This window comes from Coregonus clupeaformis, chromosome 36, assembly GCF_020615455.1.
Source record: "Coregonus clupeaformis isolate EN_2021a chromosome 36, ASM2061545v1, whole genome shotgun sequence".
NCBI classification, from domain to species: Eukaryota; Metazoa; Chordata; class Actinopteri; order Salmoniformes; family Salmonidae; genus Coregonus; species Coregonus clupeaformis.
In genome coordinates, this window is record NC_059227.1 from 33,654,851 (window position 1) to 33,726,939 (window position 72,089).

Here is a 72,089-nt window from a genome sequence, read left to right on the forward strand (position 1 = left end):
ATTTGGTGCCTAAGAGGAGGAGTTCCGTTTTATCACTGTTGAGCTTTATGAAGTTTTGTTGCATCCATGTTTTTATTGCAGAGAGGCAGGATTCAATGTGGGTCAGAGGTGGGTTGAGGAGGGATTTGGTGCCGAGGTAGATCTGGGTGTCATCGCCATAGCATTGGAAATCAAGGTTGACGTAACGGAGGATCTGACCATGGAGGAGGATGTAGATGATGAAGAGTAAGGGACCCAGCACAGAGCCATGGGGGATACCCTGTATAACTGCAGCTGAGTCTGAAGTGTGGCCATTGAGGGAGATGTAGTGGGTCCGGTTTGTGAGGTATGATTGTAGCCAGGAGAGTGTGGTGCCGTCAACACCCAGACCCCTCAAGGCTGGTGAGGAGGATCTGATTGCTCACTGTGTCAAAAGCAGCACTCAGGTCGAGGGGAATCAGGATGTTTAGGGCATCAGAATCAGCAGAGGTGAGGAGGTCATTGACAACTTTGAGTAGTGCAGTTTCACTACTGTGGAGCGGGCGGAAACCATGCAGTAAATGAGCTTCAACTTTCAACCCCCCCCCCCCCAATTGTTGTTGTATGTTGACTCCTGAAACACATAGATACAGAGGTGGAGTTAGTGAATAGTTGTGAATAGTCACATTGTCTGTCTGTAATGGATCAATATATAGCTTAATGTCAATGAACTTGGCAATGACATACATTGACATATTCAAGCATTCTCCATGCCCAAGGGAAAACATTTTTTTATTTAAATATACTTCAATCATACTTCATTAATATATTGTAATATATTTCAGTATGTCTGTGATAAATATACTTAAGTATATTTCAAATGATCTAAATTGGAACAATTTTAAAGACATTTAATGCATTTAATGTCAAATTTATTTAAGTATATTAAATACATAAAAAATTATCTAAATTGGGACACTTTTTTGGTACTTTAGTATATTCTTAGTATACTATACTGAACAAAAATATAAACGTGACATGCAACAATTTCAAAGATTTTACTAAGTTACAGTTCATATAAGGAAATCAGTCAATTGAAATACAGTACATTTATTAGGCCTTACTCTATGGATTTCACATGGTGGTCATAGATACCTTAAAAGGTAGGGGCGTGGATCAGAAAACCAGTCAGTATCTGGTGTGACCACCATTTGCCTCATGCAGCGCAACACATCTCCTTCGCATAGAGTTGATCAGGCTGTTAATTGTGGCCTGTGGAATGTTGTCCCACTCCTCTTCAATGGCTGTGCAAAGTTGCTGGATATTTGCGGGAACTGGAACACACTGTCGTACACGTTGATCCAGAGCATCCCAAACATGCTCAGTGGGTGACATGTCTGGTGAGTATGCAGGCCATGGAAGAACTGGGACATTTTCAGCTTCCAAGGAATTGTGTACAGATCCTTGCGACATGGGGCCATGCATTACCATGTTGAAACATGAGGTGATGGCGGTGGATGAATGGCATGAATTGCACGTTAATGGGCCTCAGATCTCGTTACAGTATCTCTGTGCATTCAAATTGCCATCGATAAAATGCAATTGTGTTCGTTTTCTGTAGCTTACGCCTGCACATACCATAACCACACCGCCACCATGAGGCACTCTGTTCACAACGTTGACATCAGCAAACCGCTCGCCCACACAACGCCATACACATGGTCTGTGGTTGTGAGGTCGTTGGACATACTGCCAAATTCTATAAAACGACGTTGGAGGTGGCTTAAAATTAAATTATCTGGCAACAGCTCTGGTGGACATTCCTGCAGTCAGCAGACCAATTGCGCGCTCCCTCAAAACTTGAGACATCTGTGGCATTGTGTTGTGTGACAAAACTGCACATTTTAAAGTGGCTTTTTATTTTCCCCAGCACAAGGTGCACCTGTGTAATGATCATGCTGTTTAATCATCTTCTTGATATGCCACACCTGCCAAGTGGATGGATTATCTTGGCAAAGGAGAAATGCTTGCTAACAGGGATGTAAACAAATTTGTGCACAACATTTTTGAGAAATAAGCTTTTTGTGCGTATATAACATTTCAGGGATTTTTTTTCAGCTCATGAAACATGGGACCAACACTTTACATGTTGCGTTTATATTTTTGTTGAATGTAGATATAGAGCGCAACAAATATACTTTGAATACACCTTAAGTACATTTTATGTATATTTCTCATGAATTAGAAGTATACTAAAATGATACAGTGAGGGAAAAAAGTATTTGATCCCCTGCTGATTATGTATGTTTGCCCACTGACAAAGAAATGATCAGTCTATCATTTTAATGGTAGGTTTATTTGAACAGTGAGAGACAGAATAACAACAAAAAAATCCAGAAAAACGCATGTCAAAAATGTTATAAATTGATTTGCATTTTAATGAGGGAAATAAGTATTTGACCCCCTCTCAATCAGAAAGATATCTGGCTCCCAGGTGTCTTTTATACAGGTAACGAGCTGAGATTAGGAGCACACTCTTGAAGGGAGTGCTCCTAATCTCAGCTTGTTACCTGTATAAAAGACACCTGTCCACAGAAGTAATCAATCAATCAGATTCCAAACTCTCCACCATGGCCAAGACCAAAGAGCTCTCCAAGGATGTCAGGGACAAGATTGTAGACCTACACAAGGCTGGAATGGGCTATAAGACCACCGGCAAGCAGCTTGGTGAGAAGGTGACAACAGTTGGTGCGATTATTCGCAAATGGAAGAAACACAAAAGTACTGTCAATCTCCCTCGGCCTGGGGCTCCATGCAAGATCTCACCTCATGGAGTTGCAATGATCATGAGAACGGTGAGGAATCAGCCCAGAACTACACGGGAGGATCTTGTCAATGATCTCAAGGCAGCTGGGACCACAGTCACCAAGAAAACAATTGGTAACACACTACGCCGTGAAGGACTGAAATCCTGCAGCGCCCGCAAGGTCCCCCTGCTCAAGAAAGCACATATAAAGGCCCGTCTGAAGTTTGCCAATGAACATCTGAATGATTCAGAGGAGAACTGGGTGAAAGTGTTGTGGTCAGATGAGAGCAAAATGGAGCTCTTTGGCATCAACTCAACTCGCCGTGTTTGGAGGAGGAGGAATGCTGCCTATGACCCCAAGAACACCATCCCCACCATCAAACATGGAGGTGGAAACATTATACTTTGGGGGTGTTTTTCTGCTAAGGGGACAGGACAACTTCACCGCATCAAAGGGACGATGGACGGGGCCATGTACCGTCAAATCTTCCTTTCGTCCTTCCCTCAGCCAGGGCATTGAAAATGGGTCGTGGATGGGTATTCCAGCATGACAATGACCCAAAACACACGGCCAAGTCAACAAAGGAGTGGCTCAAGAAGAAGCACATTAAGGTCCTGGAGTGGCCTAGCCAGTCTCCAGACCTTAATCCCATAGAAAATCTGTGGAGGGAGCTGAAGGTTCGAGTTGCCAAACGTCAGCCTCAAAACCTTAATGACTTGGAGAAGATCTGCAAAGAGGAGTGGGACAAAATCCCTCCTGAGATGTGTGCAAACCTGGTGGCCAACTACAAGAAACGTCTGACCTCTGTGATTGCCAACAAGGGTTTTGCCACCAAGTACTAAGTCATGTTTTGCAGAGGGGTCAAATACTTATTTCCCTCATTAAAATGCAAATCAATTTATCACATTTTTGACATGCGTTTTTCTGGATTTTTTTGTTGTTATTCTGTCTCTCACTGTTCAAATAAACCTACCATTAAAATTATAGACTGATCATGTCTTTGTCAGTGGGCAAACGTACAAAATCAGCAGGGGATCAAATACTTTTTTCCCTCACTGTATTTGAATTAGAATTCCTGTTTTTTCCTTACAAATAAAGAGTATTTATAATGTGTTTCAAGTATACTTCTACAAATAGACTACTACTCATTAACCATATTAGCTATTTGAATTAGCCATGTAAATGTTACCTTGATTGACCAAGGCATCTTCTCAGACAATGTTACAACACGCTATTTACAAAGCAGTTGTGGCTGCAGCAGCAATTTACAAGAGTTTTGATAACTGTGCACCAGTGGCATTTCACACTTTAGTTCTTCACATTACAGTGAAAAATTAACATTTAAAATAAATGTAATGTGTAATATGTTTGAAAATTAACATCAAAACATTTGAATAATCTAAATATAATGAACAACATCATATTTTAAATCAAAACTTCTGCTGCAGAAAAGTACATTATGTTGCACATGCTTTTTTGAAAGTATACTTAAATGTATTTTGTGGACATTTAAGTTAAATACACTTTTTTGAAAGTATACTTAAGTATATTATTTTGCGATATGAAATAGTATACTCTCAGGAAGCATGTTCCTCAGCTGTGTATGTTCCCTTATGTGGAATACAAAATAATTATAATTGTCAATTATAATTCCTCTGCACTTTTCTGAACAGGAATTCAGAAAGTACTTCAAAACTCATTACTGGCACTGAAACGTATCGCGCACAAGCAAAGTTTTATTAAAAAGTATTAATGCTTCAACTTAAAAACAACTCCAAGTCTATTTTGAATGAATGTACTAAATCACAGTTCAAGCGTATGAAATTGAAGTACACTTTTAATAAGTGTGTTTAAGTGTAATGACAGTGGAGTAACTACAATGTTGATTCATCCTCAGTTTTCTCATATCACAGCCATTAAACTCTAACTGTTTTAATGTCACCATTGGCCTCATGGGGAAATCCCTGAGCGGTTTCCTTCCTCTCCAGCAACTGAGTTAGGAAGGACGCATGTATCTTTGTAGTGACTGGGTGTATTGATACACCATACAAAGTGTAATTAATAACTTCACCATGCTCAAAGGGATATTCAATGTCTGCTTTTTTTTTTGCCCATCTTTGCGAGGCATTGGAAAACCTCTGAGGTCTTTGTGGTTGAATTTGTGTTTGAAATTCACTGCTTAACTGAGGGACTTTACAGATTATTGTGGGGTACAGAGATGAGGTAGTCATTAACAAATAATGTTAAACACTATTATTGCACACAGAGTGAGTCCATGCAACTTATTATGCGACTTGTTAAGCAAATGTGTACTCCTGAACTTATTTAGGCTTGCCATTACAAAGGGGTTGAATATGTATTGACTGAAAAGATTTCAGCTTTTCATTTTTCATTAATTTGTAAAAATAAAAATAAAAAACATAATTCCACTTTTACATTATGTGTACCAATTTAATCAATTTTAAATTCAGGCTGTAACAACAAAATGTTGAAAACGTCAAAGGGTGTGAATTCTTTCTGAAGGCACTGTATACTTAAAGACTGAAAAACAAAACAAAAAATGTAGTATATGAATAGTATATTAAAAGACTGGACAAACAATTAATTTAAAGTACAATTTTAATAAGTGTATTGAAGTGTAATGATCATATATTTACACTATACTTAAGATATACTAGAAAAGTACATCTTGTATTTGAAGTATATTATTAGAATCTGTAGTATATTTAAGTATACTTTAGTAATATATTAAAATATACTTTTTTGGCTTGGGTGGAATGGAAGGCATCTGTCTGACCATGGTTTTACTTCGGTGGCTAGTCGTAGAAGAGGGGGCTGGGATGGGTAGCCTAAGAGAAAATGGCAATATTAGTTCTCACATTTGGTGCCTGTTGGATAGGACAGAATGTTACTCTGCTAAACACAGAAGTGCAAAATTGAGGGATTAACTAATTTCACTAGCTACATACACCCACTCTCTCAACTTTGAAAACAAGCTAGCTAGCTAATTAAAACATAATTATGTTTTGTCCTTACAACTTTACATAAACTGTAGTATGCACTTTTTGCTATTACTTAGCAGCATTTTGTATCACATTGGCCAGCAAGCACTTTCCTTTTGCTGTAGAGACACCTTGCAGTTTTGGAGACAGCTTCGCGTTTGGTAACATTTACATTTAAGTCATTTAGCAGTACAAAAGGCATTGTGGTAGCGTTAGTACTGGTATGGATTTTCCTCACCGCACAGTTAGCTATGCAATAGCTAGCTAGCCAGCCAAACTTGTATAGTTAGCGAGCAACTGCTACTTGCTAACTAGCTACACTCTTGATGTAGCGCCGCCGGGCCCAGCTGTGTTGGCATTTCACCTATCCACTTCATCCACTCATCAGAATAATGCAAATGAATTCTTGGAGGCGTGAACCAGGAGAACAACACCCCACACCCATGTAGTAGTACATCCTAGCCATGTCAGGCTCTCTGTACATTGATCTTAGACTAGTGTAACCAACACACAGGGTGCGAACCCAAGTCTCCTGCACACCAGAAAAGCATAGGCCTGCTAAGCTGAAGCCTAGGCATTGACTCGGGGAGCCAATGCAACTCTTCAGGTCTCAAGCAAGGTTAGGCTTACTCATCATGCATGTGTGGTAACTGAACCACCTCATGTAAAATCCACCATCCTTTGACCTCCTCCATACAGAGACCCATCTGAGCCACGGCACAAATATGACTGACAGGGTTCAAACAAGAGTCTTCTGCACATCAGAAGATTACATTAGTCCGCTAAACCAAAGCCTGTAGCCAATTAAACTCTTCAGGTATCAGGCATGGTTACTCATCATGCGAATAACTAACCAGGAAGAAGTGGTTCGGTGACCAAGCACATGTGTTGAGTAACTTTGCCTGAGACCAGAAAAAATCCATTGGCTCCCTCCCCAAGCTAAATTGCTTAAGTTTTGGCATAGCAGGCTAAAATGTTCTTCTGCTGTACAGGACACCAGGTTCAATGCACAGAGAGTGTGACATTGCCTGGATGTACAGTACTACTACATGGGAGTGTGGTGTTGCTCTCCTGGTTCACACCTCCAGGAAGCAATTTGCATACACTTTGAAAATGAACAGAGAAAATAGAAAAATGCTAAATTGAGCAGTTGGAAAATGAAAACAGCCCTTTCCATTTCACTTTGCATTTAACGATTTTCTGTTAAACACCCACACCAGTGAAAAGTAACTATTTTCTTCAGCTGAAAGACGATACCCAGAGATTACCCATGATGTTGCACAATGATTTAAGTCAATAGGTCATCATTTTAGTCAAATATTATATATTTGGGCTTGAAGTGGGAACTTTGTGGAAATCTGTGCCAATGACTTGCAAGTTCTTTCTGACTTACGTGACAGTTATAGGGCTGGCTTTGGTTAATTTGGAACCACCTACAAACATGTTAGAATGTGTGGGCTCCTTACTTCCTGTTTACAACCTGCTGTTACTGTGGCTTTACTGGCTCACTGCTGTCTGCAATACACTTCGACTGTTCGAAGATGTTGGATGGGCTGACGCCGGTGAAACGGTGAGTAAGAAAAGAGCTACAGTATATTATTATGATGAGTGGATGAGGTGGATAGGTGAAATGTCAACACAGATGGTACACCTCATAGTTTCTGGAGACCTGTGCACTGCGGCACTACAACAACAGTGTAGCTAGCTAGCAAGTACAGTGGGGAAGAAAAGTATTTAGTCAGCCACCAATTGTGCAAGTTCTCCCACTTAAAAAGATGAGAGAGGCCTGTAATTTTCATCATAGGTACACGTCAACTATGACAGACAAATTGAGAATTTTTTTCTCCAGAAAATCACATTGTAGGATTTTTAATGAATTTATTTGCAAATTATGGTGGAAAATAAGTATTTGGTCACCTACAAACAAGCAAGATTTCTGTCTCTCACAGACCTGTAACTTCTTCTTTAAGAGGCTCCTCTGTCCTCCACTCGTTACCTGTATTAATGACACCTGTTTGAACTTGTTATCAGTATAAAAGACACCTGTCCACAACCTCAAACAGTCACACTCCAAACTCCACTATGGCCAAGACCAAAGAGCTGTCAAAGGACACCAGAAACAAAATTGTAGACCTGCACCAGGCTGGGAAGACTGAATCTGCAATAGGTAAGCAGCTTGGTTTGAAGAAATCAACTGTGGGAGCAATTATTAGGAAATGGAAGACAAAACAAGACCACTGATAATCTCCCTCGATCTGGGGCTCCACACAAGATCTCACCCCGTGGGGTCAAAATGATCACAAGAACGGTGAGCAAAAATCCCAGAACCACACGGGGGGACCTAGTGAATGACCTGCAGAGAGCTGGGACCAAAGTAACAAAGCCTACCATCAGTAACACACTACGCCGCCAGGGACTCAAATCCTGCAGTGCCAGACGTGTCCCCCTGCTTAAGCCAGTACATGTCCAGGCCCATCTGAAGTTTGCTAGAGTGCATTTGGATGATCCAGAAGAGGATTGGGAGAATGTCATATGGTCAGATGAAACCAAAATAGAACTTTTTGGTAAAAACTCAACTCGTCGTGTTTGGAGGACAAAGAATGCTGAGTTGCATCCAAAGAACACCATACCTACTGTGAAGCATGGGGGTGGAAACATCATGCTTTGGGGCTGTTTTTCTGCAAAGGGACCAGGACGACTGATCCGTGTAAAGGAAAGAATGAATGGGGCCATGTATCGTGAGATTTTGAGTGAAAACCTCCTTCCATCAGCAAGGTCATTGAAGATGAAACGTGGCTGGGTCTTTCAGCATGACAATGATCCCAAACACACCGCCCAGGCAACGAAGGAGTGGCTTCGTAAGAAGCATTTCAAGGTCCTGGAGTGGCCTAGCCAGTCTCCAGATCTCAACCCCATAGAAAATCTTTGGAGGGGAGTTGAAAGTCCGTGTTGCCCAGCGACAGCCCCAAAACATCACTGCTCTAGAGGAGATCTGCATGGAGGAATGGGCCAAAATACCAGCAACAGTGTGTGAAAACCTTGTGAAGACTTACAGAAAACGTTTGACCTGTGTCATTGCCAACAAAGGGTATATAACAAAGTATTGAGAAACTTTTGTTATTGACCAAATACTTATTTTCCACCATAATTTGCATATAAATTCATTAAAAATCCTACAATGTGATTTTCTGGATTTTTTTTCCTAATTTCGTCTGTCATAGTTGACGTGTACCTATGATGAAAATTACAGGCCTCTCTCATCTTTTTAAGTGGGAGAACTTGCACAATTGGTGGCTGACTAAATACTTTTTTCCCCCACTGTAGCAGTTTCTCACTAATTATACAAGTTTGGCTGGCTAGCTAGCTATAGCTAGCATAGTATTTTTATTTATTTTATTTTTTATTTTTAGTCATTTAGCAGACGCTCTTATCCAGAGCGACTTACAGGAGCAATTAGGGTTAAGTGCCTTGCTCAAGGGCACATCGACAGATTTTTCACCTAGTCGGCTCGGGGATTAGAACCAGCGACCTTTCGGTTACTGGCACAACGCTCTTACCCACTAAGCTACCTGCCGCCCTGCCGCATAGCTAACTGAGTGGTAAAGTAAATCCATATGAAGTAAGCTAATATACAGTATAGCTCAGTGAGTAAATAACTGCTTTATTAGTACTAGCGCTACCGCATTGCCTTAGTTTTGTTACCAAACGTTAAGCTGTCTCCAAAACTGCAAGGTGTATCTACAGCAGCGTTTCCCAAACTCGGTCCTCGGGACCCCAAGTGGTGCACATTTTGTTTTTTGCCCTAACACTATACAGCTGATTCAAATGATCGAAGCTTGATGATTCGTTGATTATTTGAATCAGCTGTGTCATGCTGTTTCATGTGTCTTACAGGACTGAAAACTCCCAGGCTGTGTGATGCAGACCAAGGACAGGCTGAGCAAGCAGCAATATTGTAATATTAACATAGAGTGAAGATGTGGATGAAATAGTAATTACATTTTTTTTTTAAATACTATATGGGTCCATGTTTTGTTTGGTTTATCATTCAATGCCTGTTCTGATAATGTTTACATAACCAACTACAATTACAAGCTGAGAAAACAATGGAATGGAAAATAAATGATTAAAATGTACAGTAGGTTAGCTAGCCTCTAGTAAAACTCCAGAATTACCACTAAACTCTGTATTCATCCTTAAGCATTTCGTTGGACGGTGTATACCATGTGAATCCCGTACATATGACTAATAAAACTTGAAACTTGATCATTCAATTCCGTTGCAGAAGAGGGAGGAGAGTGGACGGTCCCCCGCCTCGTCGTAGCTACCGTTAGCTGTGCTGTGCTCTGTAGCTATTAGCGAATCTACCCTTTGGGTTTGTTTACAAATCGCGGAGTGTGGGCTGTGCCAGAGACCATATGGGCTGTGCACACGAAGGAAGGTGGAGATGATTTTCAATATTTATAAGGAGCCATATGTCAGTGTTCGGAAAGTGGAACTAAACGAGCATTTCCGCAATAGGACAGAATTACATTGAAATAGTGATAACAACTTCCTCTGGAGGGGTCCTTTAACCTGGTCTGACAAACAGCGCTGTAGCTCTACCACTTTCCAGGCCGACATAGGCGGATATCTCTAGCTTAAACTGACGGATTTTGATGGGGATTTTTTTATCATGTTAATTAGATTGACGCATAGACTCTTAAGGATTTTTAAGGGAATATTTGCACAGCACATGATGAACAATGCTTTTTATCTTCATTTTGACAGGATTATGCCTCAACATAACATGACATTGCAATTGCAAATGAGTTTGAAAAAGATCATTAGCCATTCATCTCATGGCTCTGTCACTGGCCAGTTGTCATTATTGTGTGTTTTGCCAAAGTCTTGTTTTTGCCCCCTCTTTTAAAAAGAGTAAACACCCAACAGGGAGGAAACCAATCCCCATGAGCAAAGTGCAGAAGTGGGAGTAACCACCCGGGCCTGCCTGTTCTGCCCTGCCATTGGTCCCCACGAAACCTGCACCAATTTAAAACCAGACAACAGTTGCTCTCCCCCATCACACTACCACCACAAGCCCCAAAAGATATATAGGGAGAGACAGAGTGAGAGTGTGCCAGAGATAGGGACAGACAGAGAGAGAGAGAGAGAGAGAGAGAGAGAGAGAGAGAGAGAGAGAGAGAGAGAGAGAGGAGGAGAGAGAGAGAGAGACACACATGCACAGAGAGTTATATAATCCTAGCATGCCTGCTTACGCCACCAACATGAGGCTGAAGTTTCCCATCCTGGCTCTGACTCTGGAGATTATCACCATCATCCTGTTTGCTGTGTTTGTGGTCTACGATGATGGGAAACACGGGGGGCACGGAGCCCACAACAACGCCACACACCATGAGGAGAAGACGGCACAGAATCCTCTGACCCTCTACCCCAGTAAGTGACACCTGAAGGCTTCTCAGCGTTAGCCTGTTCCCAGATCAGTTTGTGCTGTCTTGGCATGACAATGACCATAGCAGTTGGCAAGGCAGAAACAGATCTGGGAGCAGGCCACCTCAGTGTGGTGCCACACATTGGATGTGTGGGCTGTCAGTGTGTCAGTCTGGTTGTGGGAGCTCGGTTGAAGAATCATGGATCTGTTTGTATTTGGCTTATTGATGGCAACCATAGTTGCTATGGATGACAGGCTATGAAGTTAATAATGCAGTTGAGTCTCAATGATTTGACCCCTCTTCTCTTTATAATTGTGCAGTAGCTCCTGTGATCAATCAGAGGGAGATGTTGTGGGTTAGCATAGTGTGAGCCTGTTGTGCACAGGGTTGGGGAGTAACTGATTACATGTAATCTGATTACAAAAAAACGGTAATCAGTTACGTTAACAGCAAAAATATTGTAATGAGATTACAGATACCTTCGAAAAACTAGATGATTACTTTTTGGATCACTTAAATTCAGAAAGGATGTTTGGGGAAAAAAATACATTATGACACCTTTCTGTTTTCTCAATGACATTCAATTCAGAATTGAAAAAAGGCACAAATGTAAGTTTGTTCCACCTGAGCGAGTCTGACCACAAGTCAGAGACCACTATGATGACACACCAAATGTGTTTGATGGATCCTTTTGGTCTTCTTCTAATGCCTCTTAAGGGGAAAGTAATCCGAAAATTATCAGATTACGTTACTGAGTTTGGGTATTCCAAAAGTTACATTACTGATTACAATTTTGGACAGGTAACTAGTAACTGTAATGGACTACATTTAGAAAGTAACCTACCCAACCCTGGTTGTGCACGTGTCCATTGCAGCACACTCACACCTAAAATGACTCTGTATGGAACAGGCCAGATGCTCCAGCTGTCATAGGGGCACCCCTCGGTCAAGAGCGTTGGGCCAGTAACCGAAAGGTCACTGGTTCAATTCCCCGAGCTGACTAGATGAAGAAATTGAGCAAGGCACATAATCCTAATTACTCCTGTAAGTCGATCTGGATAAGAGTGTCTGCTAAATGACTAAGATTAATGCCTGGACTGAATGGCATCCACATATTTACAATGAAACTTGCATGTGCACTGAAGGGAAATTCTTAGTTATGGGTAAAAGTGTTTGCACATGTGTACATTAATTTGTGTTTGGAGACTATTGTAATTCTTGTGACTTATCAGTTGAAAAGTGACAATGCCCCACTCCTACTACTTTACCTATATGACACTGGCATTAAAAATAATTTAGAAGTGAGTCTGGTGTTCGTTGCTTGGTTCTTGGAATCCTAAAACTTTTATTTTTTGTCTAACTTTATACAGCATAAATACTTGAAGACTTACAGTATGGAGGTTGCCCATAAATGTGCAGGGCAGGTGTCACCCAAAGAGATTAGTGCAGTGCTTAGCATTTGGGTTGACCATTTTACAAAATTCTAAGAAATGTTGAAGGGGAAGTTCACCAATTTTTACATGTAGACTTAGTTTCACTCTTTTTGTGATTGTAGTTGATCCCCCAAACTATTTGCATTATGAAAATGTGTCTAAAGCATGTTCGAAAACACTCCAAACCAACTCATATTACACCAGAATCCCATTCTGAATGATCTCTGCATTCAATTTTAGAAAACGAATTCCACTGTCCCATGAATCCATATTTGCATATTTTTGTTGTAAACACAATCATTCAAACATGGATTTATGGCACAGTGGACATTTTTTTCAAAACTGTTGTACAGAGACATTCAGAATGGGTTGGTGTGGAGTACTTTAGAGTGTTTTCTAACATATTTGCATATTGCATTATTGTCAATGATGACTCAGCAAAATGTGACAACCAATTTTCTCTGTAACAAAACAAAACATAAAAAAACGGTTTGGGGGATCAACTACAAGCACAGAAAGAGTGAAAATTATGCCACGTGTAAAAATGGGTGAACTTCCCATCTTTGTTTAGGTTAAGTCATATCCAAAGACATCCAAATAGTTTTTATAACTATTGGTTGTTTTAACTGATCAGAGAAACAATATAGGGTGAATTCGAAATAAGTGGTACACTTTTTTCCGTCTTCTGTAACCTCTTTTGTCATCTATCCAACAAATAAGCCAACACATGATTCATTTCTGAAAACTTCAAGATGTTTCCTAATTATATTCACAGGAGGCATGACACACCCATTTGTGTACACTGAGTCAAAACCATATTTTCAGTTCGCATTTGGTTAACTGGGACAGCATGTTAAATAAACTGGGACACAATTATTATAGTCCTAATTGTACCCATATGACAATTCTATTCAATTTTGTGTGATAGGAAACATCTGAGGAGTTCAGAAATGTATCATGTGTTTACGCTGCTGCTACTCATTGTGTATTATCTATGCATAGTCACTTTACCCCTACCTACATGCACATATTACCTCAATTACCTCGACTAACCTGTACCCCTGCACATTGACTCGGTACCCCTGTATATAGCCTCGTTATTGTTTGACATTTATTTATTTGTATTGTATTTTTATTTTTATTTTTTTAGCAAATATTCTGTTACTTACTTAAAAGGTACAGTAAGTAAGCATTTCATGGTAAGGTCTACACCTGTTGTATTCGGCGCATGTGACAAATAACATTTGATTTGATTTGTTGGGCTAATATGTTGGATAGATGTTTGAAGAGGTTACAGAAGACGGAAATGTAAAAAGTGCCCCACTTTTTCTGAATTCACTCAAATAACAGTACTAATAACAGTACTAATAACAGTACTAATAACAGTACTAATAACAGTACTAATAACAGTACTAATAACAGTACTAATAACAGTACTAATAACAGTACTAATAACAGTACTAATAACAGTACTAATAACAGTACTAATAACAGTACTGATAACAGTACTAATAACAGTACTAATAACAGTACTAATAACAGTACTGATAACAGTACTAATAACAGTACTAATAACAGTACTAATAACAGTACTAATAACAGTACTAATAACAGTACTAATAACAGTACTAATAACAGTACTAATAACAGTACTAATAACAGTACTGATAACAGTACTAATAACAGTACTAATTACAGCACTACAAGAAAAAATGAACAGGATATAGTACTACAAGAAGCAGAGCCCTGCCTAACTTCAATACAGGGGGTCCCTAATGTAAACTGGATCTCTTTCCTCCATTGGAAAAGCCTATAAGACTGTCCCACTTTAGTTACTCCATGCTGTCCTACTTTAGTTACTCCATGCTGTCCTACTTTAGTTACTCCATGCTGTCCTACTTTAGTTACTCCATGCTGTCCTACTTTAGTTACTCCATGCTGTCCTACTTTAGTTACTCCATGCTGTCCTACTTTAGCTACTCCATGCTGTCCTACTTTAGCTACTCCATGCTGTCCTACTTTAGTTACTCCATGCTGTCCTACTTTAGTTACTCCATGCTGTCCTACTTTAGTTACTCCATGCTGTCCTACTTTAGCTACTCCATGCTGTCCTACTTTAGTTACTCCATGCTGTCCTACTTTAGTTACTCCATGCTGTCCTACTTTAGTTACTCCATGCTGTCCTACTTTAGTTACTCCATGCTGTCCTACTTTAGCTAGCTATGGTTGGTGAAGCGGGACAACAACAAAAAATGACTGAATTACAAAATAGAAACATAATATTCTAAACGTTTTTTGATGTATTTTGATGCACCAGTACATAGTATGCACATTTACATCACAATTTGGCACAGTGCAAGTTTTATAAACAAAACAGAAAATAAGCTATGTCACTGATCTTACCGCGGGGTGAGCTTCCTGTTTGAAGCTTGCTCTGCCCCCCTCTATGATGTCACACCAATGAAGTGAAGTGATTTTGATCATGGGGTTTCTCAGCAAGGGTTTAGTAACATCTTGTCAGATGAAGAAATAAACGCATCAGGATTAAAGCTGTCCCAGTTTATATGATGTCCCACTGTATCCGAATTCACCCTACATAAACCAAAATACGTAAAAAAATGTATTCAATATATTAAATAGTAATTGTTTAATGGAATATACAGTTAGAAATGCGTATAAAAGATGGCAATAACTTTCTTTCTCTTCTCTATGAGAAAATGTCAGGGGTCTGATGTTGCGTGCAATGTGGGGTCGTTCCTATTGTGCATACCAAAGCTCCACAATTACAGGTTCAAAGCAGAGGAAATAAGCAGAGAAATGCAATTTAGAAAAAATAAGGAACCTATGTTGTTGCTGGGCTTTATCATCAAGGGACAAAATCAGTGTTGAAAAAATGTAATTGAGACGAACCAATGGGTTCTGTGGCTCTGTGAAATACTTGTTTTCCTCAGTGAAGTGGGACCTTAAGATTTTATCGAACACCGAGTTGTTTCACAGCCATAAAGCCCTATCATCAAAGTCAGGCGGAATTCAGACAAAATTATATTTTGTAATTACAGTTCACAACAACACAAAAAGTGACTTGTAGTGAGATTCAGTTGGACGCTAAATTAAAGTCAATAACCTCAAAAGGAACTGGTGCCTTGGAGGTTTGCCCATATCTGCATGAGCCATACTGGCACGGGCGCCTGCCCTAGTGAATGCAGTGGCGTTGGCACTGGGTCATCATGCCTGGGTGGCAGAATGAGCACACTAGGGATTCCTTCTCATCCAAAACCATGGGGGATTACTGAAATGCTAACGGAAGGTTGAGGAACTACAATTTAATTCCCTTCAATGATGTTTGATGCTGATGCATTTCAGACCAAGCTTCTTCGTCAGAGTATGGTGCACTGACCTCCAAACATTTCAGCATTCAACATTATTGAAAATAATGAAGTTGCTGGCCTGAAACCCTTCTCCTTTCAGACTGACACCCCTTCAGACTAGCAATCCAGAAAATCCTTGATATCCTGGTTAGAGTGCTAGCACAATACAACTACCCCATGGAGGATGACCTAACGTGTTGGGCAAAGAGGCCATCTAAGAGGCTGAGTTCCAAACGGACCTCTCTACCTCCCGCCACATCCTTTTCTTAGAGCCGCCAACTGGTATGATGTCACTAAGGGATCAATTATTCAGGTGATATAGGACCATCCAAGGGGTTCCTCAATGGGTCACTGCATAGTGCATAGCTCTAAACTTTCCAAGCCAAAGAAATAAAACATTAGAGATTTTAGATGACAGTGCTGGTTAAGACGACAATGTGCAGTGGTGGGCCGAAAAAGAAAGATATGCAATATGGACAAGACAAAAGCTGAGACTTCTGCGGCTCTATAGGCGCTTACCATGCCAGGAAGTTATCAGGTTAGGCAGTTCTCAGTAACTTTACACGATACATCGTGTATTCTAGTTTGTATTAGCATACAGTCCATTCCCTTGCATTCACCCAGAGATAATGTTTAACAACAAAAATGCAGATTTGTTCCATTACAAAAGTCAAGTCAACACACGGCTATTTGTATATCTTACCTTGTATATATCTTACAAGGCTATTTGTATATCTTACATATCTGACATTGTTCAGACTTCGATTTCAGGGAAAAGATTGAATAGATTTGAGTTATTTGTACCTTGTATATATTTTACAGGGCAATTTGTATATTAGCCTACATATCTGACATTGTTCAGACTTCGATATCAGGGAAAATATTGAATAGATTTGAGTTATTTGTTTGTTACCGGATGGGCGCGGGTGTTCTGACCAGTGCCAGAGGGGTTATAATGTATCCTATGACGTCTCGGAGGCATTGAGTAAGTAATACTAAACCTGATTAGAATCAGGTTGTAGTTTGCTGAATATCATCCATAGCAATACAATGCACTACTGTGAAGAAAGAACCAGTCACATGTAAACACAATAATGAGAGAGAGGAATTCACAAACTTCTAATCGGAGACAATATCTGTTTAGAAGAGCTAACCTTCCTGTTTACTCTGTCTCTATCACGTGTGGCAGAAATGGGGAGCCTCCAAACAAACTCTACTCTAAAATTAATTGCCAGTTACAACAATCCCTCTACAACTGTACAATGCAGCATCAGTTATACTTATAGTAAGGTCTAGAATGGCACAGATACACATAGAGATATAGATGTATATAAACTCTAGAATGGCATGCTGGTAGACAGAGTCATATAGTACATGGTAGTCATACATAGTCACAGACAAAAAAAAAGACAATGGACCTATGGGCTAGTCTATGCTGCAACTAAGCCCCCAAACCCCCCACCCCCCACCCCACACCCTATATTCCATCATTTTCCCAGTCAGGACTTTCTTAGTAGTGACTGTCTGCCTAGGTCCTTCCCTGACACCACAATGCTAACTGCTCACCACAATGCTAACTGCTCCCCACAATGCTAACTGCTCACCACAGTGCTAACTGCTCACCACAGTGCTAACTGCTCACCACAGTGCTAACTGCTCACCACAATGCTAACCAGACCTGGAGAAACGAGGCCTATTGTTTTCCCTTTCTGCCACACCTTCATGTACTTTCCAGATGAGAACCAGTCATCCATCGCACACGGCTTTTGGGAATAGGAAGTTGTCAGGCATTTCAGGGAAGGGAACCTTTTGTGAGCGTCGCGCGAGAGTGGAGCTTGGAAAATTAGGATCGTTCCTCCGGCGGCGGTGGAAATACTGTTCTAAGCTAGACACACAGGCATGCACAAACACACACCAGATGCACACATACATACACATCTGGTCAGTCTCCTGGGCTAGTAGCCTGATCCTTATCTGCAGACGATCGGACAGAGCTCACATCCTGCTGTCCACAAACACAGTGAACTAGAACCATTATACACCCTGTAAGTAAAGTCTCTGTCCTCTTACGTACATCAATCTAAATATACAGTACATAAAGTGCGAGGACAGTGATCCATACACAAGACCCCTGTCCTTATAATTCCAGTAACTGAAACTAATAGTGAGGAATGTGTTTAACTGTGGAGTGTCTGCTTCCCTGAGACCCTCTAATAAGTTCAGAAGACTTGATTAAGATCATGTGAAGTCAGTGAATGGAACAGCGTGAGGCTACTGACACGACACGTCAAACTGGGTTAGCCTCAGTTCTCAGTATCCCATTCACAGACTAATTGAATTGGTCTTCCATCTTCCGACAAGTCAGGATTTACATTGACCCCCTCGTGTGGACAGGGTTTACTACGGTTGCAGCACAGTCCAATGCGGCAGCTCCGTGAATCATTTGAGCATCAAAAGGCAAGGCCCTAGGTATTTGATCAATTGCTGGTCTGTTAATTGATTTGAATGTCTTTGCAGTTGTGTTCTTGTCTCTTATTTGTTGTTGTCTTGTTGACACCCTTTATCAGTTTCATTCAGTTGTCATCCTCTCTGTTTTTATTCAATGTGAGGAATAAATCAAATAGGGCCTTAACGGACCTTCAATAAAACCATGTTATGTTAAGGATCAAAATAGTCAAACTCCTCTGAGCTGACCTCTGACCTGCGTTCTCATTGGTCCACAGTGTTCCAGGATATCCACGTGATGATCTTCATTGGCTTCGGCTTCCTGATGACCTTTCTGAAGAGATATGGCTTCAGCAGCGTGGGCCTCAACCTGCTCCTGGCCGCCTTCGCTCTGCAGTGGGGTCTCCTCATGCAAGGCCTCTGGCACCTGGACAACGGAAAGATCAAAGTTTCCATCTTCAAGTAAATACAATAAAACACGTTGTCTAAACTAACACCTGACTTATTTCACCTGCTAGCACTGACTTGTTTAAAGAAATGTACTTATATTAAGATCGTCTGCTAAATGACTTAAATGTTAAATGTAAAACACAGTACAGTCAGAAGGAATGAAGCTAGCATTAGCATCATTATGTGCACATGATAGAGGACAACCGAGGAGAAGTGGTCTGTTTTAGTGTTAACAATCTCTCTCTCTCTCTCTCTCTCTCTCTCTCTCTCTCTCTCTCTCTCTCTCTCTCTCTCTCTCTCTCTCTCTCTCTCTCTCTCTCTCTCTCTCTCTCTCTCTCTCTCTCTCTCTCTCTCTCCTCCTCCTCCTCCACCCCCTCCTCTTACTCCTCACCAAAAGGATGATCAATGCAGACTTCAGCACAGCCACAGTTCTGATTTCGTTCGGGGCGGTCCTGGGAAAAACCAGCCCAGTCCAGCTCCTCATCATGACCCTCCTGGAGATCACCATCTTCGGCATCAATGAACATCTGGTGGCCAAAGTCCTGGGGGTCAGTGCACTTCACCATCATCTCAGAACCCACATGTTAACAGTCTGTCACAACATATTAACTTCACCCCTATCCACTCATCTAAGCACTTGTATACATGAAAGACAACACTATGCAAGAAACTTATTTTAGTTAATACAGTCAGTCCAATGAGAAATATTGTGTGCAGTCTTGTGAGTACCGGTAAAACAAATGTGTGAATCCCCTGTTGGCCCATGTATCATCCTACCAAAAGGGCTCTTACAAATATAATCATGGCGTAAATTCATAGGGATGAGTCTACAATAGGGAAAATACATTTAAGGTCAAGGGGTCAAACTTTCTTTTATATTCTTGAATCTGTCCATTCCTATTCCCAACCAATCAGTGCACTAGATTAGCTTGGGAATGGGCAGAGGCTTGATGGATGTGTGATTGACAAGTGATTGCGATAACTAGCAGGCTAAGGAGAAAGTTCAGTTGGGAGGGCTAGATCTTTTTTCATTTTTTTTCTCAACACAATTAAGTGGTTTATGTGGTTTGTCCCACTTACAGGCCAATGATGTTGGGGCCTCCATGATTATCCATGCCTTTGGGGCATACTTCGGTCTGGCAGTGGCCCGCATGCTGTACAGGCCAGCTCTGAGGAACGGTCATGAGAACGACGGCTCTGTCTACCACTCTGACCTCTTCGCCATGATTGGTATGAGCAGCAGCTCACATGGCAGTCATCACAGTCAATGCAACATTCAGTTGATCTTATTACTGTAGTCAGTCACTAACTACTATTAAAGATTAGATAGATCAGCCAAATATTGATAAAATGTTCCCTTATGTATCTTTGGAACACTAGAAATAGAAATTCTGCAATATGTGCCTAAGGGAATGCCTAGGGAATGCCTGGCTGATCTAGGATCAAAATGAATGATATTATATGGACGGGGGGACCTGATCCTAGATCAGCACTCCTAATCTGAGAAGCTTGATACATTTAGCCCCTGGTGTCTGTTTGCATGGTATATTTATATTTTACTCATAAGGGAAGGGGTGTTGTAGGTAGGAGGCTCAAGAGGCGGCTCCTCCACATATCATAGTCACATACGCCACCTAGTGGACAGAAAAGTGAATCGCTTCAGACTAGCAGGCCAACTTCTGTTTGACATAGTTTTAATACATTTAATGCAATCGTTTTTGTTTTATATATTTCAGAATCAATTGAAGTAGCAGACAAATGCAAATCCTTACTTGAATATCTTCTCCAGGTACCGTGTTCCTCTGGATGTTCTGGCCCAGTTTCAACTCCGCCATCGCAGAACCCGGTGCTGATCAGCTCATGGCCGTCACCAACACCTACTTCTCCCTGGCTGCCTGTGTGCTCTCCGCCTACGCCGTCTCTAGCCTGGTGGAGCACAAAGGAAAACTGGACATGGTGAGATATTACATGCTTCACTCAAACCACAAAGAGTCAGATCACAGCAAAGCTGTAGATTGTTTACCTCCTCAATTTATTTGACTTGTTTATATTCAAACAAGACTATTGAGTGTGTGTGTGTGTGTGTGTGTTTGTGTGTGTGTTGTGTGTGTGTGCGTGCGTGTGTGTGTGTGTGTCTCTGGGAGAGAGGCAATAGAATCTCACACAGCACCTACTATAGCAGAGCTCATATATGCTTCTGTCGCTTCCATAGGTCCACATCCAGAATGCCACTCTGGCTGGAGGTGTTGCCGTAGGAACCTGCGCTGACATGAACATTGGGCCTTTCGGTGCCATGATCATCGGGTTCGTGGCTGGCATTGTCTCCACCCTGGGCTTCAAGTTCCTCACTGTGAGTACAAAAGTCACACAAGTCTGAACCAATAGGAAAACAATCCTGAGATGGACCAGGACACCAAACTGGCTAGAAAAAGCCATAGTTAACTAGGGTTGTAATGTAGACATGCCTTGTGAGTGTCAATAGCTCAGTTGGTAGAGCATGGCGCTTGCAATGCCAGGGTTGTGGGTTTGTTTCCCACGGGGGGCTCTGGATAAGAACGTCTGCTAAAATGTAAATACATCCACATTCTTTTGAATGATACATTTTTACCAGCATCCTAACTAACTCCTCAGTCCAATGAGCAAAAATGGTTCTGGTTGTGGTTGGTTAAACCCATTTTGTGTGCTAGGAGAAACTTGCATTTTAGTCAAAACAAACACCTACCATCAGATTGCTAGAAATATGTTGAAATTAGTGGACAGTAGGGAATGATGTGAATGAGACCACTGTTTCTCTCTGCATTTCAGCCCATCCTGGCATCCAACCTGGGCATCCAGGACACCTGTGGCGTCCACAATCTGCACGGCATGCCTGGCATCCTTGGGGGTATCGCTGGCATTGTGGCTGTTGCTCTGGGCAAGAAGGATGGGTAAGGTTCATCCAACGCCGTTCCTCATACTGTACATATATAAAAAGCAGATTAAGAAACAGGAATTATTTTATAATGACTTTTGGTCAATTACAATGTGTAGTCATTTTCATGATCAACACTGATGGGAAACACATCAACTTTGAACAGTCGCCATATTTGTGATCTCTGTATAGATAGTGTAGTTCTGGAATGTCTATAGTAATTCACTTTTCAGTGAAAGTGTGAGCTTGGTCTCAATAATAAGGGTCAAAATAAGGGTCTCTTAAAATACCTAAGTACTGTCCTCCTCTCATCTTCTCTTCTCTGCCCGTCTTCCCTCAGGAGCGCAGCCATGCAGGGTGCAGCCCTGGCCTCATCCCTTGGGTTCGCTTTGGTTGGAGGAGCCATGACAGGTGGGTGGAAGAGACACAGTGAAATGTTTTGTCATTCAAAAAATCTACATCACATTTGAACAGACTTCTTGTCGTTTTTCGTATGGTAATAGAAAGATGATATTTCTATACACGTCATCAAATCATTGAGGTCATGGCAATTTGTTTTATTCCATGTAGCTGGGAAACATATTGAATAATACTGTAATTGACTTATCTCTTTGTACAGGTCTGATAATGAAGCTTCCATTCTTGGGACAGCCTCCAGATCAGAACTGCTTTGATGACTCAATCTATTGGGAGGTAAGAACTCGAGAGACAAAATACATCATCCTTGAACATCACTAGCTTATCACTAGCTTACAGTTGAAACAAACACCTGAGCTATATAGTACACGGTACAGGATGTTTTATGTATTGGTGTGAAACTCATATAACATTTGAGATATCCAATACCATAATGTGGCATTAGCCATCTATGACTAAGAGTATATATTCTTCTTAGTCATATATGGCTAAGATGGCATATTGTATTGTATTACATGTCACGTGACCACCAGGTGACATGCAAAAAAATATTTGATTTGTAAATTTAAAAAATACTATCTTAGAACAAATATGATTTGGCATAGATGAAATGGCAGCTAAACTGTAAGATCTGTTCCTGACTGAGATGTGACTGTCCTTAGGTTCCTGAGGAGGAGGAGGGTGAGGAGAGTCTGGCTCACGGAGACCATTCCATGAACAAAGCAGAGGCCTAAATCTCCCGCCTGTGCTGCACATACATTATCCACAACCCTTTGAGCTAAAGATGGGAAAGTGAGAGATCATGAACCAAACATTAGACCATGGGTGTATCTCAATTGTCTTAGCTGGCTTCCTCTCCTCGTCTCCTCTCCTACCAGGACTTCCTGCATCACCTGTCTAATGTCTTGACCATCAGTGCAGAAGGAGAGAAGGAGAGGAAGCCATGTTATACTATTGAGATCAACCCAGGATGACCAGTGCTGTCAACTTGTCATTTGTTTTTATCTACAGCATAAATCATTTGATTGATTTGAGACAAATTGAGATCATATCAAATCATATTTGAAGTGGTTCATGCTACCTTATTTACACATCTCTAATTCAATCTGAACAGCAAGGAAGCTCATGTTACACTTTTCTGTGTAACAAACTACGTCCTCATTGTCCATAGATTTGTATTAAATATTTTCATTTTTAATTGAATAGAATAGGTCCACTGAAGATCATTTGGGAAAGATGTTGTAGCTCATTATAATTTCAACTAAAGTGGATGGGTGGGTAGGTGTGTTACATACAAAACATGTATTATCAGGTCTCAACGCAATTGAAATAACATTGTAAGTATTTTTGTTTACAGAAAATGCAAGCATAGTTTTGGATTTGTTAGTCTGAAAATTGATTTCAACAAAGCAGCATTTTGATATAAATCACCCTTAATCAGTTGCATTGAACCATTAACTGTTCTTTCACACATTCGGAGTAAAGATACTTTCAGGGATCATTTTTTTACACTGAATTTGATGACCAATAATGTGCCCCTGTTCTGAGCCACTAGACACAGTAGAAACACTATAGAAATAGTAGAAACAGTATATCAAGCTGACATTCAATCATATCACCAATCCTCCTCAAAATGTTAACAGACATTTGTTTTTCCTCATTAGTTTTCCTCATACATTGTATATTTTTCTCGACAAACCTTTTTATGTCGCCATCCAATTGACATTACCGATATTGTGTGCTAAACCTTGTTTCATCAAGATAATCAACTGCTACTTTGGCCTGCTGCAGAGCTAGGCCGCCTCACTGGAGCCCACTACTCCGCCTGGAGAATCTGATCCCAGATCTGTGATGTATAAGCAGTAGCTACCCACTAGGAACAGATTTCATTTCAACGTTTAGTTTTGATTTTTTTTAAACGTGAGTGGTCAACTAACGTGAATTCAACGTGAAATCAACAACAACAAAAAAAACATATCAATCGATTTAGGTTAAAAGTTGGGAGACTTTCTGCAAATCCAACAGTTTTCCACGTTGATTCGACGTCATCACATAGAACATCACTAGCTTATGACGTGGAAACAACGTGGTTGATTCAACCATTTTTGGCCCAGTATTCATCAAGCGTCAGATGAGGTTTCTTTATTTCCTTCACTTCTTATTGTAGCCTCTTAATGTACATTGTAGATAGTTACACAATGGATATAGTTCGTTTCTCTAAATCCGTGCACCTAGGGCTAGCAATTGGCACTGAGGAGTGTATCAGATTTAAAAAAAGTATGTATTTATATATCTCAACCATTTTGTTGAATAAAACTAAGGTTATACGTTAGAATGCAGGAGGAAAATAGCCTGCAATAGTTATTGTACTAGACCATTGTTGCAGGGAAAGATTAAACTGACTACAGATATATAAATAGCCTAGTATTTCATTTGGCTGATGTAGTAGCCTATGTGTGATTTAAACGTAGGCCTAAAGCTTAGAACACCAGCAGTCAAGACTGTTGAAATGCTTGACATGACATTAGCTTTTTTATGTTGCAGAAAATGAATATGTATTACACTTTTGTTAGTGTATAAATACTAATACTGGCACTTATAAATATGGTCATATACAATATCCGAGTGACTCTGTGTGTGGTTTTTGCCATGACTCCACTGCATAATCACCATCAACAATATTTTCAAAACCAGAAAGTTGTGGCTAGTAGAAGGGGTGATGGAGTGCTGTACCTTTTCCAGGGTCAAGACCCATGCACTAATTAATGTGCATCCTTTGACCACACAGACAGACGTTTGCCAGGCTGCAGGGTTGAGAGGTCAGGCTTATTCTGCACAAGGAGCATTATAACTGTCACTGAAGGATTTTGTAGATTCACGACTTGTGTGTGCAATATCCAGTGACTGTATGACTGTATCCTATTAGGGATAGGTTTTTTCTCTCTTTCTGATTGAATGTTGTTTTTGTTAAGAAAATACAGTGTTATTGCCTTACCTCTTCCAAGCCGTCAAAAGTAGAAACATTATGTGAGCCCGAGGTTTAAAACCATAGAAATTGAATTATATTTCTGTTGAAATCATTGCGGTGTTCCTTTAATAAATCAATCGTGCATTGTGGGATGCAAAATGGCTCAATCGTGTTGTCAGCAGAGTAGCCAACTAGCTGTCTCTTACAGGCATACTGTTACATTTATAAATAATTACAGTCGATAAAGCGTTGCTAATAATTGTATAGAGAATATCACTTTGATAATCATCAACTTTTTATTGCCTTTGCCTCTTTTTGTCGAGACAACAGCCACCATGGTAAGTACCTAGCTACCTAACAACTTGTTTTGAATTCAGGAATGGCTTCACTTAGCTAGCTGCGTTAACTACATGCAAATTGCTATTATCGATGAGAGCTAGGTATCTAGCTAATTTTCCAATGAAATAAGTAAGCCAACTTGGCAAAATTATTCAATGACGATCTGACGGTGGACTACCGGAGGAGAGTTAGCTAGCGCTAACTGCATGAACGGATAGGCTAGCTACCTAACTAGCTACTAGCTAACTACTGATGATCTGTGTTTATAAAATCTAACGGGCTTATGATAGAGGTTTGGGCTCACAATACAAACAGATTTACAAGGCATTGCCTTTTACTTTGTCTTTGTTAGTCCGCCAAAGTAGACAGAGTGAGAAGTGAGTCCAGCACAAGAAGAGATGAAATAAAAATTACTACTACTGAGTGTGCCACAAGAGGAAATGACAGAAGTACTGAGTCTGCCACAAGAGAAGACAGAAGATCCACAAGCACAGGTCATTTAATGGTTTATTGCGATCACTTAACTGATATCACAAGTGTGTGTGCGTGCATCTACATTGGAGTCATGGTGAACAGTCACTGCTCTCTTGTATTTTTCTGTTGAAGGGAAAGAAAAAACAAAAACGAAACGGAGCCGCAGTAGATCATCTTCCTCATCATCTTCATCCTTGTCATCCGGATCCTCTTCATCATCCTCATCCCGCTCTTCATCCCACAGTAGGAGTAGTTCCAGCAGCAGTGGTGAGTGTGCCAGTACTTGTCCCGTAGTTGTAAAGATGCATATGTACAGTATCTGATAGATGGACCATAATATATCAGGACTCTACAGTGACATTTCTTACAAGGCGCACATGTGCTCCTAAGTTGAAAAATGTAGGAGCACACAAATAAATTTAGGAGCACAATGACAAATATTTGAGGTATTAATGAAAAAAATTGTCAGCAAAATAGATTTTTAAGATTGAGATATAGCCTACATTGGGCCTATATCAATCCTAGCTACTTTTGAAGCTAATCTCCTGAAGAAGCTCTCCCTTTTACTTTCTTTATGTGCCACTACGTTTGCATACTACTGAGACTGCGGGACAGCGACGAAATCATTACAACAACTATTAACTGGGTGATTTATTTATTTTTTCTAGGGGCACTGGTGCTCCCCAAAAAAAATTCCAGGTAGCACAACAAAATATTTAGGAGCATATGCCCCCAAAATGGTAGCACTGTAGAGCCCTGTATATGTGCAGTGCATCTGGAAAGTATTCAGACCCCTTGACTTTTTCCACATTTTGTTATGTTACAGCCTTATTCTAAAATTGATTAAATAGTTCTTTACCCTCATCAAATCTACACACAATACCCCATAATGACAAAGCATAACGTTTTTTTATTTTATTTATTTTTTCATTTTTGCAGATTGAAAAAAAATAAACTGAAATATCACATTTACATAAGTATTCAGACCCTTTACTCAGTACTTGTGGAAGCACCTTTGGCAGCGATTACAGCCGCAAGTCTTATTGGGTATGACGCTACAAGCTTGGCACAACTTTATTTGGGGAGTTTCTCCCATTCTTCTCTGCAAATCCTCTCAAGCCCTGTCAGGTTGGATGGGGAGAGTCGCTGCACAGCTATTTTCAGGTCTCTCCAGAGATGTTCGATCAGGTTGAAGTCCAGTCTCTTGCTGGGCCACTCAAGGACATTCAGAGACTTGTCCCGAAGCCACTCCTGCGTTGTCTTGGCTGTGTGCTTAGGGTGATTATCCTGTTGGAAGGTGAACCTTCAACCCAGTCTGAGGTCCTGAGCGCTCTGGAGCAGGTTTTCATCAAGGATCTCTGTACTTTGCTCCATTAATCTTTTCCTCGATCTTGACTAGCCTCCCAGTCCCTGCCGCTGAAAAACATCCCCACAGCATGATGATGCCACCACCATACTTCACTGTAGGGATGGTGCCAGGTTTCCTCCAGACGTGACACTTGGCATTCAGGCCAAATAGTTAAATCTTGGTTTCATCAGACAAGAGTATCTTGTTTCTCATGGTCAGAGTCCTTTAGGTGCCTTTTGGCAAACTCCAAGCGGGCTGTCGTGCCTTTTACTGAGGAGTGACTTCCGTCTGGCCACTCTACCATAAAGGCCTGATTGGTGGAGTGCTGCAGAGATGGTTGTCCTTCTGGAAGGTTCTCCCATCTCCACAGAGGAACTCTGGAGCTCTGTCAGAGTGACCATCGGGTTCTTGGTGGTTCCAAACTTCTTCCATTTAAGAATGATGGTGGCCACTGTGTATTTGGGGACCTTCAATGCTGCATAAATGTTTTGGTACCCTTACCCAGATCTGTGCCTTGACACAATCCTGTCTCGGAGCTCTACGGACAATTCCTTCAACCTCATAGCTTGGTTTTTGCTCTGACATGCACTGTCAACTGTGGGACCTTATATAGACAGCTGTGTGCCTTTCCAAATCATGTCCAATCAATTGAATTTACCACAGGTGGACTCCAATCAAGTTGTAGAAATATCTCAAGGATGATCAATGGAAACAGGATGCACCTGAGCTCAATTTCGAGTCACATAGCAAAGGGTCTGAATACTTATGTAAATAAGGTGTTTCTGTTTTTTATTTTTTTATTAACTTGCAACATTTTCTAAAAACCTGTTTTCGCTTTGTCATTATGGGGGTATTGTGTGTAGATTGATGAGGGAATAACATGTCTAATCCATTTTAGAATAAGGCTGTAACGTAACAAAATGTGGAAAAGGGGAAGGGGTCTGAGAACTTTCAGAATGCACTGTATAGCTAATAGTCAAAGCCTGAAGGACCATGTTTCAATTAGATTTTGCTATCTCCTGTCTAGATTCCCACAGCAAATCCAGAAAGAATTCTAAGAAAAGGAAAAAGGAAAAACAACACAAAAAGGTATTTTTATTCAAATATTCAGTTTTCAGAATTTATTTTGTTAAAGGTGTGGTTTGTGCCTTGTGAGATATCACATTGTCCTTTTCAGCAAACGTGAAGTGTCCTATGTTTGAACTATTTAATTTTTTTATAGAAAGGGAAAAAGGAGAAGAAGCATAAACGAAAGAAGGACAAGAAAATGAAGCTAGAGGAGGAAAGAGCTGGACCTGGACCTATTCAGATTTCCAAGGTAGAATACATTTACTAGGACTATCCTTAACCAAGTGAGCTACAGCCATACCAGTGATTTGAAGCTTTCTGAAAGCTGTCATAAAAAAAAAGGAATTATCTATATTTCAGTATTTAAAGGAGAGGAGGAGAAAAGACAAGTACAGCATGATCTCAGGAAAGAAGATCAAAATGAAATTGAAGAAGTCAAAGAAAGACAAGCTGGTGTGTATAAGCTTTATGCATGAAGGTTTTTACTTACAAGGATTGTGATACGTGAAGGTTATTTTACCTACCATAGTTGAATGCATTGATTGTAAATCTCTCTCAAATGTAAACGTATGCATACTACACATTTTTTCAACAGAGGGACAAGAATCGCGCCGAACTGCTTGAGTTCCTCAACTCCACGTTGTAATGCAAAGGCTGTAACCGTTGGTTACGTTCCAGGACCTTCCACTTTTTTTCCAGAACAGAACTCAGGGAAAGACCACCCTTGTGATAAAGCTCTGAACGAACATCCATTTAAAGGGTTATTATTATCACTGCAAGACATGTGGGACATGGCCTGTGTTATCTCAAAATGGCAGCAAATGCCATGTCTCAGACTTAAGACTTGTATCTCTTGTAGAAAAAGCGTGCTGTCACTCATGTGGTTGTCGGCCCCTTTCTTCACCCAGTGGAGGCTGCTGAGGGGAGAACGGCTCATAATAATGGCTAGAACGGAGCAAGTGGAATGGCATCAAACCATGTGTTTGCCGCCTTTAAGCGCTTGAGCCTGCCTGGAGTGAAAGATGGACGGGTTGACACTTTTCCTTTCGTTCCATTGAGCCGGGCACAATCAAACACACAGACATCAATTACAAACAGTGTGAAGCACAGGAGGTTGGTGGCACCTTAATTGGGGAGGACGGGCTCGTGGTAATGGCTGGAGTGGAATTCCAAAGAATTTGAAAGCAAACAGTATTTGAACCCAGGTCTGATGAACAAAGAGATTTTGTTGTAGCGTAATCTATCAAATATAACATCAGTCCGGAATTGCATTGCGTTTGATGATGATGATCTATTTTTTCTAGTTGTTTTAAGGTCCAGAACAGTCCTGCAGCTAAACTCATGTCCCCTGGAATTTAGTTATTGTTAGATATATTGATTATCAGAGAATAATGTAAAGTATGTACAAAAGTATGATAATGTATGCACTCACTAACTGTAAGTCGTCCTGGATAAGAGTGTCTGCTAAATGACTAAAATGTAAAAATGTAAATGTAAATCTGAGACTTGAAACTGGAGGTCATCCCATGTAGTACTATACATCAATATTATTTTGGAAGAGCTTTTTATATTTTGTGAAGCCAACTTGATGTGGCAAACTGTGACAGTCCACCCAATAAAACAGCTCTTCTCTAAACAGCAATAAACTGCTGCTGTTATAGAGAGACTTTACAATAGTCATCCGAAATGTTCCGATACAATAAAGCATCCATTCCCATTGTGTATGAATTATTGCTGCCATTATGTGCCTCTTATGAGACACAGTTTGTCCTGTATCCAGGCTTTGTCAATCTTATTGGACAAGGCAAATAGCCCAGGCTCCTCGACCTTGGTTGCTAAGCAATAAAACAGTGCCTTTATGCTTACCACTGGATTTTATGCTTTTCTCCTGAGAAATTGCCATAGGAAAGTGATGGGCATTTGAAATATTTGCACAGAAATTATCAAGTAAGAGAATCTAGAGAATCAAGATGCACTGTATTCCAACTGTAAAGAGTTAGAAAGAAGATCCATATAATCTACAATTTCATACTGACCACTCCAATAGAGCAGTCAGTAATTTACTATATATTTTTAAAGCCATGCTTAGTAGCACTTCTCTTTAGAGTGCCAAAAAATGCTTGAGAAAAAAAAAAAACTTGTTAATTGCTTTATGTGTAAGTCTCATTTTTTTAACTACAATTAAAGTACAAATAGTTCCGGAGTATTATGTTGTTGTAAAGAAAAAAGGCACTGTAAAAAGAAGTGCATGCAACTATCTAATTTACAATAAAGGTACAGCAAAGAATGTGTCTGAACATCTCAGAACATTGTGAAATATCCTTAGCATAGCTCCCCATATCAAATTCATAAGTCAAAAACGTTCAACAGTGGATGACCCCACACTGCCGAAGGAGAAGATGGGAGAGACCTCTCCTATTTCTCTCCATTGTTGTTCAAAGCAGACTGGGCAGGTTCCGGGGGTTTATTATAGGCTACCTCTCACTAGCTTCTCTCTATCCTCCACTGAACCACAACACTGTCCTGTGGATCCCCAGCTCAGACGGCCTTGGTAGTGTACAACCCTTTGTGTCTGAAGTCGGGTATGCTCCACACCCTCTGGGCCCTGTCAGCCCTCTCCTCCAGCGCCTTCTCCACATCTTCTGACACTGTCTTCAGCTCGCACACACCCTCCCCTCCCCCTCCAGTCGAGGTCAGGCCCAAGGTGCTGGCGAAGGGGTTGATCTTGACGCGCGACTTGAAGTTAATGAGAGACATGCTCATGGCCCGTTTGTTGTTCCACTGGCGCGAGAGCCGCTGCGCCTCCTGCTCCTCCCTCATGCGGTCCAAGGCCTCGAGGACGACTGTGCGGAAAAGGGCAGACACCTCCTGCAACTCCGGCTCGTTCTCAGTCACCACCTGGCGGAACCTGGACGTCGGAGAGAGAGGAAGTCAAATCAGTCTCAGCTAGACCCATGTGTGACTGGTCGGGTTTCGAACACAGGTCTCCTTTGTGCTACATGACTGCGTTAGGTTTGCCCCCTGAGCTAAAGCCTAGGAATTAACTCAGGGAGCCAACACAGGTCTTCATGTCACTGGCAGGGGTTCAAACCTGGGTGTCTTGCGTACTACAAGACTGTTATCTCGCCAAGCTAAAGCCTAGGCATTCATACAAGAAGCCAATGTAAGTCTTCAGGACTCATCACGTGAGTATGGTTCCAAACCTCCCCCAAAAGTATATGTATCAGGATAAATGGATGATTTATCTTTAGATTTTAAAATGGTACAAACCAAGAGACCTTTAGCCATCCGCTGTAATCGATAGCTTTGTTTCACTTTGCCTGGTTATAGTCACAGAAGAGAAACCATGTGGGCGTCTACTTTTCTCATGGAGGGTTCAGAGAGTACATTTCAACTGCGTGGGAAGGGGATGAGCTCTTACTATTCCACTCAGCAGCGTTTACCATCGTCACTGTAACACCACAACATGTGCTATCACTAATACACTTGAAAAACCTTTGATCCAAACAAGCCCTCTGTCTGCATGGACAGCAGGGCAGGGGAGAGGCAGGAATAAATTGAATGATGGCCTCTCTGTCTGCATGGACAGCAGGGCAGGGGAGAGGCAGGAATACATTTAATGGTGGCTCCTCTGTCTGCATGGACAGCAGGGCAGGGGAGAGGCAGGAATACATTTAATGGTGGCCCCTCGGTCTGCATGGACAGCAGGGCAGGGGAGAGGCAGGAATACATTTAATGGTGGCCCCTCTGTCTTCCCATAGAGATATACCATATGACAGATGTTTTATATCTATGGGAAGGCCTGCCAACTAAAGATACTTACTCCTCTCAAGACGAGGCTGATAAGTTCTTAGGCCTTTAAATAGACCAGCCCCACCGGCCCCTTGCTCCTGTTGATTTGGCCGACTGGCCTCCAGCTCTTTTTATACTCTCCACCAACTCTCTCTCTCTCTCTCTCTCTCTCTCTTTGTATAGAGAACTTGACCAGAAGGCCAGTGTAGATTAGGGGAATAACACTCTGCTGGGTCGGAAGAAAGCTGATGTTTCAGATTTTCAGGGATACAGTATTTTCCCCTGAAAAACGGATGTGGGGACTCCGCTCAGGCGTCTTTTTACGCCTGCTACGTCAGGTTAGGGGGTTAAGTACAGAAAGAACTAAGGTCAAAGGTTACTTACCTCAGTATGACGGCTCCGCAGTAGGATGGATGCACCTTGGAGCACAGGTCCTCCAGGCCCAGCCTCTCACCAGGTAACACGTCGTAGGTGTTGCGTGGCGTGTTGACCAGCCAGCTGTAGTCCACGCCGGTCTGGAGTCGTCGGTACTCGTTGTCCCTCTCACGCTGCATCCTCTCGGCCTCCTTCAGCTGCCAGCTGAGCTCCAGCATCAGGGTGTCCGTGACCACGTCAGACGGGTCCCGCCGCGGACTCCGGTAGTCCGGCTCGCTGCTCCAACCGAACCACGAGGCCATCGCCTGCCGAAGCCTTGTCCCCCTCGTGCCCCGTGCTGCATGGGAGGAACCAGATGGGAGTGTGAGAAGAGGACATGGTGTAATACTGTAGTACAGTACCTTTCTAGTACAGTGCAGGCCATCATTCTTAGCCCCCTCACCAAAAGAAAAGTCTACTGTGTTTGCTAGGTTGTGGTATGGATCGTTTGTCTTATTGGGTTGGTTTTGCACAATGAGGTTTTCTCAATATTTATTTGATGAAACAGGTCATTGTAAATGGAAGGGAAGGGAATCCTATAAAGTACTCCTATTGATATTCTCCATATTGTGTAAGAGAGGATCGTTTGTAATCTCATGGTATCGTTGGATGGATTGTGTGGATGTCTAGATAGTCTGTTTAGCCTGGGTTGCCATCACATTAATGTAACCCATGGGAGGTACAGGTAATGTGCGTACCTCGCTAGCTAATGGCTGTTTGTCGCCAACAGCTTGGAGCCTGTCTCCACCTGTCTCCCCTGGACAGGCTGTTATCATAGATCAAAAAATATTCCCAAAGGAGAACAGCACAAAGAGAGAGGTGTTTCACAGCCACACTCCTGTTATTCTGGTGTCTGTCTGTACGAGCTAAAGCCCTTCATATCCAGTCCCTTCCTTCACATCCACTATCATTGTGACAGTGTCCTAAATGGTACAATATTCCCTACATAGTACACCCTATAGGCTCTGGTCAGATGTAGTGCTTTAAAGGGCATAGGGTGCCATTTGGGACACAGGCTTCTCTGCTTCATAACTCCCACTTCCTGCCAATCTCTTTCAGGGGTGTCCATTAAAACTGAGGGGGCCTGTTTTATACATTTATAAAACTGAAAATACATTAGATATTGTTTGTTATACGCATAAATAATCGGAAGATAACGATTTTGACAATCTGTGCCTCTGTGTTGGCTTGATTTTTTTTATTGTTTTTGTTAGCAAAAGTGAGATTTTGATAAAAATATATATATATTTTGTATGTTTGTGTTGGTTGTTATTGTAAATAATGTAGCTTAATAAGATTTTTCACTTAGTCCGCTCGGGGATTAGAACCAGTGACCTTTCGGTTACTGGCACAATGCTCTTAACCACTAAGATAGACAGCATGAGATTAGTCCCATGCATGCTCTCTATAAGATCAGAGCAGCTTTTTGGTAGGTACCTTTTAGACTTAAACGGTACCAAAACCATATTGATTTATTCGGATTAGCTTTTGCCAAAGCAGCAGCTATTTTTCCTGGGGTCCACAAAAAAACACAAAACATGGCAAGTAACAAAACACTGATACACTAATAGACAAGGACAGTCACATATTAAAATACAATGATATACAAACAATACAACAAATAAAAAATAATAGTGCAAACAATACAACTAATAAAATGATGTGTGTGTCTATGTGTGAGTGTTTTTGTGTGTCCCCGCCGTTCCATTAAATGTTGTTTAATCTTTTTTTTAACTAATTTTGCTGTTTGCTTGAGTAATTTGGAGATGGAAGGGAGTTGCGAGCATGGCTCTGTATAATACCGTGCGTTGCCACTGGCGTCAGACAGTTTCCCTGGACCCCGGATGTTACGTTTAGCTGTGCTTTACCTAATGGATAAATGTTTGTTGGTAGACCTATTTAGTCGTAATTTTCTCATTTTAAGCCTAACATTTCACGATCTATACAATGTGTCGCAATACTGGCATTTTTAGACTGCTGGCTGTTGGCAATAATGTAATTACTTGTTCAATAGGCTAATTAAAGTAGGAAATTAAAACATTGCAGATTGTACCCGAACCTGCATGACATGAGCCGTCCTCGCACTCTCGCCCAGCTTGGATGGAAAGTTGTGCGTAAAACCAGTCTATTAATGCCAAATAATACAGTCAGTCCACCCTCAAAACACTAGTTCACGAGGGATTGTTTCTTTATGCAGTGTACTATCTATAGCTATATACCGTATTTTCTTGCTATTTATAAACTTTTGATACAAATTACATATCAAATAGCCTAACAATTAGGAAAAAAGTTGTCGGCTTGAGAACAAATTCAGCCACTACTCAGCGGGTTTTGTCTGGCTAATAGCCTACATAAATGGGCTGCAATATTCAATTTGAGAGACTCCTCTGGTCTCCTGAAGTGCTCCTTTTTCGTGTGTAAATGTTTTCACCACGGCCTGTAGGTCCAGGTTGCGGGCCCAACTGTTTTCTTCACTGAGTATTGCCAACCCAGACAGCCTTTCCTATACTGAGTATTGCCAACCCAGACAGCCTTTCCTATACTGAGTATTGCCAACCCAGACAGCCTTTCCTATACTGAGGATTGCCAACCCAGACAACCTTTCATATACTGAGGATTGCCAACCCAGACTTTCCTGAGACTGTGTGTCCCTTGCGCTGCACACAATTTCAATTTAGTCTTGAATGATGCCTGTCAAGATATACCAGAGACAAGGAATATTGCAACCACACAACTCAAACGCCGGTTCACCAGTAACCTACGAACTAAATCGCAAAACTATTTTTCTTTAAGCGCTCAAGAACTGCTGTCTGCTAAATATGATAATCTGTTTGCATCTGACAATTTATTGGCTGTCCAGTATCCAGACGATCTGTCCCCATAGCATCCTATACAGTTAATCTCTTTCTGTAGCGTGTTGAGCATGGCAATTAAGGAGAATGAGAGGCTCAATTAGGCTTAAAATGTTGCAGAACTTCTGTATTTGACTCACCACTCACTTATGTTTCCCTGATGTTGCTACGGCAATCAATCTGTTTTTAGCATCCCTGTAACTGTTGCTTCTGCGGAGAGATCGTTATCTAAACTAAAACTCACAAAGAACTACCTAAGAAGCATTCGGCTTTCGGTCTGATATGCACTTTTGAACACCTGAGTAAGCTCCACTCCGTCGTAGCCTTAACCACCGCATATCAAATCAAATCAAATTGTATTTGCCACATGCGCCGAATACAACAGGTGGTGAAATGCTTACTTACAGCCCTTAACCAACAATGCATTCATTTTTTTTATAAAAATGTACAATAAAACAACAACAAAAAAGTGTTGAGAAAAAAAGAGCAGAAGTAAAATAAAATAACAGTAGGGAGGCTATATACATGGGGGTACCGGTGCAGAGTCAATGTGCGGGGGCACCGGTTAGTTGAGGTAGTTGAGGTAATATGTACATGTGGGTAGAGTATGAAAAATACAGGGGGGGGCCAGTATGAAAAATAAAATTATAATGTATGCATGCACTCACTAACTGTAAGTGGCTCTGGATAAGAGCGTCTGCTAAATGACTAAAATGTAAATGTAAAATGTACAGTTAAAGTGACTATGCATATATAATTTTAACGTTTAATTATTTCTGCGTTATGAAAGGAACTAGACACGGACACGAATTATCTGCTTAGTGTGTCAACACACTATTGGTGGTTTGTTGTGACCAAGTGTTGGTGCTAAACTGTGTGTTATTGGATGCTAGCATGCTAGTTAGCTATGGTGTCATAGTTAGCTAGCTGAATAAAGTGGGTTGAGTCTATTCCTTTAAACATTGAACCGCTGTGGTTCACAACAATTCTGATTTCTAAAGGTGGAAGTTGGGAGAGTTTTTGTTCGGGTGGTTCAGTGAAACAATTATAGTTTCTGAGGTGGAAGTTTTGGTGAGGGAGGCCCTGCTCTCTCCTCTCCCAGATGTTTAGTTCATTTCATTCCGATCTCCTCTGCATTATTGTAGCCATTTGCTACAGCCTGTCAACTATGCCTCTGCCTATCCCTGTTCTCTCCTCTCTGCACAGGCTACACAAACGCCTCACACCGCGTGGCTGCTGCCTCTCTAACCTGGTGGTCCCTGCACGCACCCCACACCTGGAGTTCCAGGTCTCAGGCAGCCTCTGGAACTGCCGTTCTGCTGCCAACAAAGCTGACTTCATCCCAGCCTATGCTAACCTCCAGTCCCTCGACTTCCTGGCGCTGACGGAAACATGGATTACCACTGAAAACACTGCTACTCCTACTGCTCTCTCCTCGTCTGACCATGTGTTCTCGCATACCCCGAGAGCATCTGGTCAGAGGGGTGGTGGCACAGGAATCCTCATCTCTCCCAAGTGGACATTCTCAATTTTTCCCCTAACCCACCTGTCTATCTCCTCATTTGAATTCCATGCTGTCACAGTCACTAGCCCATTTAAGCTTAATATCCTTGTCATCTATCGCCCTCCAGGTTCCCTTGGAGAGTTCATCAATGAGCTTGACGCCTTGATAAGTTCCTTTCCTGAGGATGGCTCACCCCTCACAGTTTTGGGGCATTTCAACCTCCCTATGTCCACATTTGACTCATTTCTCTCTGCCTCCTTCTTTCCACTCCTCTCCTCTTTTGACCTCACCCTCTCACCGTCCCCCCTACTCACAAGGCAGGCAATACGCTTGACCTCATCTTTACTAGATGCTGCTCTTCTACTAATCTCACTGCAACTCCCCTCCATGTCTCCGACCACTACTTTGTTTCCTTTTCTCTCTCGCTCTCCTCCAACACTACTCACTCTGCCCCCTACACAGATGGTAATGCGCCGCCGCAACCTTCGCTCTCTCTCTCCCACTACTCTCTCCTCTTCCATCCTATCATCTCTTCCCTCTGCTCAATCCTTCTCCCTCCAATCTCCTGATTCTGCCTCCTCAACCCTCCTCTCCTCCCTTTCTGCATCCTTTGACTCTCTGTGTCCCCTATCCTCCCGGCCGGCTCGGTCCTCCCCTCCAGCTCCGTGGCTTGATGACTCATTGCGAGCTCACAGAACAGAGCTCCGGGCAGCGGAGCGGAAATGGAAGAAAACTAAACTCCCTGCCGACCTGGCATCTTTTCACTCCCTCCTCTCTACATTTTCTTCATCTGTTTCTGCTGCTAAGGCCACTTTCTACCACTCTAAATTCCAAGCATCTGCCTCTAACCCTAGGAAGCTCTTTGCCACATTTTCCTCCCTCCTGAATCCTCCCCCCCCTCCTCTCTCTCTGTGGATGACTTCGTCAACCACTTTGAAAAGAAGGATGACGACATCCGATCCTCGTTTGTTAAGTCTAATGACACTGCTGGTCCTACTCACACTGCCCTACCCTATGCTTTGACTTCTTTCTCCCCTCTCTCTCCAGATAAAATCCTGCGACTTGTGACTGCAGGCCGCCCAACAACCTGCCCGCTTGACCCCATCCCCTCCTCTCTTCTCCAGACCATCTCCGGTGACCTTCTCCCCTACCTCACCTCGCTGATCAACTCATCCTTGACCGCTGGCCATGTCCCTTCCGTCTTCAAGAGAGCGAGAGTTGCTCCCCTTCTCAAAAAACCAACACTCGATCCCACTGATGTCAACAACTACAGACCAGTATCCCTTCTTTCTTTTCTTTCCAAAACTATTGAGCGTGCCGTCTTTAGCCAACTCTCTTGCTATCTCTCTCAGAATGACCTTCTTGATCCAAACCAGTCAGGTTTCAGGACTGGTCATTCAACTGAGACTGCTCTTCTCTGTGTCACGGAGGCTCTCCGCACTGCTAAAGCTAACTCTCTCTCCCTCTGCTCTTGTCCTTCTAGACCTGTCTGCTGCCTTTGATACTGTGAACCATCAGATCCTCCTCTCCACCCTCTCCGAGCTGGGCATCTCCGGCGCGGCTCACTCCTGGATTGCGTCCTACCTGACCGGTCGCTCCTACCAAGTGGCGTGGCGAGAAGCTGTCTCCGCACCACGTGCTCTCACCACTGGTGTCCCCCAGGGCTCAGTTCTAGGCCCTCTCCTTTTCTCCCTATACACCAAGTCACTTGGCTCTGTCATATCCTCACATGGCCTCTCCTATCATTGCTACGCTGACGATACACAACTAATCTTCTCCTTTCCCACTTCTGATAACCAGGTGGCGAATCGCATCTCTGCATGTCTGGCAGACATATCAGTATGGATGACGGATCACCACCTCAAGCTGAACCCTGGCAAGACGGAGCTGCTCTTCCTCCCGGGAAGGACTGCCCGTTCCATGATCTCGCCATCACGGTTGACAACTCCGTTGTGTCCTCCTCCCAGAGTGCGAAGAGCCTTGGCGTGACCCTGGACAACACCCTGTCGTTCTCCGCTAACATCAAGGCGGTGACCCGCTCCTGCAGGTTCATGCTCTACAACATTCGGAGAGTACGACCCTGCCTTACACAGGAAGCGGCACAGGTCCTAATCCAGGCACTTGTCATCTCCCGTCTGGATTACTGCAACTCGCTGTTGGCTGGCCTCCCTGCCTGTGCCATTAAACCCCCTACAACTCATCCAGAATGCCGCAGCCCGTCTGGTGTTCAACCTTCCCAAGTTCTCTCACGTCACCCCCTCCTCCGCACACTCCACTGGCTTCCAGTTGAAGCTCGCATCCGTTACAAGACCATGGTGCTTGCCTATGGAGCAGTGAGGGGAACGGCACCTCTGTACCTTCGGGCTCTGATCAGTCCCTACACCCAAACGAGGGCATTGCGTTCATCCACCTCTGGCCTGCTGGCTCCCCTTCCTCTGCGGAAGCATAGTTCCCGCTCAGCCCAGTCAAAACTGTTCGCTGCTCTGGCACCCCAATGGTGGAACAAGCTCCCTCACGACGCCAGGACAGCGGAGTCACTCACCACCTTCCGGAGACATTTGAAACCCCACCTCTTTAAGGAATACCTGGGATAGGATAAAGTAATCCTTCTACCCCCCCAAAAAAAAGTTGTAAAGTGGTTATCCCACTGGCTATAGGGTGAATGCACCAATTTGTGAGTCGCTCTGGATAAGAGCGTCTGCTAAATGACGTAAATGTGCCCTTGAGCAAGGCACTTAACCCTAATTGCTCCTGTAAGTCGCTCTGGATAAGAGCGTCTGCTAAATGACTAAAATGTAAATGTAAATATAATTAACAGAGTAGCAGCAGCGTAAAAAGATGGGGTGGGGGGGCAGTGAAAATAGTCCGGGTAGCCATGATTAGCTGTTCAGGAGTTTTATGGCTTGGGGGTAGAAGCTGTTGAGAAGCCTTTTGGACCTAGACTTAGCGATATCCCTTATACTTTCAATCACTAAATGTTTTTATTTTTCAAGGCCTGCAGCACTTTTTCAGTAACATTCCTGAAGCCCAAGAAACAAATACGTAGCTTCCTAGTACATCTGGAAATGAAAACATATTTATTAATGACTTTTTGAAGGGTTACTGTCAAAATGATTTATAATTAAAATAAAATAAAATAGTAATCGATGACAGGCGCATCCAAGAGCTTTAATATGATAATTGACCATCTAATATTATATCTAGGAGTTTAGCTCCCTCAACTAGCTCAATGGTCACACCCTTTATACACAACTCCAGCTGATGTTTAGGTCTTAGAAAATGTTTTGAACCAAATACAATGCTTTTAGTTTTAGATGTATTTAAGACCAGTTTATTATTAATCACCCATTCTGATACTGACTGCAACTCCGTATTTAGAATTTCAGTGAGCTCACTGTCCATAGGTATACAATATAAATGTAATATCATAATGTACTGTAAATACATGGCTCTGAATGGGACCTACTGTATGTATCTTATGTATTTTCAAATATTGATATTGATTAATAATGATAATAATGTTATAATGAGTATTCATAAGCACTTAAGGGAGTATGTTAACATGTATTTCAATCCTGCCGTCAGTGCTAATCCCAACCACTTTCCATATTGATCTAGTGTAATTGTAAGGTTAACTCATGAATATGCAAGTCTTTCCTAAGCCCTGTTTATACCTGAATTTAACATGCGTCCTTCGTCCTGGTCTTGACCTGATCTTGTCTGTTTAAACTTATAAGATCTGATCACAATCAGATCACAATGTGTATTTTGATCATCTACACCTGTTTGATCATCTACATCTAGTGTATAGTGCTTCTTTCTCAGACAATAAATATATGTATGTTACTGATTTGGATAAATTATATATTTTAAAACTATATTGTCCACTTTTAACACCCTGACTACCAGAAATATCACTTAGCACATATTGTAGTCCATACTACTACTACTGCACATCTCCCCTTAAACTAAAACAAAGCATTGTATGAATAAACTCTGCTTACCTGAACTCTTGTCAGTCTTGGGAGCAATAGCAGGAAGTGAATTCACAAGGGAGTGAATATATTATGTATATTATGACCAAAAGATAGATGAAGAGAGAGATGTTGTTGGAAGATGTGTTGCTCTTGGTCGCACGGACTCTGATAGTTCTCGTCTTGCTTGTGAAGTCTCTGAGCTCACACACTCTCACTTGGTCTTATACAGTAACCCCCACACCTTTCACACACAGTCCCCTCCTACCTGGAGCCGTGGCCTGTGATTGATTCCATGCAGACACACACACAGTCCCCTCCTCCCCGGAGGGATGGCCTGTCATTGCTTGTTCCCAGAGATCGGGGGCAATGTCTCAGAGGGGAACGGCAGATCACAGCCCCTGATGAAGTGCCTTGTGAAGCCTCTTACGGACTCCTTGTTGCCATAGCGATGCTCCTAAGCCTATTTGGCCACAATAAGCTTTATCAGCTGAGAGGGAGGCAGAGAGAGATGGAGATGGAGGGAGGGAGGTAAAAAGGAGGGGGGAGGAGAGAGAGTGGGATTTTAAAGGTCAGTCCAATATCAATTATTTCGGCCCATACCTAATGAGCTCAGTCGGAACAGTTCCTGCATGATCATTAAAGCAATGGTTTGTTCATATGCTGTATGTGTTCAGTATGTTACAAAAACGGACGGAAATGAGCTGCATTATTATATGTATGTGCATTCATGTGCATGTGTGAGAGTGTGTACATCGAAGTCTGTGTGTGGGTGTTTTTTTTTGTTTGCTTGCTTGCATTGTTGGTTTAGTGTGTAGGAGTGTGGTTGTCCATGGAATAAACACTTGCGAGAATAAACACCTGCAAGCTCTTCTCCAGAACATACTAAAAGAGGGATTCTTCCTGCCTCTCTCCCTATGGGCCCTGGTCAAAAGTAGTGCACTACATAGGGAATAGGGTGCCACTTGGGATGAAGGCAGCATCTCTCCATCTTTCCCCTCCCCCTGAGTGACGATTCCCACATTTAGGTTGTGTTGACATGGCCGTAAGGCTGTCTCTCTGCCTTGGCGAGAACGGCAGAGACTCAGCCTGGAGCTGACAGATTGGCAGGTAAGATCATGTAGATCAGGTAGCCATGTGATCAAGTGACTCACTCTCAGGTCCATGGTGGTGACGGAGTCGTCTCACAGTTTATAGGTTTTGGGTACTATATGGAGCAGGATGACGGAGGGATGGTGTGGTGTTTACTCCAGAGATTGTCTTTAATCTATAACAGGCTTTCTTTACTCTGGGGTTTAGCCTGATCCCCAAGTACACGTCACTAGCTTCCTCATCCACCCGTCCTTTACATAGAAAGGATGTGTCTGGAAAACAAACATAGTCATTTGAAATACAGTACATATTTGAAATATAGTTTACTAAATAGCTCATCTATGGTCTTACACTGGGATTTTCTATTGGTATTTTTGAAATCAATTTAGAGTTTATTCATCTGAACAGGTAAGAGTCATTTCATAACAGTGATGTTGAACTTCATTGAAGCTTTCACTGATCAAAATGACAACATTGTATGCAGACAAATCAGCTTCTGTGAGTTAAACCAGTCCATATATCAATCAAGGTTGGTTAACTTAAAATATTCACATCACTCTTTGATGCAGAGCAAGAGAGTAGTGCATCTTATTTGTTTATCTCATAGGGGCAGGGTGGGAAATGAACACCTGCCACCCGCCAAATGTGGGTAGACTTAGGCATTGGCGGGTAAGAATGTCTATTTCACCAGCCACATTGACGGGTGGTCACACGGAGCATTTTAATTTTAATTTTAATTTTTTTACCAAACCCAAATGTAGGCCTACATAAAAAATTAAAATAAATAGTTATTTGTATTTCTTGCAACTTTCTGAAGAAGTTACGTCATGGGAATAATGGGTTAGCTGAGAACATCACGAAAACGATGAGCAGCTTAAATGGGGAAAAAGTCCTTGTGTTGTTGTGATTCTGAATGGCCAGATAGCTACCAACAATGACAAGAAACTGCCATGTTGGCAAACATAAGTGGCTGGTTTCAGCTAGTTTCATCTTGTTCTTGATACCATGTCTTGATTTGAGGTGTTTTGACTGATTTCATGTCAATGCTAATATGGCAAAAAAATTCGCTAGCTTGATAACCAACAACTGTAACGATGTATTTGAGAGACAACAAGTCCTTATGGTGCACATTTATTTATGTTTTCAATAAACATTGGAGACGAAATATTGTTTACACGTTGTCAACAATCTAAACCAACCCCCTCTGTTTTGCCCCATAGTTGCGTATGTGTCAGTTTCGTTGCTAATAACCAATCCATCTATAACAGTCTCATGTAGTCCTTAGCAAGAAGTCTACGGTATTCACAACTCCACCACTAGAGAGAGCTCTTTCATAACTTTCTGTAATTTCATATTCAACACGAGTGCTCTGTCTGTCATCCGTCGTCCACAAAACAAGCATGTTTGAATCAACGTGCAGTTGAAGTTAACACCGTAGGCATTGCTTTGTTTGTTATTAATTTCAGTTTTTTTTGTTTGACTTGTCGTAGAAATCCATTTACAGTTTTTTTTCTAGAAAGGGCACACAATAAAATAAGTAGTCTAAAAAATAAATGTTGCCCTTTTTAAAAGTTTGCCTTTTAAAATGTTGTCTTAATCAATCACAATTGAGTTACATTCCTATGTGGGGAATTTCATGCTGTCCCTAAAATGTTGAGTAAGAAGGGATGTTATCAGAAAGTAACCCAGTGAGCAAAATTGGTAGAATACAGGGTAGGGGGAATGGTACTACCATGTTCAAGGAAAATGTATTTGCTTACTAGGTTTGGTGTGTAGATTGCAGTCTTGGGAAATTTCACATTCCCAAGACTGCAATCTACACACCAAACCTAGTAAGCAAATACATTTTCCTTGAACATGGTAGTACCATTCCCCCCACCCTGTATTCAACAGGCACACAAAAGCAACCATCTAAGTTATGAATCTTATGAAAGGTGAATAGCTCATTGTTTACAGTTAACTGCCATTGAATGTATTTATGTCAATGCCATGTGCACTTCTGTCCTCCTTCCCTCCTTCCTGAAAATGACTACATTAACATGACTACATTAAAAGGACTACATTAAAACACATTTTAAAAATCAGGCCTTTTCACTCCTCCACTGAGCAAGCAAATGAAAACACTGGCCCTCCCAGAGAGAGAGAGAGAGAGAGAGAGAGAGAGAGAGAGAGAGAGAGAGAGAGAGAGAGAGAGAGAGAGAGAGAGAGAGAGAGAGAGAGAGAGAGAGAGAGAGAGAGAGAGAGAGAGAGAGAGAGAGAGAGAGAGAGGGAGAGAGAGAGGGGGGAGGGAAGAGAGAGAGGGAGAGAGAGGGAGAGAGAGAGAGAGGGGGAGCGAGAGAGGGAGAGAGAGAAAGGGAGTGAGAGAGAGAGAGAGAGAGAGAGAGAGAGAGAGAGAGAGAGAGAGAGAGAGAGGGAGAGCGAGAGGGATAGAGAGAGAGAGAGCTGATATAGATATGATATAACAACACCATGTTGATCTGATATAGATATGATATAACAACACCATTATGAGCTGATATAGATATAGCAAAACCATGATGATTCAGATACTGCCTGGTCTCTGAGGGGAGGAGACAGGGATAAGGAGGAGAGGAAGCAGTAGACTAGAGAAGGGGGAGATATGGGATGAGGTGATGGGAGAAAGGGAGGAGGAAGTCTTGGGCCAGAGAGGGGAGGAGAGGGAGAGACTGAGAGAGAGGGGAGGAGAGGGAGAGACTGAGAGAGAGGGGAGGAGAGGGAGAGACAGAGAGAGGGGAGGAGAGGGAGAGACTGAGAGAGAGGGGAGGAGAGGGAGAGACAGAGAGAGGGGAGGAGAGGGAGAGACTGAGAGAGGGGGAGGAGAGGGAGAGACAGAGAGAGGGGAGGAGAGGGAGAGACTGAGAGAGGGGAGGAGAGGGAGAGACAGAGAGAGGGAGGAGAGGGAGAGACTATGAGAGAGGGAGGAGAGGGAGAGACAGAGAGGGGGGAGGAGAGGGAGAGACAGAGAGAGGGGAGGAGAGGGAGAGACTGAGAGAGAGGGAGGAGAGGGAGAGACAGAGAGAGGGGAGGAGAGGGAGAGACTGAGAGAGGGAGGAGAGGGAGAGACAGAGAGAGGGGAGGAGAGGGAGAGACTATGAGAGAGGGGAGGAGAGGGAGAGACAGAGAGAGGGGAGGAGAGGGAGAGACTGAGAGAGGGGAGGAGAGGGAGAGACTGAGAGAGGGGAGGAGAGGGAGAGACTGAGAGAGGGGAGGAGAGGGAGAGACAGAGAGAGGGGAGGAGAGGGAGAGACTGAGAGAGAGGGGAGGAGAGGGAGAGACAGAGAGAGGGGAGGAGAGGGAGAGACAGAGAGGGGAGGAGAGGGAGAGACAGAGAGAGGGGAGGAGAGGGAGAGACTGAGAGAGAGGGGAGGAGAGGGAGAGACAGAGAGAGGGGAGGAGAGGGATAGACTATGAGAGAGGGGAGGAGAGGGAGAGACAGAGAGAGGGGAGGAGAGGGAGAGACAGAGAGGGGAGGAGAGGGAGAGACTGAGAGAGGGGAGGAGAGGGAGAGACTGAGAGAGGGGAGGAGAGGGAGAGACAGAGAGAGGGGAGGAGGGGGAGAGACAGAGAGGGGAGGAGAGGGAGAGACAGAGAGAGGGGAGGAGAGGGAGAGACTGAGAGAGGGGAGGAGAGGGAGAGACAGAGAGAGGGGAGGAGAGGGAGAGACTATGAGAGAGGGGAGGAGAGGGAGAGACAGAGAGGGGGGAGGAGAGGGAGAGACAGAGAGAGGGGAGGAGAGGGAGAGACTGAGAGAGAGGGGAGGAGAGGGAGAGACAGAGAGAGGGGAGGAGAGGGAGAGACTGAGAGAGGGGAGGAGAGGGAGAGACAGAGAGAGGGAGGAGAGGAGAGGGAGAGACAGAGAGGGGGGAGGAGAGGGAGAGACAGAGAGAGGGGAGGAGAGGGAGAGACAGAGAGAGGGGAGGAGAGGGAGAGACAGAGAGAGGGGAGGAGAGGGAGAGACAGAGAGAGGGGAGGAGAGGGAGAGACAGAGAGAGAGGGGAGGAGAGGGGGAGACTGAGAGAGAGGGGAGGAGAGGGAGAGACAGAGAGGGGGGAGGAGAGGGAGAGACAGAGGGAGAGGGGAGGAGAGGGAGAGACAGAGAGAGGGGAGGAGAGGGAGAGACTGAGAGAGAGGGGAGGAGAGGGAGAGACAGAGAGGGGGGAGGAGAGGGAGAGACAGAGAGAGAGGGGAGGAGAGGGAGAGACAGAGAGAGGGGAGGAGAGGGAGAGACTGAGAGAGAGGGGAGGAGAGGGAGAGACAGAGAGGGGGAGGAGAGGGAGAGACTGAGAGAGAGGGGAGGAGAGGGAGAGACAAAGAGGGGGGAGGAGAGGGAGAGACTGAGAGGGGGGAGGAGAGGGAGAGACTGAGAGAGATGGGAGGAGAGGGAGAGACAGAGAGAGGGGAGGAGAGGGAGAGACAGAGAGGGGAGGAGAGGGAGAGACTGAGAGAGAGGGGAGGAGAGGGAGAGACAGAGAGAGGGGAGGAGAGGGAGAGACAGAGAGGAGAGGAGAGGGAGAGACAGAGAGAGGGGAGGAGAGGGAGAGACAGAGAGAGGGGAGGAGAGGGAGAGACTGAGAGAGAGGGGAGGAGAGGGAGAGACAGAGAGAGGGGGAGGAGAGGGAGAGACTGAGAGAGGGGAGGAGAGGGAGAGACAGAGAGAGGGGAGGAGAGGGAGAGACAGAGAGAGGGGAGGAGAGGGAGAGACAGAGAGGGGGGAGGAGAGGGAGAGACAGAGAGAGGGGAGGAGAGGGAGAGACTGAGAGAGAGGGGAGGAGAGGGAGAGACAGAGAGAGGGGAGGAGAGGGAGAGACTGAGAGAGGGGAGGAGAGGGAGAGACAGAGAGAGGGGAGGAGAGGGAGAGACTATGAGAGAGGGGAGGAGAGGGAGAGACAGAGAGAGGGAGGAGAGGGAGAGACTGAGAGAGGGGAGGAGAGGGAGAGACTGAGAGAGGGGAGGAGAGGGAGAGACTGAGAGAGGGGAGGAGAGGGAGAGACAGAGAGAGGGGAGGAGAGGGAGAGACTGAGAGAGAGGGAGGAGGGGGAGAGACAGAGAGAGGGGAGGAGAGGGAGAGACAGAGAGGGGAGGAGAGGGAGAGACAGAGAGAGGGAGGAGAGGGAGAGACTGAGAGAGAGGGAGGAGAGGGAGAGACAGAGAGAGGGGAGGAGAGGGATAGACTATGAGAGAGGGGAGGAGAGGGAGAGACAGAGAGAGGGGAGGAGAGGGAGAGACAGAGAGGGGAGGAGAGGGAGAGACTGAGAGAGGGGAGGAGAGGGAGAGACTGAGAGAGGGGAGGAGAGGGAGAGACATAGAGAGGGGAGGAGAGGGAGAGACAGAGAGGGGAGGAGAGGGAGAGACAGAGAGAGGGGAGGAGAGGGAGAGACTGAGAGAGGGGAGGAGAGGGAGAGACAGAGAGAGGGGAGGAGAGGGAGAGACTATGAGAGAGGGAGGAGAGGGAGAGACAGAGAGGGGGGAGGAGAGGGAGAGACAGAGAGAGGGAGGAGAGGGAGAGACAGAGAGAGAGGGGAGGAGAGGGAGAGACAGAGAGAGGGGAGGAGAGGGAGAGACTGAGAGAGGGGAGGAGAGGGAGAGACAGAGAGAGGGGAGGAGAGGAGAGGGAGAGACAGAGAGGGGGGAGGAGAGGGAGAGACAGAGAGAGGGGAGGAGAGGGAGAGACAGAGAGAGGGGAGGAGAGGGAGAGACAGAGAGAGGGGAGGAGAGGGAGAGACAGAGAGAGAGGGAGGAGAGGGGGAGACTGAGAGAGAGGGAAGGAGAGGGAGAGACAGAGAGGGGGAGGAGAGGGAGAGACAGAGAGAGAGGGGAGGAGAGGGAGAGACAGAGAGAGGGGAGGAGAGGGAGAGACTGAGAGAGAGGGGAGGAGAGGGAGAGACAGAGAGGGGGAGGAGAGGGAGAGACTGAGAGAGAGGGGAGGAGAGGGAGAGACAGAGAGGGGGGAGGAGAGGGAGAGACTGAGAGGGGGGAGGAGAGGGAGAGACTGAGAGAGATGGGAGGAGAGGGAGAGACAGAGAGAGGGGAGGAGAGGGAGAGACAGAGAGGGGAGGAGAGGGAGAGACTGAGAGAGAGGGGAGGAGAGGGAGAGACAGAGAGAGGGGAGGAGAGGGAGAGACAGAGAGAGGGGAGGAGAGGGAGAGACAGAGAGGAGAGGAGAGGGAGAGACAGAGAGAGGGGAGGAGAGGGAGAGACAGAGAGAGGGGAGGAGAGGGAGAGACAGAGAGAGGGGAGGAGAGGGAGAGACAGAGAGAGGGGGAGGAGAGGGAGAGACTGAGAGAAGGGAGGAGAGGGAGAGACAGAGAGAGGGGAGGAGAGGGAGAGACAGAGAGAGGGGAGGAGAGGGAGAGACTGAGAGAGAGGGGAGGAGAGGGGGAGACTGAGAGAGGGGAGGAGAGGGAGAGACAGAGAGAGGGGAGGAGAGGGAGAGACTGAGAGAGAGGGAGGAGAGGGAGAGACAGAGAGAGGGGGAGGAGAGGGAGAGACTGAGAGAGGGGAGGAGAGGGAGAGACAGAGAGAAGGAGGAGAGGGAGAGACTGAGAGAGAGGGGAGGAGAGGGAGACTGAGAGAGGGGAGGAGTGGGAGAGACAGAGAGGGGAGGAGAGGGAGAGACAGAGAGGGGAGGAGAGGGAGAGACTGAGAGAGAGGGGAGGAGAGGGGGAGACAGAGAGGGGAGGAGAGGGAGAGACAGAGAGGGGGAGGAGAGGGAGAGACTGAGAGAGAGGGGAGGGAAGAGAGACAGAGAGGGGGAGGAGAGGGAGAGACTGAGAGAGGGAGGAGAGGGAGAGACTGAGAGGAGAGGAGAGGGAGAGACAGAGAGGGGAGGAGAGGGAGAGACTGAGAGAGAGGGGAGGAGAGGGGGAGACAGAGAGGGGAGGAGAGGGAGAGACAGAGAGGGGGGAGGAGAGGGAGAGACTGAGAGAGAGGGGAGGGAAGAGAGACAGAGAGGGGGGAGGAGAGGGAGAGACTGAGAGAGGGGAGGAGAGGGAGAGACTGAGAGAGGGGAGGAGAGGGAGAGACTGAGAGAGGGGAGGGGAGGGGGAGACTGAGAGAGGGGAGGAGAGGGAGAGACTGAGAGAGGGGAGGAGAGGGAGAGACTGAGAGAGAGGGGAGGAGAGGGGGAGACGTGTGGGAGAATCAGAGGCTGGCCAGGTGAATCTGTGTGTGGTTTGGACAGTCTGACTAAGTGAATGGGAAACAGGTGCACACATCGTTCAAAGCCTTGTCCCTAAACTCAGTTGACACACTGACTCGTGTAAGTCTTCCCTGCTGAGAAAGGGGACATACTTTTTTCCTTGAGTCATTGGAGACATCCCAGGAAACCGGGAACATTCCCAGAACATTAACTAAGATTCCCATTAAGTTCTAGTTAGTGTTGTATCTAACATTAGGATGATAACATCCCAAAAACATTCAAAAGTTATCCTAGATCAGCATAATCTTGGATACCTTGTAAATATGGGCCCAGAGGTAGGAAGCATATAAAGAGGATGGTGAAGTGATGGTGAATAACCCAGTTACCAGTATATCCCTGGGTTAGTTATGTCTAAGAAGTCTAAAAAGGAAGCATGGAATTCCTGATTGACCATACTGGCATGGCGACCATAATGTCATGGCGATATACTGAAAAAATAAGATGGAAGAGAGCTTCCCTGGTGGCGCAGAGAATAAAAGACCTGGCGTGCAGATTGTGTAAATATATGGTTGTTAGTATGATTAAATTCTGTTCAAATGTCCTATAAATGAAATAAAAATGCAATATCACCTTCAAATGAAAATTGCCATTAAATCTGGAGAGAAACATAATGGAGATGCATTCCAATCTGCTTTAAGGAGCAATAATGTGGTAATATTAGGTCAAACTTAAATATAAAATGTTCTTGAAATGTTCTGAGGACCTCCAAGACAAGGTAAAATGTATATTGCATGAATATCAATGGAATATTATGTTAGACCTAAAACAAATATTTTTTTATTTTTTTATTTCACCTTTATTTAACCAGGTAAGCCAGTTGAGAACAGGTTCTCATTTACAACTGCGACCTGGCCAAGATAAAGCAAAGTAGTGCAATAAAAACAACACAGAGTTACATATGGGGTAAAAAACATAAAGTCAGAAATACAACAGAAAATATATATACAGTGTGTGCAAATGTAGCAAGTTATGGAGGTAAGGCAATAAATAGGCTATAGTGCAGAATAATTACAATAGTATTAACATTGGAATGCTAGATGTGCAAGAGATTATGTGCAAATAGAGATACTGGGGTGCAAAAGAGCAAAATAAATAACAATATAGGGATGAGGTAGTTGGGTGGGCTAATTTCAGATGGGCTGTGTACAGGTGCAGTGATCGGTAAGGTGCTCTGACAACTGATGCTTAAAGTTATTGAGGGAGATAAGAGTCTCCAGCTTCAGAGATTTTTGCAGTTCGTTCCAGTCATTGGCAGCAGAGAACTGGAAGGAATGGCGGCCAAAGGAGGTGTTGGCTTTGGGAATGACCAGTGAGATATACCTGCTGGAGCGCAGACTACGGGTGGGTGCTGCTATGGTGACCAATGAGCTAAGATAAGGCGGGGATTTGCCTAGCAGTGATTTATAGATGGCCTGGAGCCAGTGGGTTTGACGACGAACATGTAGTGAGGACCAGCCAACAAGAGCGTACAGGTCACAGTGGTGGGTAGTGTATGGGGCTTTGGAGACAAAACGGATGGCACTGTGATAGACTACATCCAATTTGCTGAGTAGAGTGTTGGAGGCTATTTTGTAAATGACATCGCCGAAGTCAAGGATCGGTAGGATAGTCAGTTTTACGAGGGCATGTTTGGCAGCATGAGTGAAGGAGGCTTTGTTGCGAAATAGGAAGCCGATTCTAGATTTAACTTTGGATTGGAGATTCTTTATGTGAGTCTGGAAGTTGAGTTTACAGTCTAACCAGACACCTAGGTATTTGTAGTTGTCCACATACTCTAGGTCAGACCCGCGAGAGTGGTGATTCTAGTCGGGTGGGCGGGTGCCAGCAGCGTTCGATTGAAAAGCATGCATTTAGTTTTACTAGTGTTTAAGAGCAGTTGGAGGCTACTGAAGGATTGTTGTATGGCATTGAAGCTCGTTTGGAGGTTTGTTAACACAGTGTCCAATGAAGGGCCAGATGTATACAAAATGGTGTCGTCTGCGTAGAGGTGGATCTGAGAGTCACCAGCAGCAAGAGCGACATCATTGATATACACGGAGAAAAGTGTCGGCCCAAGAATTGAACCCTGTGGCACCCCCATAGAGACTGCCATAGGTCCAGACAACAGGCCCTCCGATTTGACACACTGAACTCTATCTGAGAAGTAGTTGGTGAACCAGGCGAGGCAGTCATTTGAGAAACCAAGGCTATTTAGTCTGCCAATAAGAATGCGGTGGTTGACAGAGTCGAAAGCCTTGGCCAGGTCGATGAAGACGGCTGCACAGTACTGTCTATTATCAATCGCGGTTATAATATCGTTTAGGACCTTGAGCGTGGCTGAAGTGCACCCGTGACCAGCTCGGAAACCGGATTGCATAGCGGAGAAGGTACGGTGGTATTCGAAATGGTCGATGATCTGTTTGTTAACTTGGCTTTCGAATACTTTCGAAAGGCAGGGCAGGATGGATATAGGTCTGTAGCAGTTTGGATCTAGAGTGTCACCCCCTTTGAAGAGGGGGGATGACCGCGGCAGCTTTCCAATCTCTGGGGATCTCAGACATTATGAAAGAGAGGTTGAATAGACTAGTAATAGGGGTTGCGACAATTTCAGTGGCTAGTTTTAGAAAGAAAGGGTCCAGATTGTCTAGCCCAGCTGATTTGTAGGGGTCCAGATTTTGCAGCGCTTTCAAAACATCAGCTGTCTGAATTAGTGTGAAGGAGAAGTGGGGGGCATGGGCAAGTTGCAGCAGAGGGTGCAGAGTTGGTGGCCGGGTTAGTGGTAGCCAGATGGAAAGCATGGCCAGCTGTAGCAAAATGCTTGTTGAAATTCTCGATTATTGTAGATTTATCGGTGGTGATAGTGTTTCCTAGCCTCAGTGCAGTGGGCAGCTGGGAGGAAGTGCTCTTATTCTCCATGGACTTTACAGTGTCCCAAAACTTTTTGGAGTTAGTGCTACAGGATGCAAATTTCTGTTTGAAAAAGTTAGCCTTTGCTTTCCTGACTGCTTGTGTATATTGGTTTATAACTTCCCTGAAAAGTTGCATATCGCGGGGGCTATTTGATGCTAATGCTGTACGCCACAGGATGTTTTTGTGCTGGTCAAGGGCAGTCAAGTCTGAGGAGAACCAGGGGCTATATCGGTTCTTAGTTCTGTATTTTTGAATGGGGCATGTTTATTTAAGATTGAGAGGAAATTACTTTTAAGGAACAACCAGGCATCCTCTACTGACGGAATGAGATCTATATCCATCCAGGATACCTGGGCCAGGTCAATTAGGAAGGCCTCCTCGCTAAAGTGTTTTAGGGAGCGTTTGACAGTGATGAGGGGTGGTCGTTTGACCGCGGACCCGTTACGGACGCAGGCAATAAGGCAGTGATCGCTGAGATCCTGGTTGAAGACAGCTGAGGTGTATTTAGAGGGTATGTTAGTCAGAATGATATCTATGAGGGTACCCATGTTTACGGATTTAGGGTTGTACCTGGTAGGTTCGTTGATAATTTGCGTGAGGTTGAGGGCATCTAGCTTGGATTGTAGGATGGCTGGGGTATTAAGCATATCCCAATTTAGGTCACCAAGCAGTACAAACTCTGAGGATAAATGGGGGGCAATCAATTCACATATGGTGTCCAGGGCACAGCTGGGGGCTGAGGGGGGTCTGTAGCAAGCGGCAACAGTGAGAGACTTATTTCTGGAAAGGTGGATTTTAGAAGTAGAAGCTCAAACTGTTTGGGCACAGACCTGGATAGTATGATAGAGCTCTGCAGGCTATCTCTACAGTAGATTGCAACTCCACCCCCTTTGGCAGTTCTATCTAGACGGAAAATGTTATAGTTGGGGATGGAAATTTCAGAATTTTTGGTGGCCTTCCTGAGCCAGGATTCAGACACTGCTAGAACATCAGGGTTGGCAGAGTGTGCTAACGCAGTGAATAACTCAAACTTAGGAAGTAGACTTCTGATATTTATGTGCAAGAAACCAAGACTTTTGCGATTACAGAAGTCATCAAATGATAGCGCCTGGGGAGTAGGAGTGATACTGAGGGCTGCAGGGCCTGGGTTAGCCTCTACATCACCAGAGGAACAGAGGAGGACTAGAATAAGGATACGGCTAAAGGCTTTAAGAACTGGTCTTCTAGTGCGTTGAGTACATAGAATAAAGGGGGGCAGATTTCCGGGTGTTATAGAAAAGATTCAGGGCATTATGTACAGACAAGGATATGGAAGGATATGAGTAAAGTGGAGGTAAACCTAAGCGTTGGGTAACAATGAAAGAGATAGCATCGCTGGAGGCATCAATTGAGTCGGTCTCCGCGTGTATAGGGGGAGGGGCAAAGGAGCTATCTAAGGCAGGTTTAGCTAGGCTGGGGGTCTACAGTGATATAGTACAATTAGAAATAACCGAAACAACAATAAACTAACCATGTTTGGGCTGAGGCTAAACATAAACAGGATGTAGTACCGTAAAAAGGAACAGTCCAGCAGATATCAGCTGTATAGCTGAGTTATCATAAGGTCCGGTGGTGAAGCACTAGTGAGTAAGAGGCCACGGCTAGCGTGTGCTAGCAGGCCAGGGCTAGCAGATGGATGGAATCTTCGTGGTTAACGTCGTAACCACATCAGACGATTTCGTCGGCAGACCAGTCGTGTAGGATCGGCGGGGCTCCGTGTCAACACTAGGTGGTCCCGTCCGGTTGACAGAGAGGTAGATAGCCGGGAGATGGGCCTAGCTCAGGATGATTAGCCAGACCACAGCGTCCGTTTTGTTGTAGCTAGCTGGTAGCGATTAATCCGGAGTTAAAGGTCCAGTGATTCAGTGATTCCGGCGGAAAAACTGATATGTTCTGGGTCGATAACGCGCTGTGCAGACTGGCCGAATATCCGGTGATCAATGTCCAGTGATTAAAATTAATCCCGCAGAAAAAAATCCAATGTTCTGGGTGAAACACCGCTAGCTGTGGCTAATAGCAAGTAGCTAGTTAGCTGGCTAGTGTCACGATCGTCTAAGGAAGCGGACCAAGGCGCAGCGTGTTGAGCGAACATGTTGACTTTATTAAATTAAAGCAACCACGAAAACAACAAACCAAATGACGATAGTGAAGTCCACAGTGACAATGACTGAACATGGAACAAAAACCCACAACCCCAAGGTGAAAACACACAGTTTAAATATGGCTCCCAATCAGAGATAACGAGCCGACAGCTGACACTCGTTACCACAGATTGGGAGTCACACGAACAACCAAGACAACACACCCAAAGACAACCAACCAAAACACAACAAAACGAACACACCCTGGCTCAACATACAAAGTCCCGGAGCCAGAGCGTGACAGTACCCCCCCCCTAAAGGCGCGGACTGCGACCGCGCCTCAAAAACCCCAAACAGGGGAGGGCTGGGTGGGTGTTGCTCCTCAGAGGCGGCTCCGGCTCCGGGCTTGACCACCACCCTTCCTCAATCCCCCCGTAGCGCCCCCGGTCCGATCCGACCCAGCTGGTAGGATCTGGACTGACGACGCGTACCCCTGGCTTGGCGCGTGAGGCAGAAACGGACCGGACCTGGCTGACGATACGCACCCTAGGCTTGATCGTGGAGCCGGAACGGGCCTCACCAGGCTGACGACTCGCATCCCTGGCTTGGTGCGAGTAGCAGGAATGGGCTGGATCAGGCTGACGGCTCGCACCCTTGGCTTGGTGCGAGTAGCAGGGACGAGCTGAACCAGGCTGACGACTCGCACCCTTGGCTTGGTGCGAGTAGCAGGAACGGGCTGGACCAGGCCGACGACTCGTACCCCTGGCTTGGTGCGAGTAGCAGGAACGGGCTGGACCAGGCTGACGACTCGCACCCTTGGCTTGGTGCGAGTGGCAGGAACAGGCCGGGTCGGGCTGGCGACGCGCACCGTAGACTTGGTGCGGGTGGCAGGAACAGGCCGGACCGGGCTGGCGACGCGCACCATAGGTTTGGTGCGAGGAGCAGGAACAGGCCGGGCAGTGCTGTCGACGCACACCGTAGACTTGGTGCGTAGAGCAGGAACAGGCCGGGCAGGGCTGGCGACGCACACCGTAGGTTTAGTGCGTGGAGCTGGGACAGGCCTCACCGGACTGTGGAGACGGATAGGAGACCTGGAGCGAAGAGCGGCCACCACCCGTCCTGGCTGGATGCCTACCTTCACACACTCTGCGTGAGGCATCCGCACAGGACGTACAGGGCTGTGAACCCGTACCGACATGACAGCACGCGATACGGGAGCAGGATATCCGGGACCGCGGAGAGGCACTGGAGACCTCGAGCATAGAGCCGGCACACTCCGTCCTGGCTGCATCCCCCCCTTCGCACGACACGTGCGGGGTGCTTGCACAGGACGTACAGGACTGTGCCGGACCACTCGTGGCCCAGTACGCTGCTCCGCATACCGCGGAACCTGCCCCGCCTCATGCTGCCATGCCTGAGTACGGGAAGTTGGTTCCGCTCTACCTCCAGGCCTCGCCAACCTGCCTTCTGCCTCCCAACACCCGGTGACCACCTCTCCAAAACGTCCTGTAGCAGCCGCCTGCTGCCCAGCCGCCCAAGCCATGTGCCCCCCCCAAAAAACTTTTTGGGGTTGCCTCTCGTCCATCCGACGATGGCCCTGCTGACGCCGTTGCTCCTCTCCTGCCAGGTTCTCCCCCTTCATCGCCCTCCGGTACCGGACGGCCTCCTCCTGCGTAATATGTCCCCAGCCGAGGAGGACATCCACCAGCGTTCTCTCCTGCGGGTGTTCCTGTATACGCTGCTTGGTCCTTTTGTGGTGGGTTTTTCTGTCACGATCGTCTAAGGAAGCGGACCAAGGCGCAGCGTGTTGAGCGAACATGTTGACTTTATTAAATTAAAGCAACCACGAAAACAACAAACCAAATGACGATAGTGAAGTCCACAGTGACAATGACTGAACATGGAACAAAAACCCACAACCCCAAGGTGAAAACACACAGTTTAAATATGGCTCCCAATCAGAGATAACGAGCCGACAGCTGACACTCGTTACCACTGATTGGGAGTCACACGAACAACCAAGACAACACACCCAAAGACAACCAACCAAAACACAACAAAACGAACACACCCTGGCTCAACATACAAAGTCCCGGAGCCAGAGCGTGACAGCTAGCTAGTTTCAACTGGAGATTCTAGATTCTAGATAAAGGTAAGTCAATAATAGAATCCGTTCCACATATGCTATGAACATCATAAAAACTGACTTATTTGGAAATTGTGCAACATTGTGGGAATGTTTTGTGCAACCTATGTGAATATCACAAGAATATTATTGCATCATCCCAGACAACTTCCATAACTTAATTAAATGTTCTGGGAACCTTTAAAGAACTTAGACCAGGTGTCTTTCAACATTCTTACAACATTATAGGAATGTCCTGTGCAACCTAACTTAAGCCATTGTATGAATGTCATCACAGCTAAGCATATTTTGTGTTTTGTCAACCTATCTCTTGTAATGTACCCACACTGTTACCACAACCTAATTAAATGTTCTGGGAACCTTTAAAAAAGGCTATTCTGTCAACATTCTTGCAACATCAAAGGAATGTGTTGTGCACCCTGATACAAACATTATCTGAATGTCAGCACAACTGGACAGTTTGAGTGTTTTGGGAACCTATCTCTTGTCATATCCCCACCAAGGCCGTTCCGTGCCGTTCTACTGCCCTAGGCGAGATCTACCATGTTGGCCCGCAATGGAATTTTATGAATGCCCATCCATGTTGTAGGCTCACCGTTTGTAAAACAGGCCGTTGCATTGGCTTTACTAGTCCTGATTCCTGTGACGACGACTCAATTTGGCTATTTAAGCTCTGAATATCAACTACCCAACTTTATCAGGAGTTATCATGAGCCTATTTGCAATGTGTTTACACAGTACAGTATTTTATTTTTTGCTATTATCTTGTCAAAAATTGACGGATACAACTTTAAACAACTGATCATGACAATGGGGTGAAACTCATGGACAACAGTTTTGATTGTCCATTTTACTTTGACCTGTCCTGTTTTTAGGATATGTTGTTTGTTAACATGACAGCGCATTTTGTTATTTGATTGAGCGCCATTTAGGTTAGGCTATTTGATCAGAGAAACCTGCATGATGTAAAAAGTGTCCTTCTCATTACATTGTCATACATTTTATCTCCAGCCTGTAGGCTACAGAAAAGGCCACATACTCTTTCTACCATATCCTGTATCTGCTCCATGATTTCTGTTAGATGATTTTTTTGACGGAACGTTGGTGGAGCGCCACAGAGATGCATCTTTCCAACAGCACCCTGCTGGGAATGGACAAGCAAAATATTTTGCGCCCCTGCCTTTGACAAAGTGGGCACTGCTTATCACAAGGCGGCATCAGTGCTCACCTAAAAAGCCCATATGCCACTGGTTGAGAGAAATTGTCATTGTTTTTGGGCAGAATTATGTGAGGTTCTATGTGTTGTTGTTGGAGGTGTGTCTTGGTAAGTTTAGCTCAGAAAATGACGCCCTCGTCAATCTGCTGCCATAGGCGGCCGTCTCTCCAAAACTCTTGAGCGTGCCGTCTTTAGCCAACTCCCTTGCTATCTCTCTCAGAATGACCTACTTGATTCAAACCAGTCAGGTTTCAAGACTGGTCATTCAACTGAGACTGCTCTTCTCTGTGTCACGGAGGCTCTCCGCACTGCTAAAGCTAACTCTCTCTCCTCTGCTCTCGTCCTTCTAGACCTATCTGCTGCCTTTGATACTGTGAACCGTCAGATCCTCCTCTCCACCCTCTCCGAGTTGGGCATCTCCGGCGCAGCTCACTCTTGGATTGTGTCCTACCTGACAGGTCGCTCCTACCAGGTGGCGTGGCGAGAATCTGTCTCCGCACCATGTGCTCTCACCACTGGTGTCCCCCAGGGCTCAGTTCTAGGCCCTCTCCTATTCTCACTATACACCAAGTCACTTGGCTCTGTCATATCCTCACATGGCCTCTCCTATCATTGCTACGCAGACGACACACAATTAATCTTCTCCTTTCCCCCTTCTGATAACCAGGTGGCGAATCGCATCTCTGCATGTCTGGCAGACATATCAGTGTGGATGACGGATCACCACCTCAAGCTGAACCTCGGCAAGACGGAGCTGCTCTTCCTCCCGGGGAAGGACTGCCTGTTCCATGATCTCGCCATCACGGTTGACACGATCCTGTAGGTTCATGCTCTACAACATTCGCAGAGTACGACCCTGCCTTACACAGGAAGTGCCACAGGTCCTAATCCAGGCACTTGTCATCTCCCGTCTGGATTACTGCAACTCGCTGTTGGCTGGGCTCCCTGCCTGTGCCATTAAACCCCTACAACTCATCCAGAACGCCGCAGCCCGTCTGGTGTTCAACCTTCCCAAGTTCTCTCACGTCACCCCGCTCCTCCGCACACTCCACTGGCTTCCAGTTGAAGCTCGCATCTTCTACAAGACCATGGTGCTTGCCTACGGAGCTGTGAGGGGAACGGCACCTCCGTACCTTCAGGCTCTGATTAGTCCCTACACCCAAACGAGGGCATTGCGTTCATCCACCTCTGGCCTGCTGGCCCCCCTACCTCTGCGGAAGCACAGTTCCCGCTCAGCCCAGTCAAAACTGTTCGCTGCTCTGGCACCCCAATGGTGGAACAAGCTCTCTCACGACGCCAGGACAGCGGAGTCACTCACCACCTTCCGGAGACACTTGAAACCCCACCTCTTTAAGGAATACCTGGGATAGGATAAAGTAATCCTTCTACCCCCCCTTACCCCACCCCCCAAAAAATTAAAAATAATTGTAAAGTGGTTGTCCCACTGGCTATCATGAGGTGAATGCACCAATTTGTAAGTCGCTCTGGATAAGAGCGTCTGCTAAATGACTAAAATGTAAAATGTAAATGTAAATGTAATGAGCGGGCCGGCCGTGATCCCCACAATGTTCCCACAACCTAATGACACATTCTGGTAACCTTTGTTGAACAGACGACGTGTTCTGGGAATGTTCTTGTAACATCAATTAAATGTTTTTTGCATCCTAAAATAAACATTGTAGAATCATCCGCACAACTGGGACGTTTTTGTGTTTTGGGAACATATCTTTTGTGATGTCCCCACAATGTTCCCACCAGACTGTTCCCACAATCTAATGAAATATTCTGGGAACCTTTAACCTTTTACTGCAGTGGGCTAAATCAGGGTCACACAGAGTGTTTCTTGGTAGTCTTAAACAAATCTACTTTGAAACAAAAGAATACACCTCACACACATGGTGATGGGTTTAAAAGTCATGATATAGAGTTGAAATGTATTTGGTTCCCAATATTACACTTTATATACATCACAGAAGACTGAAAAATATAAAAACCATTTGACATAGAAACACCAGATTTTCAGCTGTAAAACAAAAAAAGTGTATTAATAATATTAAGAAACATTTCACCCATGAGGCCACTAGGTCATTTGACTGCAGGAAAGGACCACAGAACAGATTAAATGTGTTCTAGGAACATTCTTGCAACATCAGGCAAATGTTTTATACAAACATTCTGTAATCATCAGCACGACTGGACAGTTTTTGTGTTTAGAGAACATTTGCCAGGATCTAATGAATGTTCTGTGAACTTTCACAGACCCAATTATGGTTTGCTGGGATGGAGATACTGCAATTACAGTGGTGTGTGACTTATGTTTAATAGGTTATATTGTTAATTTAGTTTAATAAGTTAATAAGTTCATTGCATATGTTTTTTAAATACATCATCAAATGTATGTTACTCTTCTCTAGAACTTAGAGGACCACAAGCAGGAAGCACCAGTGACTCGGTTAATAAAAAAAGTGGTCAGATGTGTTAGATTAGGTGGGGACTCAGGCGCAGAGACGGACACACGGACAACGAGGGTGAATATGATGTTGTTTTATTCAGGGGGTTTTGGCAGAGAGGAGTAGTGCAGGGTGGAGCAGCTACAGACCGGGGTAGGAGCTGCGTGGTGAGGAGAGCCAGTAGCACCGAGAGCTGGATGCCGAGGAAAACAGACAACTGGTGAGCGGGTTGCGGCGTGGGAGTGGCAGGCAGGCAGGCAGGCAGCAGGAATCGACGGGATCACAGGTGGTGAAGGAACGAACTGGCGCTGGAGAGGTGTCCAGCCCGGGTAGATAACTGCTTGTAGATTGGTGACAATGAGCCGCAGCTGGATGTAACTGATCTTGTGAGTGAATGGCCACGCCCCCTGACCTAGATCCTCTGACTGGGCTGCACAGCAGGGGGAGACAGACACAAACAACACACACACAGGGAAAAAGGGAAACAGAAAACAAGAGGGAACAAGAACAACAGTGCCGAACCGTAACAGTACCCCCCCCTCAACGGGCGCCACCCGGCGACCCCCCGGCTTGTCAGGGTGGTCCCTATGGAAGTCAGCCACCAGCTGCGGGTCCAGTATAAACCGGGAATCCAGGACCTCTCCTCGGGACCATATCCCTCCCAGTCCACCAGGTACTGAAAACCTCTACCACGCCTCCGGACGTCCAGCAGTCTCCGCACCGTGTAGGCTGGATGGTCGTCAATATCCGCGGTGGCGGAGGGGGATCCACCGGCGGACACAAAGGGCTGGAGGAGACCAGTTTAAGCTGGGACACGTGAAATGTAGGATGGACTCTCATGGCCTGGGGAAGCTTCAACCGAACAGCCGAAGGGTTGATGATGGAGTCGATCACGAAAGGACCCAAATACCGGGGCGACAGCTTACGGGAGTCCGTGCGTAGAGGGATGTTGCTGGAGGAGAGCCAGACTCGCTGACCAGGCTGGAACTGGGGAGCGACTATCCGGTGTCTGTCCGCCACTCTCTTGTTGCGCTCTGCTGTCCGTAGAAGGGCCTCACGGGTGTCCACCCACACCTTGCGGCAGCGACGAAGGTTATCCTGAACTGATGGGATGGCTAACTCCTTTTCCTGAGACGGGAACAATGGCGGTTGGTATCCCAAAGCCGCCTCAAATGGTGAGAGACCAGTGGCAGATGTGAGGGAATTGTGGGCATATTCGACCCACGGGAGGTGTTTGGCCCAGGTGGACGGGTTCTGGGATGTCACACAGCGTAGAGCAGCCTCCAGGTCCTGATTGGTCCTCTCAGTCTGGCCATTGGACTGGGGATGGAAACCTGATGAGAGACTGACAGAGGCACCCAGAGCAGAACAAAACTCCTTCCATACCCGAGAAATGAACTGTGGACCTCTATCGGACACTATGTCCACAGGTATTCCATGGGGACGGAATACATGTAGGACCAAGAGGTCGGCCGTCTCACTGGCAGACGGTAATTTTGGTAATGCAACAAAATGGGCAGATTTAGAGAATCTGTCCACGATGGTGAGTATGGTGTCATTACCTTCCGACATAGGAAGTCCAGTGACGAAGTCCAAGGCCACGTGAGACCAAGGGCGACTCGGGACTGGGAGAGGCCGCAGCAGGCCCGAAGGAGCCCGGTGGGAGGCCTTATTTTGGGCACAGATGGAACAGGCCGCCACGTACTCCCGGACGTCAGCCTCAACAGATGGCCACCAAAAGTGCCTCTTCAATAGCGACAGTGTACGGTTCATACCAGGGTGGCAGGAGAAGCTCGAGGTGTGGATCCAGTTGAGCACTTGCGGCCGCACGGCTGCGGGAACATAGAGAAGGTCGGAGGGACCATCGGCCGGTCCAGGTTCCGACTCTTGAGCCGATCGGACGAGGGACTCGATTTCCCAGTGAACAGCCGCCACCAAACAGGAAGCGGGCAGAATAGGTTCAGGATTGCTGGAGTCTTCATTGTCTGTAAACTGGCGAGAGAGAGCATCAGGCTTGACATTGCGTGTGCCAGGACGGTATGTTAAAGTAAACTTGAACCTGCTGAAAAACAGGGCCCATCTGGCCTGACGGGAGTTTAGCCTCTTGGATGACTGGATGTAAGCCAGGTTCTTGTGGTCTGTCCAGACTATGAAGGGTTGCTCTGCTCCGTCCAGCCAGTGCCTCCACTCCTCCAATGCCAACTTAACAGCAAGCAACTCCCGGTTACCCACGTCGTAGTTCTTCTCCGCAGGGGTCAACCTCCTCGAGAAAAAGGCCACAGGATGGATCTTCTGGTCCGTGGAGGAACGTTGTGACAGGACAGCCCCCACCCCGAATCAGAGGCGTCCACTTCCACAATAAACTGCAAACTAGCATCTGGATGAATAAGAACAGGTGAGGTGGTGAATAGTTCCTTCAGTGTACTCACGGCTGACTCGGCCTCCGGTGTCCACAGGAATGGCACCTTAGGGGGAGGTGAGCTTGGTCAGGGGGGCAACCACTTGGCTGAAACCCCTGATGAAGCGTCGGTAGAAGTTGGCGAAGCCCAGGAAGCGTTGTAGCTGCTTCCGGGACGTGGGTGTGGGCCACTCCGCAACTGCTCTGATCTTGTCAGGGTCTGGTGACACTTGTCCCCGCTCGATAATAAAACCCAAAAAGGGGACGGACTGCCGGTGGAACTCACACTTTTCTGCCTTCACATATAGTTTATTTTCCATGAGGCGTTGGAGAACCAGACGGACGTGGGAGACGTGTTCATCCTGTGACTTAGAGAATATAAGAATGTCATCCAAATAGACAAACACAAAACGGTGTAGAAAATCCCTCAACACATCGTTAACCATGGCCTGAAACACTGCTGGGGCGTTAGTGAGACCGAATGGCATGACTAGGTATTCAAAATGTCCGAGAGGGGTATTGAACGCAGTTTTCCATTCGTCTCCCTGCTTGATCCTAACGAGGTGGTAAGCGTTACGCAGGTCGAGTTTGGTAAACACGGTAGCTCCATGAAGGGGTTCAAAAGCTGAGTTGATGAGAGGCAGGGGGTACGTATTTCTGACTGTGATGTTATTAAGTCCTCTGTAGTCAATGCAGGGGCGTAATGTTTTGTCCTTCTTCTCAACAAAAAGAACCCCGCCCCAACAGCGGAAGATGAGGGACGAATGAGGCCAGAGGCTAGAGAGTCGCCTATGTAGGTTTCCATAGCTTCTCTCTCAGTACGGGACAGATTGAAAAGCCGACTGGATGGCAAAGGGGGCTCCAGGCAGTAACTCAATGGCGCAATCGTATGGCCTATGAGGTGGTAGTGAAAGTGCTTTGGACTTGCTGAATACCTCGGCCAGGTCCAGGTACTCGTCAGGGACTGAAGAGAGGTCTGGGGGTTTGACAGGGGATGCAGGGGAACCTACAGAGGGCGGAATAGCCGACCCAAGGCAAGCATAATGGCAGTGAGTGCTCCAACTGTGTATCTTGTGGTTTTGCCAGTCAATATGGGGGTTGTGAAGGCTAAGCCAAGGGAAACCGAGGATAAGAGGGGAGGCAGAGGAGGAGACTACTTTAAACTGGATGGTTTCTTTGTGATTGCCTGACAGTATGAGAGAAACGGGGACAGTTTGGTGGGTGATGTTGGCAAACTGATGACCGTCAATAGCGGTTACTGTAATAGGCTTAGGCAGGGGCTTAACAGGGATCTCAGCCTGAGTAACCAGGTCAATGTCCAGGAAACTATCCTCAGCACCAGAGTCAATGAGAGCAGCTAAAGGGAGAGACAGATTCCTGAACTGGACTGTAGCTGGGATAACTAGACGGGGTGCTGTGGGCATGGAGTCAGGTGTAACACTTGCAAGTACGCCCACGTTTACCTGCAAGCTTTGTCTTTTGGGGCGAACCGGACAGTTAACCAGAAAATGAGTGCGGTCCCCACAGTACACGCACTCACCAGCCCGCATGCGCCGTTCCTTTTCGGCAGGGGACAGACGAGCACGGCCCAGCTGCATGGGCTCGTCCCAGTTCCGTGGAGGGATCCGCTGAGGTGTATGGGCGGTGTCCGAGTGGTGGTGTTGCTCGGGTTGCAGAAAGCGAGGGCCCCCCGCCTGCAGTGCGGACCCGACCGCTCCTCTCCTGTCTCCTCTCCCGTAGCCTGTTGTCTATACGGGTAGCAAGAGAAACGAGAGAATGAAGGTTAGCAGGCTCCTCACGAACAGCTAGTTCATCCTTAATTGTGTCACTCAAACCGTTAACAAACGCTCCCTGAAGAGCGTCGTCATTCCACTTGGAATCGGCTGCCAAGGTCCAAAAATCAATGGCGTATTCAGCCACGCAACCCATGCCCTGTCGTAGCTTCAATAGTCTCTTTGTGGCGGTCCCGGCATGGTCCGGGTGATCAAACACAATCTCCAATTGAGAGGAAAAATCGTCAAACGACAGGCTGGCAATCTGCTGAGTAGAATAAGCCGCTTCTGCCCAAATCAAAGCTTTGCCCCTTAGTAACCCCAGAGCGTAATGTACCTTTGAGGATTCCGTGGAGAACGACAGGGGCTTCTGTTTGAACACCAAGCGGCACTGAAGCAGGAAACCACGGCATTTGTTCAGGTCCCCGGTAAAAGGTTCGGGTGAGGTCGTAGGGGGGTTCCCGAAGGGCAGGAGCGAAAACCGAGCCTGGAGCAACTGTAGGAGGAACAGGCGGAGGAGAAGCAGAGGGAGGAAGAGTAGTGAGTGTTACCAGGTTAGCTACCTGAGAGGTGAGCTGAGATACTTGATCCAACAACCGCTGGTTGTTATCCAATAGAGACCCGATGAGTTGGTCGTGTTGTCCCAATAACATTCCCTGTGAATGGAGGGCGCGTTGTACGCCATCACCCGTTGTTTCATGTGGCGTCTCTGCTGAGTCCATGTATGGCCAGTTCGTTCTGTTAGATTAGGTGGGGACTCAGGCGCAGAGACGGACACACGGACAACGAGGGTGAATATGATGTTGTTTTATTCAGGGGGTTTTGGCAGAGAGGAGTAGTGCAGGGTGGAGCAGCTACAGACCGGGGTAGGAGCTGCGTGGTGAGGAGAGCCAGTAGCACCGAGAGCTGGATGCCGAGGAAAACAGACAACTGGTGAGCGGGTTGCGGCGTGGGAGTGGCAGGCAGGCAGGCAGCAGGAATCGACGGGATCACAGGTGGTGAAGGAACGAACTGGCGCTGGAGAGGTGTCCAGCCCGGGTAGATAACTGCTTGTAGATTGGTGACAATGAGCCGCAGCTGGATGTAACTGATCTTGTGAGTGAATGGCCACGCCCCCTGACCTAGATCCTCTGACTGGGCTGCACAGCAGGGGGAGACAGACACAAACAACACACACACAGGGAAAAAGGGAAACAGAAAACAAGAGGGAACAAGAACAACAGTGCCGAACCGTAACAAGATGACGCAGATGCTAAGCTACAGGACTGTTTTGCTAGCACAGACTGGAACATGTTCCGAGATTCTTCAGATAGCATTGAGGAGTACACCACATCAGTCACTGGCTTCATCAATAAGTGCATCGATGATGTCCCCACAGTGACCGTACGTACATACCCCAACCAGAAGCCATGGATAACAGGAAACATCCGCACTGAGCTAAAGGGTAGAGCTGCCGCTTTCAAGGAGCGGGACTCTAACCCGGACGCTTATAAGAAATCCCGCTATGCCCTCCGACGAACCATCAAACAGGCAAAGAGTCAATACAGGACTAAGATTGAATCGTACTACACCGGCTCTGACGCTCGTCGGATGTGGCAGGGCTTGAAAACTATTACAGACTACAAAGGGAAGCACAGCCGCGAGCTGTCCAGTGACACAAGACTTCCAGACGAGCTAAACCACTTCTATGCTCGCTTCGAAGCAAGCAACACTGAAGCATGCATGAGAGCACCAGCTGTTCCGGATGACTATGTGATCACGCTCTCCGTAGCCGATGTGAGTAAGACTTTTAAGCAGGTCAACATTCACAAGGCCGCAGGGCCAGATGGATTACCAGGACGTGTACTCCGAGCATGTGCTGACCAACTGGCAAGTGTCTTCACTGACATTTTCAACATGTCCCTGACTGAGTCTGTAATACCAACATGTTTCAAGCAGACCACCATAGTCCCCGTGCCCAAGGACTCTAAGATAACCTGCCTAAATGACTACCGACCCGTAGCACTGACGTCTGTAGCCATGAAGTGCTTTGAAAGGCTGGTCATGGCTCACATCAACAGCATTATCCCAGAAACCCTAGACCCACTCCAATTTGCATACCGCCCCAACAGATCCACAGATGATGCAATCTCTATTGCACTCCACACTGCCCTTTCCCACCTGGACAAGAGGAACACCTACGTGAGAATGCTATTCATTGACTACAGCTCAGCATTCAACACCATAGTGCCCTCAAAGCTCATCACTAAGCTAAGGATCCTGGGACTAAACACCTCCCTCTGCAACTGGATCCTGGACTTCCTGACGGGCCGCCCCCAGGTGGTAAGGGTAGGTAACAACACATCTGCCACACTGATCCTCAACACGGGGGCCCCTCAGGGGTGCGTGCTCAGTCCCCTCCTGTACTCCCTGTTCACCCATGACTGAATGGCCAGGCACGACTCCAACACCATCATTAAGTTTGCCGACGACACAACAGTGGTAGGCCTGATCACCGACAACGATGAGAGCCTATAGGGAGGAGGTCAGAGACCTAGCCGTGTGGTGCCAGAATAACAACCTCTCCCTCAACGTGACCAAGACAAAGGAGATGATTGTGGACTACAGGAAAACAAAGAGGACTGAGCACGCCCCCATTCTCATCGACGGGGCTTTAGTGGAACAGGTTGAGAGCTTCATGTTCCTTGGTGTCCACATCACCAACGGACTATCATGGTCCAAACACACCAAGACAGTCGTGAAGAGGGCACGACAAAGCCTATTCCCCCTCAGGAGACTGAAAAGATTTGGCATGGGTCCTCAGATCCTTAAAAAATTCTACAGCTGCACCATCGAGAGCATCCTGACTGGTTGCATCACCGCCTGGTATGGCAACTGCTTGGCCTCCGACCGCAAGGCACTACAGAGGGTAGTGCGTACGGCCCAGTACATCACTGGGGCCAAGCTTCCTGCCATCCAGGACCTCTATACCAGGCGGTGTCAGAGGAAGGCCCTCAAAATTGTCAAAGACTCCAGCCACCCTAGTCATAGACTGTTCTCTCTGCTACCGCACGGCAAGCGGTACCGGAGTGCCAAGTCTAGGTCCAAAAGACTTCTCAACAGCTTCTACCCCCAAGCCATAATACTCCTGAATAGCTAGTCATGGCTACCCGGACTATTTGCACTGCCCCCCCACCCCATCTTTTTACGCTGCTGCTACTCTGTTAATTATTTATGCATAGTCACTTTAACTCTACCCACATGTACATATTACTTCAACTACCTCAACTAGCCGGTGCCCCCGCACATTGACTCTGCACCGGTATCCCCCTGTATATATAGCCTCCCTACTGTTATTTTATTTTACTTCTGCTCTTTTTTTCTCAAAACACTTTTTTGTTGTTTTATTCTACTTTTGTATTAAAAATAAATGCACTGTTGGTTAAGGGCTGTAAGTAAGCATTTCACTGTAATGTCTGCACCTGTTGTATTCGGCGCATGTGGCCAATAAAATTTGATTTGATTTTACAATGTAAACATTTTTTTTTTAACCTTTTTGCGTTATCCTCTATGATTTTAAATGCCTTGTATCCACGTGGCTTGAATTGTGTTTTATATATGTACAGTGCCTTCAGAAAGTATTCACACCCCTTGACTTTTTCCACATTTTGTTGTGTTACAGCCTGAATGTAAAATGGATTACATTTTGATTTTGTGTCACTGGTTTACACACAATACCCCATAATGTCAAAGTGGAATAATGTTTTTTCTAAATGTTTAAAAATTGATAAAAAATGAAAGGCTGAAATATCTTGTGTCAATAAGTATTCAACCCCTTGGTTATGGCAAGCCTACATAACTTTAGGAGTAAAAATGTGCTTAACAAGTCAAATAATAAGTTGCATGGACTCACTCTGTGTGCAATAATAGTGTTTAACATGATTTTTTTTTAATAACTACCTCATCTCTGTACCCCACACATACAATTATCTGTAAGGTCCCTCAGTTGAGCAGTGAATTTCAAACACAGATTAAACCACAAAGACCAGGGAGGTTTTCCAATGCCTCGCAAAGGTCACCTATTGGTGGATGGTTAAAAATAAAAAAGCAGACATTGAATATCCCTTTGAGCATGGTGAAGTTATTAATTACTTGTTGGATGGTGTCTCAATACACCCAGTTCCTAACTCAGTTGCCGGAGAGGAAGGAAACCGCTCAGGGATTTCGCCATGAGGCCAATGGTGACTTTAAAACAGTTACAGAGTTGATTGGCTGTGATAGGAGAAAACTGAGGATGGTCAACAACATTGTAGTTACTCCACAATACTAACCTAATTGACAGAGTGAAAAGAAGGAAGCCTGTACAGAATAAAATATTCCAAAACATGCATCCTTTCTGCAACAAGGCACTAAAGTAATACTGCAAACAATGTGGCAGAGCAATTCACTTTTAGTCCTGAATACAAAGTGTGATATTTGGGGCAAATCCAATACAACACATTACTGAGTACCACTCAAGCATAGTGGTGGCTGCATCATGTTATGGGTATGCTTGTAATCGTTAAGGACTGGGGAGTTTTCCAGGATAAAAAAGACACGGAATGAAGCTAAGCACAGGAAAAAATCCTAGAGGAAAACCTGGTTCAATCTGCTTTCCACCAGACACTGGGAGATTAATTCACCTTTCAGCAGGACAATAACCTAAAACACAAGGCAAAATCTACACTGGAGTTGCTTACTAAGAAGACAGTGAATGTTCCTGAGTGGCCGAGTTACAGTTGTGACTTAAATCTGCTTGAAAATCTATGGCAATACTTGAAAATGGTTGTCTAGCAATGATCAACAACCAATTTCACAGAGCTTGAAGAATGTTGAACAGCATAATGGGCAAATATTGTACAATCCATGTGTGCAAAGTTCTTATAGATTTACCCAGTTAGACTCACAGCTGTAATCACTGCCAAAGGTGATTCTAACATGTATTTATTTAGGGGTGTGAATACTTATCTAAATTAGATATATCAATATTTCATTTTCAATAGATGTGCAAAAAAAAATTTAAACATGTTTTCACTTTGTCATTATGGAGTATTGTGTGTAGATGGGTGAGATTTTTTGTTGATGATTTAACCCATTTTGAATTCAGGCTGTAACAGTGCAAAATGTGTGATTTGTCCTGTTCCTGCAGCTATCCTATAGGGAAGGAAGTTCAGTGCCTATCACATGACGAGCACTGCTGTGATTTGCTGACATCCTCTTCTTTAGTTGGCCTTTGCCCAAGGTCCTGTTTTGACAGCATGGGCCTTTGTGGATTATGCACAAGACAAAAGATTTACGTGCCTTTGAACGGGGTATGGTAGTAGGTGCCAGGCTCACCGGTTTGAGTGTGTCAAGAACTGCAACTCTGCTGGGTTTTTCACGCTCAACAGTTTCCCGTGTGTATCAAGAATGGTCCACCACCCAAAGGACATCCAGCCAACTTGACATAACTGTGGGAAGCATTGGAGTCAACATGGGCCAGCATCCCTGTGGAACGCTTTAGACACCTTGTAGAATCCATGCCCTGACGAATTGAGGCTGTTCTGAGGGCAAAAGGGGGTGTCACTCAATATTAGGAAGCCATTGATTCTTGAAGAATATGTATTATAAATGCATCATGAATTTAGGGCTCTATTCAATCAGTACTGGAAGTTCAGAAGTTCTGAGACTGCATTCATGGTAAACGCTGTATATATCAGCTTAATTGGAAGTTACCTTTACATTTCTATCGCACAATCTGTAACGCTTCAGCGATACAGATTGAATAGAGGCCTTAGATCAACTGTCGGACCCCATCATAAAGCAAAATATACGCTTGTTTTACTCCGTTGTTTGTAAGCAACGTAATTATAAACAAACTGTCACGGTTCCCTCAGACAGAACCCAGAAGCAGACCAGGACAAGGAGAGTTGAACGAAAGTGAGGGTTTATTACAGATTCAAAAAGGTGCAGAATAATCCAGGGAGCAGAGCGGGCGGCGTGGATGAGTTGTTGAGGGTGCAGTTGTTGGTCCAATGATGGCTCGGCAGCCGCCGACCATCAGGCAGAGGTAGGGTGAGGGTTCCGGACGAGTGACTGTAGATGGAACAAAAACGGAGGTAAGTCAACAATAAACCAACAAGGTACAAAACAACAAAACTAACGCTAGAAGCTCTAGGACTGATACTCTGATAAACCTACTGTTCATGGCTAACGATCCGGCAGGAACTGGATGTTTGGCCAGAGCCTAAGAAGGGTGATGATCAGGACCAGGTGTGCAGATTGCTGATGGGATGCAGGTGCGGAAAACAAGAGAGCTCCCCGGAGCGTTCCCGAACCCTCGGGAAACTGGAGATCACGAACAGGAAAAACTAGTCACCAGACAGGACCCGACTCAGACTGCCGGGATCGTTACAGTACCCCCCCTCCGGCGAACGCCACCGGGCGGACCTCCCCGGAGCGCCAGGATGGAGGCGGTAGAAATCACTGATGAGGTCAGCATCTAGGACCTGTCGCCGCGGAATCCAACTCCTCTCTTCAGGACCATACCCCTCCCAGTCCACGAGATACTGGAAACCCCGGCCCCGCCGTCTGGAATCCATGATGCGACGCACCGTGTAGGCAGGACCACCTCCGATCATCCGAGGAGGAGGAGGAGGAGGCGGAGGAGGCAACAGAGGACTGAGGAAGACAGGCTTGAGGCAGGAGACATGAAAGGTGGGATGGACTCTGAGCGTCCTCGGTAGTTTGAGTCGAACTGCCACTGGATTGATCACCTTCTCCACCACAAACGGACCAATGAACTTCGGTAACAACTTCCTAGACTCAGTCCGTAAAGGAAGATCCCGTGTGGCCAACCAGACCCTATCTCCGATGGTGTAGGTGGGAGCGGAGATCCGGCGACGATTCGCCTGGAGCTGATACCGGTCCGAAACTCTAAGGAGTGCCTTTCTGGCCCGATGCCAGGTCCGGTGGCAACGACGAATATGGGCCTGAACAGAAGGCACTGAGAGCTCCTTCTCCTGAGAAGGGAACAAGGGAGGTTGGTAGCCATACAGGCACTGGAAGGGAGACATCCCAGTGGCAGACGTAGGGAGAGTATTGTGGGCATACTCAACCCAAGGCAACTGAGAGACCCAGGAGGTGGGGTTGGAAGAGACCAGACAGCGTAGCGTGGATTCCATCTTCTGGTTGGCTCTCTCCGCCTGACCATTGGATTGGGGGTGAAAACCAGATGTGAGACTGACTGTAGCTCCAATGGCCAAACAGAAGGACTTCCAGACAGCAGAGGTAAACTGAGGGCCACGGTCGGAAACGATATCACTGGGCAAACCGTGGACCCTGAAAACCTCCCTAACCAGGATCTCGGACGTCTCCGAGGCAGAGGGAAGCTTGGCAATTGGCACAAAGTGGGCGAACTTGCTGAATCTGTCCACGATAGTCAGAACGACCGTGTTCCCCTCAGAAGCGGGCAACCCAGTGACGAAGTCCAGGGCCAGATGCGACCATGGTCGCGGGGAATAGGAAGGGGGTGAAGTAGTCCAGAGCTGGGCCGATTGGTACTCTTATTCTGCGCACACACTGGACAGGCAGCAACAAAACCCCGAGTATCCTCGGCCATGGCAGGCCACCAAAAAGCGTCTGCGAAGAAACGCCATTGTCCGAGCCACGCCAGGGTGACAAGCCATCTTACTGGCGTGGGACCATTTGAGGACAGCAGGACGAACCGACTCAGGCACAAACAACCGACCGGGTGGACCGTTACCGGGACCGGGCTGAGTCCGAAGGGCCGCCAGCACCTCCTCCTCAATCTTCCACATAACTGCTCCCACGA

At 45.4% G+C, this 72,089-nt stretch overlaps 2 protein-coding genes across 4 annotated transcripts; one reads left to right on the plus strand and one right to left on the minus strand.

Annotated features, from left to right (window-relative positions):
- Positions 1-10,917: 10,917 nt before the first annotated feature.
- Positions 10,918-30,137, plus strand: rhag (Rh associated glycoprotein). Of its 2 annotated transcripts, XM_041865821.2 has the most exons (16): positions 10,918-11,203; positions 18,724-18,907; positions 19,293-19,443; positions 19,978-20,125; positions 20,685-20,851; positions 21,108-21,245; positions 21,701-21,822; positions 22,147-22,217; positions 22,426-22,499; positions 22,886-25,529; positions 25,883-26,024; positions 26,137-26,271; positions 28,380-28,441; positions 28,575-28,670; positions 28,781-28,873; positions 29,016-30,137. In XM_041865821.2, the coding sequence occupies exons 1-10, from the start codon at positions 10,987-10,989 to the stop codon at positions 22,955-22,957; spliced, it is 1,344 nt and encodes a 447-aa protein (XP_041721755.1). In that variant the 5' UTR covers positions 10,918-10,986; the 3' UTR covers positions 22,958-25,529; positions 25,883-26,024; positions 26,137-26,271; positions 28,380-28,441; positions 28,575-28,670; positions 28,781-28,873; positions 29,016-30,137. The 2 variants fall into 2 exon arrangements, with proteins under 2 accessions (XP_041721755.1, XP_041721754.1); XM_041865820.2 differs by having other exon boundaries at positions 25,883-26,271.
- Positions 30,138-30,237: 100 nt separating this feature from the next.
- On the minus strand, positions 30,238-41,363 carry rd3 (retinal degeneration 3, GUCY2D regulator). 2 transcript variants are annotated; one of them, XM_041865822.2, is made up of 3 exons: positions 40,987-41,363; positions 32,597-32,924; positions 30,238-31,328 (listed from the first exon to the last, which is right to left on the minus strand). In XM_041865822.2, exons 2-3 carry the CDS (start codon positions 32,887-32,889, stop codon positions 30,959-30,961), a joined length of 663 nt encoding a protein of 220 aa, XP_041721756.1. In that variant the 5' UTR covers positions 32,890-32,924; positions 40,987-41,363; the 3' UTR covers positions 30,238-30,958. The 2 variants fall into 2 exon arrangements, with proteins under 2 accessions (XP_041721756.1, XP_041721757.1); XM_041865823.2 differs by lacking the exon at positions 40,987-41,363 and adding an exon at positions 35,619-35,806.
- Positions 41,364-72,089: the final 30,726 nt, after the last annotated feature.

Excerpts from the sequence above, each read along its gene's own strand:
- rhag (XM_041865820.2), top strand. The coding sequence starts at position 10,987 with ATGCACAGAGAGTTATATAATCCTAGCATGCCTGCTTACGCCACCAAC. Across the intron at positions 11,204-18,723 it reads TCCTCTGACCCTCTACCCCA|TGTTCCAGGATATCCACGTG; the intron begins GTAAGTGACACC and ends ATTGGTCCACAG. Across the intron at positions 20,126-20,684 it reads TGACCTCTTCGCCATGATTG|GTACCGTGTTCCTCTGGATG; the intron begins GTATGAGCAGCA and ends TATCTTCTCCAG.
- rd3 (XM_041865822.2), bottom strand. The coding sequence starts at position 32,889 with ATGGCCTCGTGGTTCGGTTGGAGCAGCGAGCCGGACTACCGGAGTCCG. Across the intron at positions 31,329-32,596 it reads TGCGGAGCCGTCATACTGAG|GTTCCGCCAGGTGGTGACTG; the intron begins GTAAGTAACCTT and ends TCCGACGTCCAG.